At 35.1% G+C, this 72,089-nt stretch overlaps 4 protein-coding genes, 1 non-coding gene and 1 pseudogene across 5 annotated transcripts; 4 read left to right on the top strand and 2 right to left on the bottom strand.

The window, feature by feature from the left end:
• Positions 1 to 1,928: 1,928 nt before the first annotated feature.
• LOC133876808 (nudix hydrolase 25) lies at positions 1,929 to 5,937 on the top strand. Its single transcript, XM_062315056.1, has 6 exons — positions 1,929 to 2,176; positions 2,745 to 2,795; positions 3,296 to 3,388; positions 3,941 to 4,035; positions 5,452 to 5,563; positions 5,660 to 5,937. Exons 1-6 carry the CDS (start codon positions 2,111 to 2,113, stop codon positions 5,762 to 5,764), a joined length of 522 nt encoding a protein of 173 aa, XP_062171040.1. The 5' UTR covers positions 1,929 to 2,110; the 3' UTR covers positions 5,765 to 5,937.
• Positions 5,938 to 18,800: 12,863 nt separating this feature from the next.
• LOC133852912 (uncharacterized) lies at positions 18,801 to 20,047 on the top strand. The gene is made up of 3 exons (XM_062289565.1): positions 18,801 to 19,091; positions 19,206 to 19,912; positions 20,020 to 20,047. Exons 1-3 carry the CDS (start codon positions 18,801 to 18,803, stop codon positions 20,045 to 20,047), a joined length of 1,026 nt encoding a protein of 341 aa, XP_062145549.1.
• Positions 20,048 to 27,945: 7,898 nt separating this feature from the next.
• LOC133858681 (probable sulfate transporter 3.3) lies at positions 27,946 to 40,125 on the bottom strand. Its single transcript, XM_062294154.1, has 13 exons — positions 39,585 to 40,125; positions 39,455 to 39,503; positions 39,119 to 39,326; positions 38,819 to 38,990; positions 38,452 to 38,517; positions 37,536 to 37,649; positions 36,225 to 36,341; positions 35,895 to 36,021; positions 29,728 to 30,014; positions 28,747 to 28,937; positions 28,518 to 28,603; positions 28,357 to 28,433; positions 27,946 to 28,249 (listed from the first exon to the last, which is right to left on the bottom strand). Exons 1-13 carry the CDS (start codon positions 39,879 to 39,881, stop codon positions 28,079 to 28,081), a joined length of 1,962 nt encoding a protein of 653 aa, XP_062150138.1. The 5' UTR covers positions 39,882 to 40,125; the 3' UTR covers positions 27,946 to 28,078.
• Positions 31,517 to 31,577, top strand: LOC133859005 (small nucleolar RNA Z247; annotated as a pseudogene).
• Positions 40,126 to 47,646: 7,521 nt separating the features above from the next.
• Positions 47,647 to 47,728, bottom strand: TRNAS-AGA (transfer RNA serine (anticodon AGA)). Its single transcript has one exon. It is a non-coding gene; the product is annotated as a tRNA-Ser (tRNA).
• Positions 47,729 to 52,083: 4,355 nt separating this feature from the next.
• LOC133858682 (10 kDa chaperonin) lies at positions 52,084 to 52,995 on the top strand. The gene is made up of 3 exons (XM_062294155.1): positions 52,084 to 52,406; positions 52,498 to 52,637; positions 52,796 to 52,995. The coding sequence occupies exons 1-3, from the start codon at positions 52,302 to 52,304 to the stop codon at positions 52,842 to 52,844; spliced, it is 294 nt and encodes a 97-aa protein (XP_062150139.1). The 5' UTR covers positions 52,084 to 52,301; the 3' UTR covers positions 52,845 to 52,995.
• Positions 52,996 to 72,089: the final 19,094 nt, after the last annotated feature.

The raw sequence follows: 72,089 nt of genomic DNA on the forward strand, positions 1-72,089 counted from the left end.
ATAAGATTATTTATGATAAGATATGATAATTATAGATCATATTTATCCCGAGTATCAAATGATAATACTTAGATCATATAATATAACTATATATATAAGCATTATCATATTAATTTAAATACACATGACCATATGATTATTAGATTATATAATAAAGATACATTGTGCCATATGACCTAAGATTTAATAGCATATAAATTATTGGACTTTATGATTTAATAGCATATGGATTGTTAGATCATATTACACATTTGACATGATTAGATCATACTTAGTCAATAGTCATAAAAAATAAGTGTTGTTAACTTGTTGATATGAATCATATGATTATTACATAATTTATATTATATAATGGAGATACAATGTGCCATATCAATATATCACCTAACTTATAAGATTTAGTATCATATAAATTGTTATATAACTTGTATCATATGCTGATTTAACTACCATTAGATACTTAATGGTTAGATCATTTAAAATATGACCATATATTATATAGATACTTATAGATATAATTATATGTTGTATACCAATCAATTATTATTACTTAATAATAATAATTAATATTCAATATATACATATACTGATATATTATATAAAATCACAATTATTGTTAAATTGTTACTTAATAATTAGGGAAAATTGCACCGTTAGTCTCTGTGGTATGCCATAATTATTTTTCACTCCCTATGGTTTAAAAAGTTCATGAGAAATCCCTGTGGTATCCAATAATTACGTTTTACTCCCTGGGTCGATTTTCCGTTCACAATTTTGACGGAATCTGTTAGCCCTACACGTCAGCGACACGTGTCAATCTTAATAAAAAAAAATAAAAATTTATTAAAAAATAAATAAAAATACTTATTTTTTTAAAAAAATTAAAATTCAAAAAAAAAAAAAAAAACAAAAAAGGGAAAGGGGTGGCCAGGCCACCCCCTCTCCCATTTTTGTTATTTCTTTTTTTTTTTTTGTTTTTTTTAATTTTAATTTTTTTTTAAAAATAAGTATTTTTATTTATTTTTTAATAAATTTTTATTTATTTATTAAGATTAGACATGTCAGCGCCACGTGTCACCAATAAGATGACGACACGTGGCGCTGACGTGGCATTTGACAAAATCTGTTAAAAATTTTAACAGAATTTGACGACAGGGATCGATTTGTAATTATTGCATACTATAGGGATCTCTCATGAACTTTTTAAACCATAGGGAGTGAAAAATAATTATGACATACCACAGGGACCAACGGCGCAATTTTTCCTAATAATTAATATATATACGTATATTTATTAATTAATATGTATACATATAAACATATACGAGCAGCGCTAATAAGCGAGCCGAGTTTTATATGGGTATGTATCGTTTAATAATCGAGTATAGTTTCGTGTCCACGAATGATTTTAATAACCGAGTCAAACTTTATCGAGCCACGCCCCATCGAGCTTACGGATAGCTTTATTTGTTTACACTCCTAACTGTATTCTCATTTCCCCTCTCCCTATTTCTTCCTATCCCATTTATAGTGGGAAAGATCCCCCATTCTCTTTCTTAGTTGACTATTGTACTATATAAAAAAAAAAAAAAAAAAAAAAAAAGAAGTCTCTAGTTATTGTTTCTTGTTTATGTTAATAGGTTTGGGAATACAACAAAATAAGGGCAATAAGTTTCAAATACTTTATACATTTTGGCTTCCTCCTTTACTTTTGCTAGTAGTGCAGAAAATTTCAGATACATATATATATTGCGAAAACATAAGAAACTCCAAAACCAACCAATGGAGAGCTCATGATAAGAATGTGAGGACACTCTGACCCTATTATTCCCCACCTATAAAATATTATTTGATACGTACTAGATAAACCAGGCTCTGGGTGGATGGGTGCGCAGGATAAGAGTTGCGAAATACTCAACCCCACCAAGCCCTCTGAGTCAGCCTTTTTGTCATAATCGGAGTCAGCTTCTCTATTCCCCACAGAACACAAACCCCCTTTTTCCTTGTTGAATTTCTTGCGGTCATCCCATTAAGCCATTAACTCTCTCTCTCTCTCTCTCTCTCTGTGTGTGTGTGTGTGTGTGGAAGCTCCAAAGCAGAAGCAAAAACAATGGAGGGTCTCCCTCCTGGTTACCGTCCCAACGTTGGCATTTGCCTCATCAACTCTGATAGTCAAGTAACTCCTGCTCTTTTTTCTTTTTCTTTTTCTAGATTTTTGCTACGGTTTTTGATTATCAACTATTTTTCTATTGGGATGAATTGTTATAGATCAATGGTGGATTTGCATGTTGAAAACTAGAAAACTGAGCGTTGTATATCTGTTTACGAGGTTATAGAATTTTCTGGTGTTGGCTTTTGTCTTTGTTGGACATACTATTAAGAAAATATTTTTTTCTTTGTTGGTTTCCTTGAAATTAGGATCAAATCAAGTTAAGTTATTTTCTGAGGATTCTGCATATATTTATTTAATTATGTAATTAGTGTTTGTTGCTGTTGACTGAAAATTCTAGAGTCTGGACCTATCTATAATTAGAAAAATCAAATTCTGGCTGGAAATTAATAAATGTATCGTTGATTTTTTATTTTTTTTTGGTTGAATTAAACACAACGAATTAAAAGGGTATTTACTTGATTTTATTACATGTTTGAGTGGAAGCAAAAATGTTGCCAAACGCTCCGCACTTAAAACTGCAGTAGAAAATTCAAGATCCACATTAATGGTAACTTTTGAGATTTTCTTGCAGATTTTCGTGGCTTCAAGATTGAATGTTCCGGGAGCATGGCAGATGCCTCAGGTGATACTGCAAAGATGCTCTGTTTGCTTTCAAAATACCATTTCTTAACATGCTTTTAGGGGGGAAAAGGGAGCAATTAAATGCACATCCCTGATTTGTCTTTGGGTATTTCATCCTAGGAGACATTTCCCACGTGGTAAAACATCCATTACTAGTAGTATGAATTCATGTAAGTAGAAACTCATTCCCCATGGTGTACCAAGTATTTGCCTAAACTTCCTCAAGGCTACATCTAATATGGAGCCCAAAGGTGCAAGAGATGATCCATTACTAGTAGTACGAGCCTTGGTTTGCTTGGAGTCAACAAAACCCTTCCTCAAGGCTACTCAAATATAGTATGGATCCATTAGAAGTGTTTTGTTCTCAGCCACCATGGAATTTGAACTTTCTTTTACAGCGTGTTTCATTGTTCTGTAGATTCTCAAATTTTACCCAACATTTGCCTGTAATGTGAACATATTGCAGCTGACTTTAATTGGCTATGGGATCTTCAATCTCAGGGGGGTATTGAAGATGGTGAAGATCCCAAATCTGCAGCCATTAGAGAACTGCGAGAAGAAACTGGAATTGTGTCTGCTGAAATTCTTGCCGAGGTTTGTGGGGGAAGAAGTGCTTCTTATGCTTCATTTTGCTGCTCATTTAGTTCAATACCAGTATAGCACTTGCATTCTTCCAATGTTTTCTTGTGTTTTTATGCTCTGATGATTCTCTTTCTTTCATTCTTTGTATCTCTAACTCTATAAATAAGCATAGAGATCTTAAAACTTTATGAATTATTGATTATGATGTCTGTGAATTCCACCAAGATGTAAAAAACTTTGTATTCCTCGTTTTTCAAAAGATAAGACTAAGGACTAAGAATAAAGAAGATAGAATATTCCAAGATCTATTTGATAGAAACAGCTATGTACCTCTATGGAATTGTGGTGCGTTCTTTGAGAAATTCTTTGACCATTTTTGTGAAATCATTGTGATGGAAATGCTAGAGCTTTATAATTTCACTGCAGGATAAAGCAGTCTCTAGGATCTTAATGGATATAAGATGTGGTTTATCTAAATATGTTGCCACTCAATTTATTTTGTTGGGTGGAGTGAAGAAAGGATAGCTTTTTTCTTACTTATGATTCAGGTTTCATTACTAACAGGTTCCGAATTGGTTGACTTATGACTTCCCTCCTGCTGTGAAGACCAAAGTCAACCGTCTCTGGGGAGGGGAATGGCATGGGCAGGCACAAAAGTGGTGCGTCTTCTTTTTTCACTTAGTCAAACACATCATGAAAGAAAAAAAAACGTCTGTTTCTTTAACTAGTGATGACATGCACCTTGCACCTGATGAATTTCAAGGCCTGGTTCTTTGACATTCTTCTCATTCTTATTTTCCCAATTATTTTCCATTCTACTTCAATTTTATTAGAATGTCCTTTTTCTCTTTTTGGCCTTTGGTTGGATCTCAGAATCAACCAAGGGGAAGGAAAATTGTCAAATTGCTTGAAGGATTAGTTTCATTTCTTAAGCATTTAAGCAACTCTCTTCCCCTCAGTCTTTCTCAGATGTAAATGTAGGGTATGTTTTTCGTAGATATATTAGTTGTGGTTGTTACATATGTGAGAATTGACCTATATGCATTTCTTGTTTGATGGATTGCATGTTTGAAAATCCAGTTATAGGAAGTGTTTATTTATTGTTCTTAATCTTTAAAATTTATGATTGGAAAACAATGCTCATGCCTGCCATAAACTCCTGATGAAATGAGAAACTTCATGCTCTGATAATCAGGATTTAGTTTTATTAGATTTTATTGGCCATACGATTGTTTAAATTGATCTCAGATGTGCACAACTTTAAATATAAATTATTAAGGTATCCAGTTCAAATAGAATGCAAGCGGTGAAGTTAAATAATGGAAAATCCATTGTATATAGGATGTGAGTACATGATAATATACACAAAAAAAAAAAAAAAAAAAAAAGGTTCATGGAACTAGGTTCTCTACGATGTGATCCAACTGGGTTACTGACCAGAGAGGAAGTCCTGGGTCATTCCAATTTTGTATTTGCACACCTGTTTGGACGGATCTGCTGGCTAAGTCAATGTGTGTTAAATGCTTTTGACTCTTCTGGAATTAGTTATCAAAGTTCCCTAAGTTTAAGTTGCTGGTAGTAGAGATACAGGCTCTCATCTAGACTTAGTTTATTTGTGTTAGATGCTTTAATAGATGGAAAGAAGTTTTAACTTGTTTGCCAAAAGCTACCTTTCCTAAGGCTGTTTGATTAGTTAACTAACTAAGATTTTCTCAAGGTTTCCTTCTAGGTTATGTTTGCATGTTCAGCAAATTAAGTGACATATTGCCTACAGTTGCCATGAATGTAATATTCTTTTGGTATGAGGGGCACAACTCCAAAGAATTAAGCTTTTAGTGAACTTCAGAGACATGCAATACTTTTGTTTGGTTCCAAATCCAATGAATAGATTTCGGTTTGTCTAGCCTAGTCTTCAGTTTTCAGAAACTTATTTTTATGTAATTTTCAGGCAATCAGAATGCAGTTCATTTCCTTTTCTTGTGTAATTGTATAACTGTACTATCTGCCAATTTGGTTTATGAAGTATTTTACCCAAGACTTTGTGCTGCCTAACGATGAACTTGGACACTTGACAGGTTCCTTATGAGATTAACAAAAGATGAGAGTGAGATCAACCTAGCCACTGGCGAAGCAGAACCAGAATTTGCTGAGTGGAAATGGGCAAGCCCAGAAGATGTTATTGAGCAGGTGTGTATTACAGATTCTGCTTTCTTTGAAATAATCAACCTTGATATGATATTTTTTTGAAGGACTTGGTAACATATGGGATACAACTATTTGCAGGCGGTGGACTATAAAAGGCCAACGTACGAGGAAGTTATGAGAACCTTCAAGCCTTACTTCAATGGAAATGCAATCTCCACAAAATGTAAATCGTCTAAATGGTGAAAATGCTGTGGGTTTGGACCTTGTGTGAGTTCTGTTCTTCTGTAGTTGTGTCCATGATTTACTAAATTGCCCAAAAAATTTGAAATTAGTAGAGGTTTGCTCTTTGTATATGGAAATGAAATGAAATGGTTGCTTTGTTGTAATAATAAAATCTGTCCAAATTTTTAATTTTATTATTATTATTATTCAGTGGGTTTTGGTTAGAAGGACGCTTCGAGATATGTTTATAAAAGAAAGTGGGAGGATTGATTTGCTGTTTTGGACAAATGTGCATCAATTTCGCGAGTCCTTTTCTGACTTTGGACATTTCCTCAAAATTCAAGCTTATGTTGACATATTACCTTCTCGCCATGCGGTGAAGTGGGTCCACATGATGACTCCAATGTCAAAGCTTTGGAGACGGGCTTCCACGAGACTTTTCATGTAATGATTTGAGAATCCAATGTGAAGTTTGAAGATGCGCTTCAACCACACTTATCATTGATTGAGAATCCAATGTTAATAAAATATTGTTTTCTCTCTTACTCTCTTTTTTTTTTTTTTGTCAAAACATAAGCATTAATAAACAACTCATTAAAACACAAAATATATATATATATATATATATATATTTTTCACTAATATGTTATATCAAAACACTTTTTAAACCAAAAAAACAAAAAATATTTTCCAAAAGTTATATGAAATCTTTAATTCGGTAAAATACCTTCCTTTATAAGATCAAAAGATGGACTATTTTTTTTTTTTTTTTTTTAGAAATGCTATAAGTCCTAGTGTTCTTCTGGGGTCCTTTTATGCTGATATGACACCTTATTTTCTTTTTCTTTTTTTTTTCTTTTTATAAAAATAAGAGAGAAATCAAACTATAGTTTTTTTATTATTAAAAACAAGGTGCCTGTCAGCATAGGACCTCAGAAAGACACTAGAAAAAGCTTTAGCATTTCTCTTTTCTTTTCTTTTTTAGCATCAGCACTTACATTGGGCTAGCCAAAATAGCCAAAAGGTTATTTTGGCTAGCCTTGTAGAAAAAAAAAATACCAAACAAATCTCTCCATTTGGCTAGTTACTTTGGTTAAATATTTGATCAATAATGCATAAGTTAAATGGACAGAAATTTCCTACAAACATGTCTAATAGGTTGCAAGTGTCCTTTACCATGTGTGTCTCACGTGATTTTAATTAATTTAACGCTTCAAACCTCTGTTAACTCTCCCTAAATCTAACACACGTCAGTCTCATTCTCTGACGTCAAACCAATGTCTCTAACCCAGTCTTCATCTCTCAAAGACTCAAACCTGCATGGGAGTCCAAGAGTCGATAGGGACAAACTACAAGTTTAGGTTCGATTCTCACTGTTTTGTATATTCGACACATATTTCACATAGGTTCCGGTTTTTGTGTTTTAGCATACTAAAAAACTATTACCTTGTTTATTTCTCTCAAATTTCTTCTTGTCTTGTAGATAATTTGGACAATATGACCTTTTGCAAGACTTGTTCTTATCTAAGTATACAAAAAAAAAAAAAAAAAAAAAAAAAAAAAAAAAAAAAAAAAAAAAAAAAATCGTTAAGAAAAATAAAATTTAGTGCCTTATTACCCCAGCATAGAATTCCACATTTCCAAAATTTGTAGCTCCTAAAGTCCAAATAGACATATACTGCTGGAAGCTCGATTACATCGTTGGGCTCCAAAACATATCCCTATTTCACGAGGTAAACACCCAATCTTGGGCTTAACTTATTGGCTTAAACTTACATCATTAGACTCCACTAAAATTTAATTTACTAACTTAAACTTACATCACTAGACTCTAACTCGAATTGCCTAGACTCTCGATAGAATTGCAAGAGTAATCTTGTTGTCACCTTCTTGCATTAATAAAACAATGATAAAGGTGAGAGAGAGCAAATTAATACTATTGACATAACAAACTATTTTTTTTAAAAAAAATAATAATTATAATAATATTCTTCTCACACAAACTGTATTTAGAAAAAAATTGTTAATTGTGATCTCTCTTAAAAATTAAAAATATTTTAAGCTTTTTGAAACATAACTTGTCAGGAAAAACACGATAATTGATCGGGCAACTGACCGAGCACTTCCATGTTATATAACAATCCATTTAATCTAATATTGTAAAATTTTGAATTACACTCAGTTTATTATAATTTGTGATTCAAGATGCTTACCCAAAATCAAAGTGCACTTTAAAAAGATTTTTGTATTTAATTATAGCTGAATTGAAAATGTATCTATATATATGTGTTTGCAGATATGCTTATGAAAGTAAATATCATGTCAATGACAAGTGATAGCATATCTTTGAGTTGTTACATTAACACATTCCCCCTCCGTACTTCTATGAAAAAGTATTTTAGTTGCTTGTCATGTATCTGCTTTGTCATAACTAAATGGAAAACCAAAATAAAAGAAGAATTATTAGTATAAATACAAACCTCGTGAAAATCCTATTTATGGAATTCTTACTTAATAAAAAGCATACTTTCCATCTGTTCTAATATTGTGTCCACATTTTTTCTGTCTACAACTTGATTTGAGATTCCACTCGCTTGATTTAAGATTTTGCTTACTGTTGTTGTCACCACTTCAACGTCAATAATTGATTTTAATCTATGTGCATTGGTTGTATATTAGTAAATTCTAGCTTCATATGAAAGAATCTTTCATAACTAGGATCGGATATAATTTTCAAAATATATTCTTGTAGAATTGAATTTTTTAACTATATTCGAACCACTTCGATTTATATATTTCTCTTTCATCTCTTCGGGCCAACTATGTTCTTTTAGAGTTCTTGCATACCTCGCCATAAAGTCTGTGGGAATGTTTTTGTGGCGATGAATGAAAGATGAATGCCAATTGGTATTTATTAGCAACTTCTTAGACTTGGGTATTACACATATTACATGCACTTCTAATTCCAGATCTTCTCCTCATGTTAGCAAATCTTGACTATTTCCTGAGTCTGTTTGCATGACAACATGACTATATCCCTTTAATTGAGTAGGTGTTGCCATCACCACGAATGGCTCGTAGAAGCCTTTAGAAAGTTTTATAGAAGTATGAGTACTTGTTCGGGATAACAATGGTATGCTTGTTTCGTGCGAATTAAGCTAAGATTCTCACAAAGACGTTGTAATGACGGAGGCCCTGGAAGTTCTAAACAGACTCCGCATCACTCATGTTATGCACAGTCAGATGACAAGTTAGCATCTTGGATATCAAACTATTTGAAGTAAATTATATTGAAATAAGTGTAATCTAATAAATCAAATTTTGACATTATTAAATTAAATGAACTGTAATATAATTTGGAAGTGCTCAGTCAAGTAGTCGAATGATTATCGATTTTACCCAAACATGTATGTTTCAAGAAACTTAAATATTTTAGAGAGACAATAATATCTTGTTTTTGAAAAAAAATACAATATGTGTCTTAAGATTAATTCTAAAAAAAAAAAAAAAATATTCAGTCAATAGTATTAGTGTGCTTTCTCACAGTTTTCATTGTATTATTCTTATCAGGAGTTAACAATAAGAGTAGTCCAGTAATTCTATGACTCTTGAAATATAAGTTTAACCTAAGTTAAAATTTCAATTTAACTAATGATTGAGTGTTTACCCGAATGAAACATAGAGTTTTTCAACTCAAGAATATAATTGAGCTTTCAGCATGCTATATGAACTTTAGTAGCTATAAATTTGATTTTGTCGGACTCAATCCTAGGGTAATGGGGCACTGAGCCAAACAAAACCATTGAGAACATCCATGTAACAATTGACATGTTGAGATCTCGATTTTGTGAGCTTTTGTTGAGATCTCGATTTTGATATATTGATAATTAATAGAAGTAAATAGTGGACTTTTCATTGAATGTATTGACAATAATTTTTAATGCTTGTACTTTTTTTTTTGGTAAAGTCTACATACCCTCCTCAAATTACCACCCAATTGACAATGTCTCATCCAAACTACCAAAAATTGTTAAAGTTCTCCCAATGACGAAAATACACTTAATAAAAATAAAATAAATAATAATAATAATTCAACTTCCACGCACTTGCCGAGGTCCATATCATCAACATTCTTTAGAGCTAAAAAGAGATTTGTTTTTATAAAGTAAGTTGATGAATTTTTTATGACAAACTCTTTTTCAAACTAACAACTATTACCTTGTTTATATTCCTCAAATTTCTTCTTGCCTTCTAGATAATTTGGACGAATATGACATTTTGTAAGGCTTTTTCTTATCTAAGTATAACCAAAAAAAAAAAAAAACGTTAGCCTTAGTATAAACCAAACTTATATCCTTGCTAAGAAAAATAAAATTCAGTGACTTATTACCCCAGTATAGAGTTCCACATTTGCGAATTCATGGCTTCCCAAGTCAAAATAGACATAGACTGCTGGAACATTGATTCCATCCTTGGCTCCAAAAGCATATCCCTGTTTCACCAGGGTAAACACCTAATCATGGGCTTAATTAAAAAATTTAACTTATTAGCTTAAACTTACATCATTAGACTCCACTAAAATTTAACTTATTACCTTAAACTTATCTCACTAGACTCCCAGACGAATTGCCAAGACTCTCGCTAGAATTGCAAGAGTAATCTTGTTGTTACCTTCTCACATTAATAAAACAATGATAAAAGTGACAAAGAGCAGATTAATACTATTGACATAACAAACTATTTTTTTTAAAAAATAATAATAATAATAATATTTTTCTCACACAAATTGTATTTAGAAAAAAATGTTAATTGTGATCTCTCTTAAAAATTTAAAAATATTTTAAGTTTTTCGAAACTTACATTGTTAGGAAAACTCAAAAATTGATTGGGCTACTGACGGAGCACTTCCATATTATATAACAATCCATTCAATCTAATAATGTAAAATTTTAAATTAAACCCACTTCATTATAATTTGTGATTCACTATGATTAAGATTCAAGATGCTTACATGAAAGTAGAGTGCACTTTAAAAAGATTTTTGTATTTAACTATAACTGAAGTGAAAAATGAATATATGTCGTTAGCAGATATGTTTATGAAAGTAAATATCATGTCAATGTTAGCATACCTTTGAGTTATTCTACCAACACATTCCCCTCCGTACTTCTATGAAAAACCTTTTAGTTGCTTGTCATGTATGTGCTTTGTCAGAACTTAATGGAAAGCCAAAACAAAAGAAGAATTATCAATGGAAATATAAACATTGTGAGAAACCTATTTATGAAATTTTTAACTAATAAAGAGCATACTTGATTTAAGATTTTTCTCACTGTTGTTGTCACGTCAACAATTGATTTTAATCCATGTGCCTTGGTTGTATAGTAGTGAATTCTAGCTTCATATAAAATAATCTCTCTTAACTGGGATGTGATACAATTTTTAAAATATATTATGGTAGAACTGATCTTCTTAACTAAATTCAAACAACTTCAATTTATGTATCTCTCTTTCATCTCTTCAGGCCAACTATGTTCTTTTAGAGTCCTTGCATACCTCACAAAAAAGTCTGTGAGAATGTTTTTGTGGCGATAAATGGAAGATGAACCCGAATTGATATTTCTTAGCTACTTCTTAGACTTGCATAGTTCATATTACACGTATTACATGCACTTCTAATTCCGGATATTCTCCTCATGTTAGCAAATATTGACTATTTCCCGAGTCTGTTTGCACGACAACATGACTATATCCCTTTATATGCGTGGGTGTTGCCATCACCACAGATGGCTCGCAGAAGCCTTCAAGAATTTTGTTCTAAACAAACTCCTCATTACTCATGTTATGCACAGTCAGATGACCAGTTAGCATCTTGGGTATCAAACTATTTAAAGTAAATTATATTGAACTGAGTGTAATCTAATAAATCAAATTTTGACATTATTAAATTAAATGAACTGTAGTATAATTTGCAAGTGCTCAGTCAAGTAGTCAAATGGTTACCAATTTTGCCCAAAAATGTATGTTTCAAGAAACTTAAATATTTTAGAGAGGCAATAACATTTTGTTTGTGAAACAAACATAGTATCTGTCCTAAGATTAATTCTAAAAAAAATAAAAAATAAAAAAAAATTATTGTGTCAATAGTATTGATGTGCTTTTTCACAGTTTTCAATATTTTATTCTTATAAGGAGGTAACAATAAGAGTAGTCCAGTAATTCTACGACTCTTGAAATGTAAGTTTAACCTAAGTTAAAATTCAGTTTAGCTAACGACTGGGTGTTTACCCGAATAAAACATAAAGTTCTTCAACCTAATGATATAATTGAGCTTTCATCATGCTATATAAACTTTAGTAGCTATAAATTTAAAATGCCGGACTCTATCCTAGGGTGATGGGGCACTGAGGCAAACAAAACCATTGAGAATTACTTTGTGTCGTCCATGTAACAATTGACATGTTGTTGAGATCTTGATTTTGTGAGCTTTTGCTGAGATTTAGATTTTGATATATTAATAATTACAATAGAAGTAAATAGTGGACTTTTCATGGAATGTATTGACAATAATTTTTAATGTTTGTTTTTTTTTTTTTTTTAGTAAAGTCTACATACCTTATTTAAACTACTACCCAATTGACAATGTCTCCTCCAAACTATCAAAAATTGTCAATGTTCCCCCAATGACGAAAATACAGTCAATAAAATAAAATAAAAATAATAATTATACTTCCAGGAACTTGACCATGTCCATATCGTCAACATTCTTTAGGGCTGAAAGTAGATTTGATTTTATAAAATAAGTTGAAGAATTTTTTTTCGACCAACTCTTTTTCAAACTAACCATTACTTTGTTTATATTCCTCAAATTTCTTCCTGCCTTCTAGCTAATTTGGACGAATATGACCTTTTGTAAGACTTGTTCTTATTATAACAAAAAATAAAATAAAAATCGTTAATCTTAATATAAACCAAACTTATATCCTTGCTAAGAAAAATAAAATTTAGTGTCTTATTAGCTCAGCATAGAGTTCCACATTTGCAAATTTATAACTTCCCAAGTCCAATTAGACATAGACCGTTGGAAGCTCGATTCCATCATTAGACTCCAAAACATATCCTTGTTTCACTAGAGTAAACACTCAATCATGGGCTTAACTAAAATTTTAACTTATTAGATTAAAGTTACATCATTAGACTCCACTAAAAAAAATTAACTTATTACTTTAAACTTACCTTACTAGACTCCGAGTCGAATTGCCTAGACTCTTGGTAGAATTGCAAGAGTAATTTAGCAATCACCTTCTCATATTAATAAAACAATGATAAAGGTGAGAGAGAGCAAATTAATACTATTGGCAAAACAAATTATTTTTTTTAAAATAATAATAATAATATTCTTATAACACAACTTGTATTTAGAAAAAAATGTTAATTGTGATCTCTCTTAAAAATTTAAAAATATTTTAAGTTTTTTGAAACATACATTGTCAGGAAAACTCGATAATTGATTGGGTAGCTAACCGAGTATTTCCATGTTATATAACAATTCATTCAATCTAATAATGTAAAATTTTGAATTACACTTAGTTCATTATAATTTGTGATTCAAGATGCTTAAGATTCAAGATGCTCACTCGAAATCAGAGTGTGCTTTACAAAAGATTTTTTTATTTAACTATAGCTAAATTGAAATATATATATATATATATATATATATATATATATATATATATATATATATATATATATATATATATATATATATATATATATATATATATATATATGTTAGTAGATATGTTTATGAAAGTAAATATCATGTCAATGTCAAGTGATTGGATACCTTTGAGTTGTTCCACTAACACATTCCCCTTCCGTACTTCTATGAAAAAGCATTTTAGTTAGTGTAAATATAAACCTTGTGAAAAGCCTATTTATGAAATTCTTAACTAATAAAGAGCATACCTTCTGTCCATTCTAATATTGTGTTTACATTTTTTCTGTCCACAACTTAATTTGAGATTCCGCTCACTTGATTTAAGATTTTGCTCACTGTTGTTGTCACCACTTCAACGTCAACAATTGAGTTTAATCTATGTGTCTTAGTTGTATAGTAGTGAATTCTAGCTTCATATAAAAGATTCTCTCTTAACTGGGATGGGATACAATTTTCAAAATATATTATGGTAGAACTGATCTTCTTAACTACATTCAAACAAATTCGATTTATGTATCTCTCTTTTATCTCTTCATGCCAGTCATGTTCTTTTAGAATCTTGTCATACCCCACTAGAAAGTTTGTGAAAATGTTTTTGTGGCGATGAATGAAAGATGAACGCCAATTGGTATTTCTTAGCTACTTCTTAGACTTGCGTATTACACATATTACATGCACTTCTAGTTCCTAATCTTCTCCTCATTTTAGCAAATCTTGACTGTTTCCCGAATTTGTTTGCACGACAACATGACTATATCCAGTCATCACCATGGATGGCTCTCAGAAGCCTTTAGGAAATTTTATAGGAGTAGGAGTACTTGTTCGGGATAACAATGGTATGCCCATTCCGTGCGAATTAAGCATGGATTCTCACAAAGGCGTTGTAATGACGAAGGCCCTAGGAGTTCTAAACGGACTCCTCATCACTCATGTTATGCACAGTCAGATGACAAGTTAGCATCTTAGATTTCAAACTTTTTAAAATAAATTATATTGAAATGAGTGTAATCTAATAAATCAAATATTGACATTATTAAATTAAATGAATTGTAGTATAATTTGGAAGTGCTCAGTCAAGTAGTTGAATGATTACTGATTTTGCCCAAAAATGTATGTTTTAAGAAACTTAAATATTTTAGCGAGACAATAACATTTTCTTTTTTTAAAAAAAATACAATATGATTAATTCTTAAAAAAAAAAATATTGTTTCAATAGTATTGATGTGCTTTCTCACAGTTTTCATTATTTTATTCTTACCAAGAGGTGACAATAAGAGTAATCTAGTAATTCTATGACTCTTAAAATGTAAGTTTAACCTAAATTAAAATTTCAGTTTAGCTAATGATTGAGTGTTTAGGCGAATGAAATATAATTGAGTTTTCAGCATACTATATGAACTTTAGTAGCTAGATATTTGATTATGTCAGACTCCATCCTAGGATAATGGGCATCGAAGCAAACAAAACCATTGAGAACTACTTTGTGTCATCCATGTAAGAATTGACATGTTGTTGAGATCTCGATGCTTTTGTTGAGATCTCGATTTTAATATATTAATAATTACAATAGAAGTAAATAGTGGACTTTTCATGAAATGTATTGACAATAATTTTTAATGCTTGCATTTTTTTTTTTTTTTGGGTAAAGTCTACACACCCCTCTCAAACTACCACACAATTGACAACGTCTCCTCCAAAGTATCAAAAATTGTCAATGTTCCCCCAATGATGAAAATACACTTCATAAAATAAAATAAAATAAAAATAATAATTCCCCTTCCAGGCAATTGCCTAGGTACATATCATCAACATTCTTTTGAGCTGAAAGTAGAATTGATTTTATAAAATAAGTTGATGATTTTTTTATGACAAACTCTTTTTCAAACTAACAACTATTACCTTGTTTATATTCTTTGAATTTATTTCTGTCTTCAAGATAATTTAGACGAATATGACTTTTTGCAAGACTTGTTCTTATCTAAGTAACAAAAAAATAAAAAAAAATCGTTACCAAACTTATATCTTTGCTAAGAAAAAAAAAATTCAGTGCCTTATTACCCCAGCATAGAGTTCCCCATTGGCAAATCCGTAGCTTCCCAAGTCCAAATAGACATAGACTGCTGGAAGCTTGATTCCATTATTGGGCTCCAAAACATATCCCTGTTTCACCAGGGTAAACACCCAACCATGGGCTTAACTAAAATTTTAACTTATTAGTTTAAACTTACCTCACTAGACCCCCAGTTGAATTGCCTAGACTCTCAGTAGAATTGCAAGAGTAATCTTGTTGTCGCCTTCTCGCATTAATAAAACAATGATAAAGGTGAGAGAGAGAGAGAGAGAGAGAGAGAGAGCAAATTAATACTATTGACATAACATAATTTTTTTTAAAAAAAAATAAAAAATAAAAAATAATAATATTCTTCTCACACAAATTGTATTTAGAAAAAAAAAAATGTTAATTGTGATATCTCTTAAAAATTTAAAAATATTTTAATTTTTTTGAAACATACAGTGTTAGGAAAACTCGATAATTGATTGGGCAGCTGACCGAGCACTTCCATGTTATATAACAATCTGTTCAATCTAATAATGTAAAATTTTGAATTACACTCAGTTCTTTATAATTTGTGATTCAAGCTGCTTACCCGAAATCAAAGTGCACTTTAAAAAGATTTTTGTATTTAACTATAGGTAAATTGAAAATGTATATATGTTAGCAGATATGTTTATGAAAGTAAATATCATATCAATGTCAAGTGATAGCATACCTTTGAGTTGTTCTACTAACACATTCCTCTTTTGTACTTCTATGAAAAAGCATTTTAGTTGCTTGTCATGTATGTGCTTCGTCAGAACTAAATGGAAAACTGAAGCAAAAGAAGAATTATCAGTGTAAATATAAACCTTGTGAAAAGCCTATTTATGGAATAGGCTTTTTACAAGGTTTATATTTACACTGATAATTCTTCTTTTGTTTCGGACTCGAAGAATATAGCATATATGTGCTCCCGAAAACATGAAAATACTTAACTATAGGCTTCTTTCCTCTCCATAATTCATATGGAGTCTTGTCAGTCTCATACCTCAATTAGACTCGATTGATGATGTGGCAAGTAGTGTTGACAACTTCTCTCCAAAAGTGTTGAGCTAAGTCCTTCGCATGGATCATGACTCGAGCCATCTCCTGAATCACCCTATTTTTTCATTCCACTACACCATTCTGTTGTGAGTGATAGGAGAAGAAAATTCCTATTGAATACCATGTTGATTACAAAATTCCTCAAAGCTGGAATTCTCAAATTTTCTCCCATGATCACTGCAAATTCTCATGATAGAACAATTTTACTCAATTTGGATTTTCTTGAACAGTTTTTGATAGGGATGTAAATAAACCAGTTCGTTCGACAGCCCGCTCGATACCCGCTCGGTTTAGCCCGATCCGAACTCGAGCTCGATACTGTAGAAATTCGATCGTTACTGTAGAAACTCGCTCGATTAGTAAGTGATACATACCCAACTCGCTCGACAAAACTCGATAGGGGCTCGTGAGCTCAGCTTGTTTAAAGCTCGATCGGATCGCTCGCCCGGCTCATTAGTTCGACTCGTTAGCTCGTTCATATCTTACATATATATTAGTAAATAGTAAATATAGTATAATATATATAGTATTACATATTAAGTTATTAATAGTTAACATATAACAATTTAACAATATTAAATAGTTAGCATATATATAAATAAACACATATATCACATCACACATGGTTAACAATAGTTATATATTATACTTATATTATAGTTACTTAGTTATATAGAATATATTAGACTTACTATTTGTTCACATTATACATATACCATAGTTTTCTCTAGTTATATATAATAATATATTGTTAATTTGTTACTTATAAACTATAGTTACGTACTATATTTTATAATATGCCTTATATAGTTACATATTATATATTTATGTTATTAATAAATGCATAGAGGTTGTTCATAAACTTGGGCTTGAATTCTGCTTTAATCACTCATTGAAAAATTTAATAATCTACATCGAGCTCTAGTTAAGCCGAGCTTGTCCAGTAACTCGGCTCAGCTCGAATGTCATTTTCAACTAAACTCAAGCTTGAGCTCGAGCTCGCCCGAGTTTTAAACGAGCCGAGCTTGAACATGCAATTTATAGCTCGGCTCGAATTCGAGCTCGACTCATAAACGAGACAGTCTTGAAATCTTCAAACTCGACTCGGCTCGGCTCGATTACATCCCTAGTTTTTGAGCTTGATCAAATGCATCTGATTTTTCACAAAGAAGAAGAACCCAAGTATAACGGGAATAGTCATCCACAATAACTAAAACATATTTCCTTCCACTTAAACTAATTGTTCTTGTAGGACCTATGAGATCCATGTGAAGAAGTTCTAGATTTATGGAATTGAGAATACCTAAAGTCTTCTTGTGTGATGCCAGAGTTTGCTTCCCCAATTGACATGGTCCACAAATTCCCTTCTCAATTCTGTCTATTTTGGGTTAATCCTTGACAACTTGTTTGTTGGCAATCTTGGTCAGATCATTGTGTTAAAGATGATGCTCCTGCCATGTCACTAGTTGATGCTCCTACCAAGTCAGCAGCATCTATTGAACCCCAACCAGCTGCCAACTATGCAGCTGCTGCCAACAATGCAATTGACAATGTTGTATTGCTCGTGGAAGATCATCTAGCCGCATATATCAATCCCATAAATATGGCAGCCTCCACTTATGGAAATATTACAACCATGCGACTAGGAGATACTGCAGCCACTGATTCTGCTGCAATATCTCTTCCCACATGTCATTCGAGTACAAGTAACTCCAAAGGCAAGCATCCCGAGTATCCTGGACATAATCAACCAGCTATGGCAATCCCCAACAATGCATCATCAATCTCCTATATTCATGCAATCGACACAACCCAATTTGGACACAATCGGGACAAAACAGGAAACAGCAGGAATGTGACATTCAAGGCAAATCCACAGCACTTATATGGAAAATAATCACTCAATGGAAGTCTACCTTGCACAACAAGCACAAGGAGATACGGCAGCATGAATGGAAACATACCAAGAAGGAAGGAATGGCTAGAAGAGCCAATTTCTCTATTATGTAATACATGACTGATTGATAATTTGAATTATTCTCTCCTTATATAGGCGCATGTAAACCAATATATATCGTAGACAATTTTTGAATAAAAGTTAAGCAATATTTACCACACTTTCTCTCTTCTTTTATGGTATCAGAGCACTACTAGGCCAACGCCCGAAATCAACTTTTCTCTCCTTTCTCTCTGCAATGGCTTCCTCATCCTCAAACACTCTCCCTACTGCTATGACCAACACATCTCCTCCAAATCTCACCTTTCATGAAAAACTGGAAGGACCCAACTATCTGAGTTGGACCACCCAATTCCTACCTATTTTGCGCAGCCAAGAAGCTATGGGCATAGTTGATGGAATCGAACCTTGCCCTCCCAAATTTTTGACTGATGAAAGCAACAAGGAAACTCCTAATCCTGCATTTGCTACCTGGCAAAAGAAAGACCAAAACGTTCTCAACTGGATCAACATAACTTTGTCAAAGAAGGTCCTCTCTACTATCTTTGGGCTGGAAACCTCACAACAAGTGTGGACAGCCCTGGCAAACCAGTTTGCCAACCAGTCCAAGTCCATAATTGACAATCTCAAGAAATAGTTGCAGGGTTTTCAACAAGGCTCTAAAAGCTGTTTAGACTACATCCAAGCTACCAAAGAATGTGCTGGCCAACTGGCTGCAGTCGGCAAGCCTCTCCCAGATGAGGATCTAATCACATATCTCACAAATGGACTGAATCCCACCTTCAACAGCTTCATCACTACCATCTCCATTCTGACCCGTGACAAGCAATTCAGCTTTGAAGACTTCCAAGATGAGCTCTTAAACCATGAGATGCTACTTAAGCATCAACAAGTCCAAACTGTGGACACTTCCACCTTTGCACTGTTCAATCAGAAGCCAACCGACCGATCCTTTGCTCCAAGACCCCGTGGGGGCTCATTCTCAAGATTCTCTCCCCCAAAGTACTCTCCAAGAAACTTTGTCCCGAGGTCAGATGCAACAGCTCCTACCACTCGGTACAATGCAGTTCCTCCTCCTGCAAGATATTCTAGCCAACCCAAATATTCGGCCCCTCAATCAACAAATGATTCCAGACCTATCTTCTCCAATGCCCCCAAGATACCTTGTCAAATCTGTGGTAAGCTTAATCACCTTGCTCTTGATTGCTTCCACAGGATGGATTATGCATTTCAAGGCAGACGACCACCTACTCAATTGCATGCTATGGTGTCTTATACCAACTGTGCCTATGAAGACCAAGCAATGCAGTTCCTCCTCCTGCAAGATATTCTGGCCAACCCAGATATTCGGTCCCTCGATCAACAAATGATTCCAGACCTATCTTCTCCAATGCCCCCAAGATACCTTGTCAAATCTGTGGTAAGCTTAATCACCTTGCTCTTGATTGCTTCCACAGGATGGATTATGCATTTCAAGGCAGATGACCACCTACTCAATTGCATGCTATGGTGTCTCATACCAACTCTGCCTATGAAGACCAAGAATGGTATGCAGCCAGTGTTGCCAATGCCCATATCACCCATGATTTGGAGAATCTTCAAATCCAACAGCCATTTCAGAATAAAGAAGCTATTGCCGTAGGAAATGGAATTGCTTTGGCTATAGCAAATACTGGTTCAACAACTCTTCACTCCTCTCAATCTCCCTTTCATCTTTATAATATTCTTCATTGTCCTAATGCTGCAGCTAACCTTGTATCTATCCAAAGATTCTGCCTAGATAATGACTGCTATTTCATCCAAACCTCTACTCATTATTATATTATTGATTTGCAGACACAAACCCTCCTACTGGAAGGGAAGAGTGAAAACGGCATCTACCCCCTTCGGCTTGGCAAGAAGTCTCATCAAGGCAACAAGGCTTTCACAGCTGTTCTAGGAATAAAGACATCTCCACTAGTTTGGCATTATAGATTAGGGCACCCCTCATCTGATATTGTAACTAGAGTTGTTAAAGACAATAAGTTGCCTTTGTGTTCTTTGAATAAAACTGATTTGAATAAAACCATTTGTACTTCTTGTCAGCTTGGTAAAGGAAAGAAACACCCTTTCTCTGCATCCACTCGTGTCTCTACTTCCCCTCTCCAACTCATTCATACTGATCTTTGGACATCCCCAGTCCTATCCATCACTGGATTTAAATATTATGTGGCATTCATTGATGACTTCTCCCGATTCACCTGGATTTACCCTCTCCATCATAAATCTGAGACATTTACCACATTTGTGAAGTTTAAGACTCTTGTGGAAAACCAATTCTCCACTCATATCAAACAATTGCAATCTGATGGAGGGGGTGAATATACCTCTCTCCAATTTCAGTCGTTCTTATCCCAGCATGGTATAGTTTTCAGAAAAACATGTCCCTATACTTCCCCTCAAAATGGGGTTACTGAAAGAAAGTTAAGACATATTCTAGAAACCGGCCTCACTCTCTTAGCTCATGCACATCTTTCCAATAGGTATTGGGTTGATTCCTTCATCACTGCCGTTTACACCATCAATAGACTTCCCACTGCCAAACTTAATTACCTCTCTCCCTATGAAAAGTTGTATAACATTTCTCCCAACTATCAAAAGCTTAAGGTTTTTGGGTGTCTATGCTTTACCTTACTATGTCCATATGGCCTCCATAAGCTAGACTTTCGGTCCAAGCCATGTATCTTCCTAGGCTACTAGTATGCTGGCTACAAGTGCCTTGATCCAGTGACTAACAAAGCCTACTTGTCTCGCCATGTTGTGTTTGATGAGAACTCATTCCCAGCCAAGGACCATGCAGTTACACTCCTGCCTTCACAGCTAACCTCCACAGGTGACAGTGCTCTCTCTTCTCTTCTCTCTTTACCATATATGTCTTCTCTTACTGCTAACACCCTTCCTGCTGCAGAAACCTCATCTCCACCTCCTACAACTCTCTCTCAGTCCCTTACTTTACCTCACACTGATTGCTCACCCACCCTACCTACTGACCCTATACCATCACCCATCCTAGATGCTGCCTCCCCTACAGTGACTCATCCAGAACTCTCTACTGCCTCTGAAGCTTCAGTCTCTCCCCCACCTTCTACCACTCCTGCTGTATCCCCGGCAGTAATCTCTCCACCATCCTTGCCTCTGTTGGTCTCTCAGCCTGCACCTGCCCCTCCTTAACCTTCTCACTCTATGACTACCCATTCCCATACAGGCTCTCTTAAACCTACACAATTTCTCGGCTTCAAACTCTACCACACCAAATATCCCTTTCTCAATTACATTACTATTTTTCCAGAGTTTGAAACTTCTTGTTATAGCAAATCAGCTTCTGACCCTCGGTGGAGAGCTGCTATGTCTGCTGAATTTGAAGCTCTCATTTCCAATGGCACTTGGACACTCTGTCCACATCCCACCAATCAACATGTGATTCATAATAAATGGGTTTATAAAATTAAAAGGAGAGCAGATGGTTTTGTCGAAAGGTTCAAGGCTCAGCTTGTGGCCAAGGGATTTGAGCAGCAGGCCGGCATTAACTACACATAGACATTTAGTCCTGTTATCAAGCCTGCAACAATTCGGCTACTCCTAGCTTTGGCAGTGTCCTTTGACTGGTCTATTCGGCAGCTAGACATCTCTAATGCCTTTCTCCATGGCTCATTGACATATGACGTTTTTATGGAGCAGCCTCTGGGCTTTGTTGATCCCTCTAATCCAGCTGCTGTGTGTAAACTTCGCAAGTCCTTATATGGCCTCAAGCAGGCACCACGGGCCTGGTACACAACACTGTCCAATTTTCTCCTTGATCTTGGCTTCTCGACATCTCTTGTTGACACCTCCCTATTTATTCACACCTCTGGCACTGTTAAAATCTTTCTTCTCATATATGTGGATGACATCATTGTTACAGGTACACATGCTCACCTTATCAGTACCCTCATCACTCGCATGCAGAAAGAGTTCCTTGTGAAGGATTTGGGACCATTGAGTTACTTTCTTGGCATTCAAGCCACTCGCACCTCCGAGGGCCTTCATCTTTGCCAAGCTAAGTATGTGGTTGACCTCTTATCTAGAACCCACATGGCAGATGCCAAGCTTGCCAAGTCCCCTTGTGCTTCCGGCTCCAAGCTATCCAGTTTTGATGGTGAGGCTTTAATTGATGTTTCAGAATATCGTAGTGTTGTTAGGGCTTTTCAGTACTGCACCCTCACCCGTCTTGATATTGCCTACTCTGTCAATCAACTTTGTCAACACTTGCATCATCCCACAACTGCTCACTGGACTGCTGCCAAGCGGGTTCTGAGATTCCTCAAAAGCACAAGTGACCATGGTCTTCTGTTTTCTAGAACTAATCTGCAGCTCAATGCCTTCTATGATTCGGATTGGGCTGGGAGCCCGGATGAACGGCGTTCCACTTCTGGCTTTGTTGTGTTCCTTGGCGATAGTCTCATCTCTTGGAGTGCCAAGAAGCAGCCTGTGGTTTCCCGTTCTAGCACAGAAGTTGAATACCGCTCCCTTCCTATTGCCACAGCAGAACTGTTATGGCTTCGGATGTTGTTCTATGAACTATGTATTCCTCTTCGGATTGCTCCTATCCTCTGGTGTGACAATGTCAGTGCCCTTGCACTTGCCTCCAACCCCGTGTACCATGCTCGCACGAAACACATTGAAGTGGACTACCACTTTGTGCGTGAGAAAGTCCTTAACAAGGATATCTCCATTGCTTTTATTTCCACCGCTGACCAGGTTGCGGATGTCTTCACCAAGGGCTTGTCTACTGCTCGCTTTCATTTTCTCAAATCCAAGCTGAAGGTGATTTCATCCCCTGTCAGCTTGCGGGGGGATGTTAAAGATGATGCCCATGCCATGTCACCAGTTGATGCTCCTACCAAGTCAGCAGCATCTATTGAACCCCAACCAGCTGCCAACTATGCAGCTGCTGCCAACAATGCAGTTGACAATGTTGTATTGCTCGTGGAAGATCAACCAGCTGCAGATATCAATCCCATAAATATGGCAGCCTCCACTTATGGAAATATTACAACCATGCGACTAGGAGATACTGCAGCCACTGATTCTGCTGCAATATCTCTTCCCACATGTCATTCGAGTACAAGTAACTCCAAAGGCAAGCATCCCGAGTATCCTGGACATAATCAACCAGCTATGGCAATCCCCAACAATGCATCATCAATCTCCTATATTCATGCAATCGACACAACCCAATTTGGACACAATCGGGACAAAACAGGACATTCAAGGCAAATCCACAACACTTATATGGAAAACAATCACTCAATGGAAGTTTACCTTGCACAACAAGCACAAGGAGATACGGCAGCATGAATGGAAACATACCAAGAAGGAAGGAATGGCTGGAAGAGCCAATTTCTCTATTATGTAATATATGACTGATTGATCATTTGAATTATTCTCTCCTTATATAGGCGCATGTAAACCAATATATATCGTAGACAATTTTTGAATAAAAGTTAAGCAATATTTGCCACACTTTCTCTCTTCTTTTACATTGTAGTTCAAGTGTCCCAACCGCCGATGCCAGAGCTCACCATTATCAATTGTTGCCTTGTTGCAAGTGATTTGAGGATCTAAAGTGATGCCAGACAGACCACAACAGTTATCCATTGTTCTTTCTCCTTCCATCAGCCACTTACTGTTACAATAAAAAAATATTACATTCTTTCTTCGAGAATTGCACCACAAAATCATTGTCACATAATTGACTGATGCTGAGTAAATTTGCTTTGAGCCCTTCCACATACAGTGCTTCTTGAGAAACAGAAAATCCAGGGATTTCAATGATGCATTTCCCGATGACCTTGGATTGACTGTCATCTCCATTGGTGATCTTTTCACCTTTGCCTTCTTTAAGCTCCTTAAAGAGAGTCTTATCACCTATCATATGTTTAAAGCATCCACTATCCAAATACCATAAACAAGTATTAAGCACATTTAATGCAGTATGAACAACTAGGCAAATGTGATCTTCCTTTTTAACCCATACTTCTTTATATTTAGAATTTCTCTTATCAACATTATTAGTTAACATGACAAAAAATTTTTTCCATCAGTAGATTTAGAAAGAGCAACTAATTTTTCACTTATGATATGAACTTGTTCACTTAATGCTCTTAATTGTTTCTCAATCACAGGTTCATCTTTCCTAGGAACATGTTGTTTAGCCCAAGGTTTTTGGGAACGGATTTGAAAACAATAAGGTCAAGTATGACCAATGATACCACACTGATAACATGTAGGAATGAATCTAGAATTAGATTGTTTTTTTACTGGTATTTTAGATTCAACCTTTACATGATCATGCAAACTGACATTTTTTCCTTTATCCACACAATCAACATGAGACTGATTATCAGATATTCTAAGCTTAACAAACATGGTTCTAGAAGTAGAAGTAACATATGAAGAAGAAGTAGCAAACTTATCAAAACCCACTCCAGTTTTGTCAAATAAACATTTTTTATCACTTAGCATTTGAACAAGTTTATCATTAGAGAATTTTTTTTTTCAAATGACTCTTTGAGTTTATTCAATTCATCTTCCAGAGACTTAACCTTTTCAATAAATTTGCTTCTTTCAATTTCAAATTCTTTAAGCCTTTTCACAGGTTTCTTTAGATCTCTTAATTCAGAATATTTCACAAACAATTTATTGTTGGTACTTTGGAGTTCATCTCTTTCTTCTGATTCACTATTTTCAGAATAATAGTAATTAGACATATTAAAGAGGAGTCCAGGATCATACTTAGGAAATTAATCAAAACAGAGTGAACCTAGTTACGATACCAATTAAAAATAATTATAAACCACAACCAAACAGATAACCAAATATGTAAAGCAGTAAAACAGTTAACAAAGATATTTGGTTACGAAGTGGAAATTCTTTGAACCCAAAGAGAAAAACTACTATGGGGTAGTCAAACCCAAGAAATCAACTATAATGAATAAATAGTGAATTATAAGAAGTCCATACTCACAACCCTTTAAAATAGTCACTCTCTTGAATTATAACAAGTGACCCACTTGTCTGCTTCTCTCCCAGACCCTTCTGGAGAGTTCTTCTCCTTGATATTCCTTAATTGGAACCCTAGTTAGCTTCAATGGTTGATGGTTGAACAAACAAACATAAATACTCTAAGAGAGATACATAATTCTGTTTAAGTCTAAAAACCTTCTCTTAGCACAATGAATTCTATATTGGAATTCTTAAACAAAGACTACCTAGAAGCTCCTTTAAATAGGCTTTAGAAATCCTAAAACAAGTCAGGAATGGATTTCTTGATGGCGGTGTCCGGACAGGCTAACGCATGTCCAGACACTAATCAGAAAACAACTTTCTGTGAAGCGTGTCCGAACAGGTAGCCCTAGTGTCCGATCACTTGCATGAAAAATACTTCTCTGAAAGTTGTGTCTGCTAGGGTGTCCAGACATCTTAGAGAACAGGCACTCTCGAGAAGTCGCGTCCGCTGACCTGTACGAACACTATGCAGAACAGGAGGCTCTCTGGAAGTTACGTCTGCTGGCTATCCGGACATCTTGAAAAACAAGAGCTCTTTGTAGATTGTGTCCGGACACTGATTTTGGCTGTCTGGACACTAAAGAAAGAACTAAGAACACGAGGTCTCTGTGGTTGTGTTCGGACATTGATTCTGGCTGTTTGGACACTAAAGAAAGAACTTGAATTTTGAATGCTTTGAATGCCACTTTCTTCAACAAATAACTAATCTTTTGTCACATGAATATAGCCAATATAAAAAACTAACAATTATATATTTTGTATCTCTTTTACTGATCTTAACAAAATCTTACAACTATACAACAAAGCTAAAAAAGAAAATTGGAATCCAAAATCTTGAGGCATGGTTGGTGAGATGAACAACATGCTTAAGATACTTTCCTACTCAGAAAAAGGAGATCTATCTATCTAAACATGTTATCCTCTTATATATCTTGCCTCGGCTAACCTATAAAGCCACTTTAGAATGCATTTGTTGAAAATAATATATTGATTGCAACACAAAAAATGTTATCTACTCATGATAAGCTTATACTTTGTATTACCACCAAAATCTATCTTTGATATGTAATGTTTTTATGAATCTAGGGTTTTGGTTCTTGAACTTTTACCAAAAAAAAAAAAGCGACGTGCATCTTCCTACTTATTATTAGTTTAGTTGGTGACATATATGTTTGTTTTTTTTTTATCCCTAATTGATAAAGGGTAAAGGCTACAAGGGAGGGCTTTTTGACATATATGTATTCATAAAAGGAATGTACAAAAAAGGGATTGAACATTTGTTAGCATGCACATTAGAATTGAACATTTTTCAAGTAAAATTTAGGAAAAAGTTCAAATACTTCTCTCAAACTAACACTTTTTTGTCAATGTCCTCCCAAAGTATTTTCAATTTCGTCAATATCCCCAAACTATCAAAAATGAAAATATCTCCCCAATGAAAAAAAAATACCCTTAATCAAAATAAAAGAATTCTAAGAAAAAAAAAAAAAAAAAAAAAAAAAAAAAAAAAAAAGGAGGAGGAGGCTTCAACAGGAGGTGGCTGGCCAAATGGGAAGGGTTTGTTGAGCTGAGATTGAAGGTAAGGTTTTCAGTTTCCAGCTCCCAGGCGGCAAGCGTAACTATCTTCAATAACAACGTTGGTGTCCCTAACTAGTCCTTTCATTGATCATTGGAGCACTCGAATAGAATAATAGCCAAGGATGGCTTGAGCAATCCTCACTTAACTGGCCAAGAACACAACAGCAAATATTGAACAAAGAACAACCTGCTCTTGGACTGAGAAAAGTTAGCCGGAACTAGAAACCTTACCTTCAATCTTAGCTCAACAATCTTAGAAAAAAATTATGGTAATTATTTTTTTTTTGCTTGACTTTGGGAGACATTGACAATTTCTAGTAGTTTGGAGAAGACATTGACGTAGTGACAGTTTTTTTTTTGGGGCGGGAGGGAGGTGGAGACATTGACAATAAAGTAGTAGCTAGTTTGAGGGGAGCACCTGTACTTTTCTCGAAAATTTATAATTAATTTTCAGTACTGGAAAGTGCATAATATAAGATCTATAAATATGTATGTAGAAAGCTTTGGTACGATGTAGAAAGCTATGGTGGGAAGAGGATAATAAAGAGCGAAGAGAGAGAAAGAACAGAAGCGGAGAGAGATGTATATATGTGCTACATCTTGTATATTGAAGTTATATATGAATTGTATTACATAACTCTCTATTTATAGAGAGAGAAAGAGTAGTAAGCAAGAAACCTTATACCAAACAAGGTAGGAAATAAATCCTACAAAGGAAAGAAAATAAACCTAGGGAATAATATAAAATATTCTTAACAATGTAGAAATTAGAATGCTTGATATGTATCCAATATTATTCATTTTATTCTTGACTATTGATCAAACAAGTAATTTACAGTAAGCAAAACTTGTCTATGTCCCTTCATGATATGTGGTTGACGACTGACCCTTCGTTCTTATTGAAAGTGAAGCTACAGCTTCTCCAACCGTCATGAAAAGGTTGTCGGGTTTCATGAAATCACGAGCTTCATCTGCCTTTAGAAGTTTCTCCATAACCTCACTCAGAGGATTCACCAATACCAGCTGTATGTTATGCCAAATTAGTGTGTATATATATATAGATCATCATGAGCAACAATAAGTATACAGAAAAATTATATTTTAGAGATTTTATTTCCTTAATTAATTACCTCAACACCTTTCTTTTCCATTGCTTTCCTCAAAACCTTGAAGAGAGATATTCCGCTTGTGTCTACGGCGCTCACAGCTGAAAATATAAAGATTACATGCATGCATGTGTTATATAGTATATATGTTGCTTTGTTTAATTCATGCTGAAATATGAATTTACCTGACATTTCCAAAATAAAAAATCGAAAGCTTGATTGTTTTTTCATATCTTCTTCGGCTTCATATTCTTCTATCCATCTCAAAATCCTCCATAATTAACATCCAGAAGCCATTTATTTAATTAGAGAGAAACAAGAAAGGCAAAAATTAAGGATAAAATAAAACTACTGCATATAAACTGACATATATCATTGTCAAGAGGGTTATAATTAAATTAATTAAAAACCAACCTTTCATTCAGATACGTGATGTTAGCAAAGTTTATGGGAGATTCAATGCTTAGAATGAGGAAACCAGGGACTCTTGAAGCTTCCTCATAATGGTGAAGATTTCGGTATATATCTGTCCCAGGTATTTTCCCCAGCATCACTGTTTTTGGCCTTGTAATTTGCAGAAGGATCTTGAAAATGGATAATCCAACCTAATCAGAAATTAATAATCATCATCATTTCACATATATAAGAAAAATTTCAACTCCATAATTTTTAGTCTCTTTAGCTAAAGAGAAATGCTTTAGTAGACTTTTATACGACATTCATACAATTAGGATAACGTGACAGTAAAAATTAACTTCTTTTTTTTTGGACAACTTTACTTGTCACCCATCATCTTTCATCACTTTTGCAATCATACCCTTAAACTTTTAAAAGTGTCAATTTAGGTTATCTATCTTTCATTTTTTTTTTATTTTTTTTTTTCAATTTCACCCATCCTTTATGATTTTCCGTTAAATCCTGTCAAAATTTCCAAAATACTCATTTTTTTTAAAAAAAAAAAAATTAAAGATTCAGGCATGAGTATTTTTGCAAATTCCGTTAAATCGAGCCAACAAATAAATCCTTACAATTTTTTTCCTAAAAAATTAGGGATATTTTAGGAATTTTGACACCCATCCATTAGGATTTAACGGAAAATTATAACAGAACAGGGAAATTGAAAAAAAAAATGAAAAATTGATACACTAAATTGACATTTTTAAAAGCTTATGGTTATGATTGTAAAAGTGATGAAAGATCAGAGGTGGTAAATGAAGTTTTTTGTTTTTTTATTTTATTTTTAACAAGCTCTTGTTAATCCAAAGACTGATTTTCGCTGTCAAGTCATCTCAATTGTTTATATGACAATATATTAAATAGCATTATGCTTAGCTAAAATGCTTTGATCTAATTTAATAGTAGGTAAATAAAGAAATTAACTAAATATATGCTTACTGCAATGGCAAGGCCTTCTTGGACAGAGATGAAAATAACACCGAAGAAGGCACATAAGGTGACGACAAAGTCGAACTTGTCAACCTTCCAAATGTGATATGCAGAAGGGATATCGATGAGGCCAACAACAGCGGTGACAATGATTGCACCCAGAACAACATTTGGTGTATATTGGAAGAGAGGCATAAGGAACAGGAGCGTCACCATCACCGTCACTGACATTACTATGTTTGATGCTGCTGTTTTTACTCCTGCATTGTGATTCACAGCTGACCGAGAGAAAGCACCTGAAAATTCACTTCCATAAGAAATAAACAAAGAAAATAAGAAAACTACTTATTTTTATGTTATACATTCTATGTTAATTAATATCAACTTTTCCTGAGCTTGCTAAACCAAACTATCAACTGAACTGCAAAGAAATGAGCTTTTGCTATTAAGTGGGTCTCAATCCTCCCCCTCCATGTGAATAGGGGTGATTCGCGTATTGAGTTCAGGTTGTATCGAGACTTGAATATAAGATTATATAAGTTAACTCTAATCCGATCTTTTTAATTAAACAGATCAAATCTGGCCCTCAACCCTAAACTTATATTTTTTTTATTGGGTTTGTGTCAGATTCACAGGCATGTAAAAAATTGCCTGCCATTATGTCGCATGTCGGATTCAAGTTGTCGAAGCATGGATATTGTTAGACCATACTCCATCAATCTCTCCAGACAAAATCCCATCAATCACTCAAGGAGACACACTGCCACAATATCAGGAACCAAGATAGGAAAGTCTCAGCAATCGTATACCATGCACTCTACAAGGAAACTATCAACCAGAATCAAAGCCACCGCAAGTCATGCAAACCAGGATGGCAACGCATCCCATACAAGTGTTAGACCATATTCCATCAATCTCTCCAGACAAAATCCCACCAATCACTCAAGGAGACACTGCCACAATATCAGGAACCAAGATAGGAAAGTCTCAGCAATCGTATACCATGCACTCTACAAGGAAACTATCAACCAGAATCAAAGCCACCGCAAGTCATGTAGACCAGGATGGCAACGCATCCCATACAAGGCAACCCCCCAACGTTCACCTCCTGCAATGGACAGATTCCTTACAAGCACACACCCAACGTTCACTTTCTGTAAATGGACAGCACATTGAGTGCTCGCTCCTATCACCTCTATTGTGTATAAATATTGTAAAGCTATTACTGTGAATAAAATCAAGCACTTCCGCATTACACTTCAACATCTTACATGGTATTAGAGCATCCCTAAAAGCTCACGCTATTTTCAATCCTATGGCCTCCTCTTCATCCACAGTTACCACTTATATTTTTCCTAACCTCACTCCTTTGGTTTCCCTCAAGCTTGAGGGTCCCAACTACATCACATGGTCTTTTACAATAATTCCAATATTGAAAAGCCATGAATTAATGGGTATCGTTGATGGATCCGAACCGTGCCCTTCCCAATTTCTTCCTCCTACTCTTGACAAGGAAGGAGCTTTGAATCCTGCTTATTCCCTTTGGGTTAAGAAGGATCAATTTGTTCTTAGTTGGCTAAACATTACTCTTTCTGAGAATGTTTTATCCACCATTTATGGTCTACAGACCTCTCATCAAGCCTGGAAGTTTCTGGCCACCAAGTTTGCATCTCCGTCTCGCACCAGAATTGCACAACTTCGTCGCCAATTTCAAACTCTCCAACAAGGCTCCAAATCATGTGCTGAATATGTGAACTTTGCCAAACTCTTGGCACACCAACTTTCTATGGTTGGCAAAGCTATTGATGATGACGAATTGATCACCTACATCCTTGGTGGTCTGAATCTGTCCTTCAATCCTTTTGTGGTCTCCCTCTCACTTGCTACCAAAGACTCCTCCCTCACAGTTGAAGATTTCAACACTGAACTCCAATCCATTGAGCAACTCATTGAGAATCAACACCAATCTATTGGTACAGATACATCAGTTGCACTGCTTTCCCACAAGCCTTCCTCTCATTCATTTCCAAGGAAGCCTCGCCCTCCTCCACGCACCAATACTGCCCGTCGCTTCCATGCATCAGCCTAGACTCCTCCACAGGCCCCTGCACCACGGCAATTCTCCCCCATAAATTCCACCAATCAACAATCCTCTTCCCCTCTCCGGTATTCTCCCTGCCAAATATGTGGTAAGACGAGTCACCATGCACTAGATTGTTTTCACTGAATGGATTACGCCTTCCAAGGACGCCACCCTCCTGCTCAACTTGCTGCCATGGTTGCTTAAAATTCAATGCAACCCGAGGACTCCACCTGGTATGCAGACAGCGGTGCTAACCATCACCTGACCCCTGCACTCCATCTCCATGAACCTTACACCAGTTCTGACACCATTGCGGTTGGCAATGGCTCAGGTTTGTAAATCACGAACACTGGTTCCTTAACCTTAACTACTGCTAATGCCAAATTACATATGTCTCGTGTTTTTCATTGTCCTCAAGCTCTAGCAAATCTCTTATCTATTAATCAATTCTGTAAAGAGAATCAATGTTTTTTATTCTAACTGACACTCACTACTTTATTAAGGACAAGCTGACGGGCCTAACCCTCCTGGAGGGAAAGAGTGAAGGAGGACTATACCCGATCAACGCATCCAAGGTGGCTCTTCCCAAGACCCGGCTGCTCAGTGCCTTGCTTGGTGTCAAGACCTCTGTCGATGTGTGGCATTCTCGCTTTGGCCACCCCTCCTCCTCCATCGTTCGTGATCTTTTGAATAAACACCACTTACCCTTCACTAGGTCTCTATCCAATAAAGAAGTGTGTGAACCTTGTCAATTAGCTAAAAGTAAACAACTCCCCTTCCCCCCTTCCACTTGTGTATCCACTGCCCCCTTGCAATTAATTCACACTGATGTATGGTGTTCTCCAATTGTCTCTTTGAGTGGTTTTCGCTACTACGTTTTATTTATTGATGATTTTTCTAGATACTCTTGGTTATATCCTCTGTCTCTCAAATCCGATGTTTATAATGCTTTCCAGAAATTTAAGTCTTTAGTTGAAAATCAATTTTCTACTCGCATTAAACAATTGTAGTCCGACGGTGGTGGTGAGTTCCTGTCTAAGCAATTCACTTCCTTTTTAGAAACTCATGGTATTTTTTATCGCATTAGCTGCCCCTACACAGCTCAACAAAACGGTCTAGCCGAACGAAAGCATCGTCATGTTGAAGAAATGGGGTTATCCTTGATAGCCCAATCTGGCCTTCCTCAAACATATTGGGTAGAATCTTTTCTTACTGCTATTTTTTTGATAAATAGGCTGCCTACCTCTTTGCTGCAGCATTGCTCTCCTTACTTTATGTTATTTCAACAAACTCTTGATTATTCATTACTTAGGTCTTTTGGTTGCTTATGTTTTCCTCTTTTACGTCCTTATGCTTCTCACACGTTAATGTTTCGCAGCAAAAGGTGTATCTTCTTGGGCTACGGCATGCACTACAAGGGCTATCGGTGTTTAGACCTTCTCTCCAACAAGGTATTCATCACTCGACATGTTGTCTTTGATGAATCCACCTTCCCTGCCAAGCTCACCAATTCCACCATCCCTGCTGCCCCCTCCCCTGCACCCGACCCTCTCCTCATTCCCACAGCAGCTATCCCGCCTATTCTTCAAGCCAGCCTCCCTTCCTCAACTCTCACTCCCGATTCCTCCTCCCCAATGGACCTTCCTATTTCCCCTTCCACCCCAGCCAACCTTTCCACTTCCCCTGTTTCCCCTGTCTCTCTCCCATCCCCGGCTGTCCCTGACTCCCCTTCCCCCACCTTCTCAGCTGCCCCTCTAGACCTTTTACCACCTACCTTATCCTCTCCTTCCCCTCCCCCTGCTACTCATGCTATGGTCACCCGTTCCCGTACTGGTTCTTCACGACCCAAGGATTTCTCGGACTACCAATTATTTTACTCCACTCGCCATCCACTTAGAGCTCTCTCCATTATGGTCACCCTCCTTGAGCCCACCTGCTACACCCAAGCTGCCACATCCCCTGAATGGAGAGTTGCTATGGGCCTTGAGTTTGATGCACTCCTTGCCAACGGTACCTAGACTCTTTGCCCGCGCCCTCGGCATCAATGCATTGTTTGCAACAAATGGGTCTACAAGGTTAAACGCAAGCAAGATGGCACTGTCGAGCGGTTCAAAGCCCGCCTAGTTGCCAAGGGCTTCGATAAACGCAGTGGTATCGACTTTACCGAAACCTTCAGCCCCATCATCAAGTCCACTACAATCCGTGTGGTACTTGCCCTTGCAGTTCACTTCAACTGGTGCATTCGTCAACTGGATGTCTCGAACGCCTTTCTCCACGGCCACTTAATCGAAGACGTGTTCATGGAGCAGCCCCGCGGCTTTGTTGATCCTACTCACCCTCATCATGTTTGCAGATTGCACAAGGCCATCTACGGCCTCAAACAGGCCCTAAGGGCCTGGTTCACCCGCTTCTCTCAAGCTTTCTTTGAGCTTGGTTTTTACTCTGTTGTTGACACCTCTCTCTTTATTTATTATCATTCTAATGTCACTCATTATCTTTTGGTGTATGTAGATGATATCTTAATCACAGGGACTGACCCCATTGCATTGCACTCCATCATCGCTCAACTCCAATCAGTTTTTGCTATGAAAGATCTTGGCGACCTTGGTTTCTTCCTCGACATGCAAGCGCATCGCGATTCCCATGGCCTTCACCTTCGGTAATCCAAGTACATCATTGATCTCCTCCATAAATCTTCAATGGCTGGTGCTAAACCCTATGCTGCTCCAACTGTCTCAGGCTCCAAACTCTCGGCTGCTGCAGGTGACCCCCTATCCGATTCATATGCTGCCACCTACCGCCAGGTTGTGGGCGCCCTGCAATACAGCACTATCACAAGGCTGGACATCGCCTACTCCATCAATCAATTATGCCAGTTCATGCATTCTCCCACCTCATCCCATTGGATTGCTGCCAAACGAGTGCTACACTACCTCAAGGGCAGTGTTGATCATGGTCTACTCTTCAGCAAAGGTTCCCTTACCCTTGAAGCATATTGCGACTCCGATTGGGGCGGCGATCCTGACGATCGCCGCTCTACCACTGGCTTCGGTGTCTTCCTCAGACCCTGTCTTGTTTCTTGGTGCGCCAAGAAACAACCCGTCGTCGCTCGCTCCAGCACAGAGGCCGAGTATCTCGCCCTCGCCACTGTCACCACTGAAATTTACTGGCTCTGCATGCTCCCCAAGGACCTCCGCCTCTCTCTTCCTGTCCCACCATCCATCTGGTGTGACAACATTGGCGCTCTAGCTCTCGCCTCCAACCCCGTCTATCATGCCCGTACCAAGCACATCGAAGTCGACTACCACTTTGTCCGGGAAAAAGTCGTCAACAAGGATGTTCTTGTCAAGTTTGTTTCTACTCACGATCAGCTCGTCGATGTCTTCACCAAAGGCTTGACCTACGCCCGCTTTGACTTCCTCCGATCCAAGCTCAAGGTTGTCTCCGTACCCCCTTCAGCTTGCGAGGGGCTGTTAGACCATACTCCATCAATCTCTCCAGACAAAATCCCACCAATCACTCAAGGAGAAACACTGCCACAATATCAGGAACCAAGATAGGAAAGTCTCAGCAATCGTATACCATGCACTCTACAAGGAAACTATCAACCAGAATCAAAGCCACCACAAGTCATGCAGACCAGGATGGCAACGCATCCCATACAAGGCAACCCCCCAACGTTCACCTCCTGCAATGGACAGATTCCTTACAAGCATACACCCAACGATCACTTTCTGTAAATGGACAACACATTGAGTGCTCGCTCCTACCTCTATTGTGTATAAATATTGTAAAGCTATTACTGTGAATAATATCAAGCACTTCCGCATTACACTTCAACATCTTACAGATATAAGACTAGTATATATAGATCAACTCTAATTCGACTCATTTAATTAATTGGGTCAAATTTCTAAACCATAACCCTTTAAAAAAAAAACTATAGCACATATGTTGTAGTTTTTTTTCGCCACTTAATTGGGCATAAGGATTAAACGTGTAATTCCGCAAAAGTATTTTTTTTAAGCCAAATCCATATAAATATCATGATTTCGTCCCTGATTCAAACGGGTAATTAATTGGGCACCGGTACCTGTTGTAACGTAGCAAGAAGTGGAGGAGCCAATCATATTCATTAACCCAATTGCTATCATCTCCTTGTTTCCATCCACTTGGTAGTCCTTTAGAGCAGCAAAAGTTCTTCCAACTGCGATGCCTTCCTGTTTTGAAACAAAATTATTACAATTAATTAAGCAGCCGTTTTTGTGCTTAACACATAGAGTTTGTAATTTACTAAGAATTTAATTAGTTATTTGCAATATCTCATTCCATAAATAAATGAATAAATTCATGAATTTTACGTGGTTCTGTGATATTTCTGATCATTAATTGTGGGTTTAAAAATAAAGAAAAGTAAACTTACAGTGAGGGATAAGATGCCAGTAACAATGCCAGTTTTGATTACCAGGCCCAGGTGGGAGCCATGAAAGTGCAACATGTTCCATGAAGGTGGGTTCAATCCTTGTTGCAATTTTCCGATCTACTCAACATGCATGAGACCAAGTTAATTAAAATTAGTAATGAGGATGAGAGATTTAAATGGAAGTAATGCTATTTATTAGACTGTTATATATACGACTAATTTGATGACGTGACAGTGAAAACTAGCCATTAAATCAGTACTTAATAAAAATTTAAAAAAAAACTTCATTTAACCTCCTTGAACTTGCATCGCATTTGCAATTTCGTGTATCCATCTTTAATTTTTTTTTTTTTAATTTCACTCATTCGTTAAGATTTTCCATTAAATTCTAACGGAGGGGCGTCAAAATTCTCAAAATACGTACTCATCTTCTTTATTTTAGGAAAGAGAAGAAAAAATTGCAAGGATTCAAGCGTTCGTAAGGATTTAACGGAATTTTCAAAAATACCCACGTACGCCTGAATTTTTTATTTTTTATTTTTAAAAGCATGGGTATTTTGAAAATTTTGATATGATTTAACGGAAAATCTTAATGGAAGTGTGAAATTGAAAAATTAAAAAAAAAAAAAAAAAAAAAAAAAAAAAAAAATGAAAGGTGGTTAAACTAAATTGAGATGTTTTAAAGTTGGAATTTGATTCATACACAACACCACCACAACAAGTGCACAACACCCCCTCACATGGGGGTGGGCCCCACACACTGGACTCCACTCCCATATGAGAGGGTGTTGTGCATTTGTTGTGGTGTTGTTGTAAATCTATCATTTTCCTTTAAAGTTTAGGCAAAAGCAGCGACATTTCATGGAGATTAAGTTAAGTTTTCTAATAAAATAAATAAATAAATACCTAATTTTCACTGCAACTAAGGACAGAGCCAAAAGATATTATGGGCTGGGGTGGAGGTAGCAAAGGGCTTGGGTGGCCAGGTTTTTCCAAAAAATAATAATAAAAAAAAAAATTAAAATTTTGCCCCTAATTTTTTTATTTTTAGTTTTGTCCTTTCAATTTTTTTTTTCAATTCCCCCCGCCCCCCCCCCCCCCCCCCCAAAAAAAAAAAAATTGTTATGCTGGCTTCGCCCTGATTATATATGGGTAGGGTTGGGAGCAAAAAAAATTTGTTACTAAGGGCCAGTATACTAATTTTTTTTTTTACCTTAAGCCCCCAAATCTGTCACCGACTATAATATTTTAATTATATAACAATTTAATAAATAACAATATTAATCGTAAGCAGTGCCGGGTGGAACTTACGACGCTGATGCCATGGTGATTAGCCTTGGATGCGAAGACGAGGAGGGTTGAGAGGATAACGGATGCAAGAGGGGCTCCAGCTGACACCCAGAACAGCTTTGGTTTTCTCATGCTCTGCATGCCACGCATCTCAATATTTGATTATCCAAGAATATTAGACGATCAAGTTAAAATGCTTTGAAAAGAATGATCCAATACGAAAATAAAGCAACAAGAATTAATGTAGGTCGAATATTTCAAGATTTTGAAAAGCCATAGATTTACGCTTAGTTCTTCTTTAATTTGAGTTTTTTTCTCTTTTTCTATTAAGTAAATTAATGTTTAAATTCAAGAAAATTAGTTAGAGAGATCTTTGGAAGAGACCCTTTTTACGTTTGATTAATTTGAGTCTTTTTTTTTTTTTTTTCTCTCTCTCTTTTTTCATGAATAAAATGCATCCTTATTAAAAAAAAAAATTGACCGATCGACTACTTCAATCATGGAGACGGCTGACACGTGCTCTGCATGCAGAACCGTCAACTCCAATACAGTCTTTGAAGTCAATATAAGGAACCAAGCATACCTTTTCCAGTGTTCCAAAAACCAAAAAACAAAAGAAAAGAAAAACCCTTTTCCAGTGTTGCCTATAATTTATCATCGCCAATCAGCACCACAACTACTTTTTTTTTTTTTTCTTTTTTTGACCCCACGTGTGTGTGTTTCTATCGAACGGTTGTGATCCATGCAACTGTTGGGACAGGTGTATGAAGAGTTGGTTGATATAGACAATCATAACCGTCCATATATAATCAATAGAATTGAGTCATTGAAGTTGTCCTCTATATATAGCTGTTTCTAAGGCAGGTTGGGTCATGAGTGCAGAGAAAGCAGGGTGGTAACTTGCAAACAAAGAAATATAGTGGAGGGAATAACGTACAACATGTCTTGCCAGTAAGAGAAAGACAAGGAAGCAAAAACCCATCAGTATGGTTTGCCATGACCACTGCACAAAAACGGTGAAGATAATGTTAGAACAGAATAAATGCTAAGCACTGAGTAAAAAAAAAAAAAGAGAGTAATTACTCATTAATTCATATATATATTTATTAGGATAATTGGTGGCACTCCTCCCACTGTAGGCTAGCTTTTATTGTGTTTTCTAGAAGAACTTTATGATGACAACGTCAAAGCTGAGGGGCTGAGCTCATTGACCACAGAATAGCAGTAATTACAACACATTTTATTAGTTAACATGTATTTTCTATTTAGCAGTTTCCTCTAATATGAGAGAACAGATCGAGTACCTCTTTTGTGTTGTGGAAAACAGAGCTTAAAACAGGAACAACGCCCATTTGTTTAGTGAAATGAGTGATTCCGAGGAGGCCTTTAAGCTGTTGAAGGGAGACTATGATTGCCGCCCCAGCCATGAATCCAATAAGAGTAGCTTTTGAAAGAAAGTCAATTATGAAACCAAGCCTGCGCATGTCATCCAAAAGACAATAATATCCAAAGTATGAAATTATTAATTCTAGAACATATATATCAAATGGGTTTTTAGAGTATAATATTGCGGATTAAGAAAAGGAAAGAAAGAAAGAAATGACCTTAGGAAGCCTAAAGAAGCTTGGAAGAGACCAGCGAAGAAGGTTGAAGTAAAGGCTAGTTGAAGAAACAGGAGGGGGTCCTTATTGGGAGATACTTCTTGCATAAGCATGGATCCCAGTACAAGAGAAGCAATAGAAACTGGTCCTACTGCTAGGTCCCTAGAACTTCCCAGAACAGCATACACAATTGGAGGAACAAAGCTGGAATCTGTATTAATATGTATAAAACCAACCCAAAAAACAGAAAAAGGAAAGTTGTAAATAGTAAAGCAGCATATATATATATATATATACAAGTTCTAAAGATACAAAGAAGTTGAAAAACAATATACTCACAGAGGCCCACAATAGGAGGCAGGTTAGCAAGCTTAGCATAACTGATTCCCTGAAGGAAAAGAAATTAAGGTTCAGTTATGAAACATAAAAAGAATGAAATGATGTGAAGAGAAAAAGAATATATAGTAACCTGGGGAATGGCTAAACTAGCAATGGTGAGACCAGAAACGATGTCGGACTTGAAGAGTTTGATGCTGTAATTAGGACCCCATTGAAGAATAGGAAAGACATACTGAGCTGCAAGTATTAATTTCTTCTTCATTGGCTGTCCTTTGAATTGGCGCAAAGGATCATCGGGGAAGAAGGTTTCCTTGAGCCTGGTCTTGAGCTTCTCTACGGTGCTCTTAGTGGGTGGTGGGACAACCTTGTGTGCTTCCATGGCTATTTCCAAGCAGTGGGAGTGCATGCTTTCAGCATTGGCCTCCATTGGAAAGAAATTGAAGCAATCCTAGCTCTGTAGGCTGTAGCTGTGTCTTTTATATGAGTCTCCACTCCGGCCTCGTCAATTAATTACCTCTCCCCGAGACCATAAAATACGTAGTACTTGGCTATTGGCGAAATAAATAAATAAATAATAGCTGAGAGTGAGAGCGAGTGAGAGTTTATGTTGAGCCTTATCAAAATAGCATTATGGTAGTTGAGCCCACTCACTTTTTCCCCACGTCCAAAAGAGCCTTATTTACCCATCTGTGATGATTTTGCCGCTAGTCAATTTTTCAAAAATCATTAAGAAATTAAACGGCCAATACCTTCACAACATCTATATATATATATATGCACACAAGAGAAAATGGAGATGTATATCTTCAACGTTTGGCCCTTAGTCAGGGCACGCCACGAGCGAAAACTTGAACTTTATCCAACCGTGTGAAGAAAGCGCTTTAATCATTACCTCCGAAATTTAGTTGGGACAAAACCCAAATACCCCGATTATTAAAAAAAAAGAAAAAGAAAATGGAGACGTGGAACATTGGAGGGACAGAGACGAGTCTGCCATGAAACAGAGACGGAATATTCCTCTCTTATTCGGTTCTCTCTTTTTCAGGGAACTCCTCCAAGCTATTTATGAATTTAATGATCGAGGATGGTTTGCAGGTGTCAAATACGGGGGCAGAGATGAAAAACAGAGTGATATGAGAGAATATAGAGTGGGTAATGTGGGCTGATATGTCGAGCGTAGAATATAGTTTTAAGGCTAATGCGACAAAGCATATAATATATAATACATGCATGAGCATTGATCACCCACCCTCACAAGTGCTAGCTCTTTCTGGCCATGATTTTTAGATAATGATTTGATTCGACATTCAGAAGATAAGAATTTGCTTGTTCGATGTGGTGGTGCCGTGGTTACTGCTATTGCCGGAACAGCATATGGCTGTAACCATTTAATATTGCAGAGAGGTTGAAAGCAAGTGTCGAAGATTCTGTCACCAATGACTATACATGCCCAATTTGCCATCACCTTTCTTTCTTTTCTTTTTTTTTTTCTTTTTTTTTTTCTGGCTACAAACAACTTCAAATATAAAACACTAACAAAAAAAATTAAAAATATTTTTACATTTATGTACGTAACGTGAAGACACTATTTAATTAAAGAAAAAAAAAACCCTTTTAAAAATATTTTCAAATGAGTAAAGAATTTTTGTTTTTATCATCCGATTGGAGATAGTCATACCACTTTTAGAACCGACTTTAAAAGACGTTAATTACACTAATACCTTATGTATTATTATTCACTATATAAGTCATTGACCTGTGTTTGTATCTTTTCCTCCTATGAAACGTGTTGTTTTCTAGTTTACTACTTTTAGATGTTGGATTTGTGTTAAACCTCAAGTCTGATGCAGCGGTTTGGCATAATGATATCGATCAGTTTAATGATTAACGATTAATTGCAGGATTTTGAAAGTTGCTCATGGTAATTAGTACTTTTAAGTGATGTTATAGGCTTAGCATTTGTGGCTTGATTGTATATTAAGATTTAGTTTTGATCTTTTATATCAATGATTTGTTTAATATGATTTCAATTAATATAACGATTCTTAGTAGATGCTCTGGTCGTAATTATTAATGTTGATAGAAATATCCTATGTTTATGTTGCGTAGTATTCTATTTTTTAGGAGTATAGATCCCTAAGTCTTATTTCTTATGGAATGGGACTGGGAGGCAAACTGTGAAGTTAATTACCAGTTAATTAATTTCACGGGTCGTTACAGGTCAAGCCCTTAAGGGGATAATAATTAGCTTGAGAAGAGACTTAAAAGGAAAAACTAGCTCCAATAGGCCTATGATGTTTGTCATGTCATGACTTGTTCTAAGTTATTATTATTACAATTGTTTTCATTAAAATTTTAATTGCACTCTAGTATTTATTTTGACTAATTGAAAATTCTTTGATATCTTATAATTACATTTGACCCCCCATAAAATATCATAGTAGAATTAAGGCCGTGAATAAAATTGTCACTTTAATTCACTATTTCTTAATCCTTGAGTTCCCGATTCTTTCTCTTGATTATTCATGTACTCTTGAAATCTTATTCCATTTAATTTTAGTAACTCCTTACTGAAATATTCCTGTCAGGGATTTAGTAAGGAGTCTAGTAGTTTGCTCATTCAAATAGACAAATTTTTTGAACATTATTCATTCTCGTTCAAACAAAAAGTACTTTCATTTGAACGAAGTTCTGTTAGGGAATTAAATGCACATCGCTTCTGCGTTGCATCTCATCTAACCCGCACACTGCTTAACCCGTGGAGATGTCATTTTCGTTCGAACAATATATTATTGCCTCCTTCGAATGAGATCATTGTTAATTGATCTTGGTTGTTCGTTTTCCTACATGCATTTCCTCATTGTTCATTGATCTTGGTTGTTCATTTTCCTGCACATATTTCCAACTGACCCATGAAATATGTTGAATTCTTTCGAACCAGACTTATTCTCATTCGAAAAAAAATCCTTCTTGCTACGAAATTTTCTAAGTTTTAAATTAACTTAGATTCTATCCTTATTCAATTCAATGCCTAATTGGGGTAATATTGTGCATATGATAGTAAATCAGATGTAAATTTTGCTATGAGTATAAAAATTGTGCATATGACTCGAATCTAGAAAATGGTTTCTGGTGCACAGGTCATGGACACCTAGATATAATCAATGAGAGTCGTTTTTGGGTCCAAAATCCATTGTTTTCTCCTCCGAATCACTATTTTAAGTTATTTCTTGCAATTTTTTAGGAAATATTTGTTTTCTTTAGGGCGGCTAGAGTTTTGTTTTCCCTATTCATGATTGCCTTTCTCTTGAATTTCCTTTCACCTTTAATCTTAAGTTCCTACTTACAATAATGCGCTTGTCAAAACATCTCTACTTCTGCGCAATGTCAAATATATACTACATCAGTGTTAACCTTCATCGGGTATGCAAGCCTTCTTTAGTGACAAACACTTTTATTCATTAAGTCGAGGATTTGTCATACCAAGGTCACACTCACTACATCAGAGAAGAGGATAAGCTCCCAATAATAAAAAAAACTTATGCCTAAATGCCTAGTAGCTCCATGTTGAGCCAATGGAAAGCATCAAAAATAGAAGCCACATGGGTATCTTACCATCTGCATGTCCAAAAGATATATAGATATACTTGCAATTGTGCCGAAAGCAGCTCCAGCACCTTTGCTCCAAACAACCGAGATGACAGCATAAAGGGCAACCCTATCACACTAGACGAGTCAACAATCAATCCACTGTATGGCTTTGAAGAATGCATGAGTTTCCGAGTGACCTCTTCAGCAACTCATTTCCGAGATGGTAGAGGTGAACTTCCGAGCAGGGGCCTTCATCTCTAAAGCTGAAGCAGGTTGTCAGGAGAGCCAAATGAAGCTACGAGGAGATTACGAAAAAATGAACCACTTCAATGTCACAGAGTTTATTACTCCACGGGCCAGACATAGACAGGGAGAAAACCCTAAGGCAAATCCAGGGAGAAAACTCTGAGGAAAAACAAGATAGGAAGAAAACTCCAAGGCAAATCTAGGGAGAAAAACCCTAAGAAAAAATTAGGAAGGGAGGAAACCCCGAGGAAAGACAAAAAGGCATGGGGGGTCGAATTTAACCCTCGATTTTCAGGTTTTAGGTTTGCAAGTAGCCCATCGTCGGTCAAGCCGTACCAAAAAATGCTCTAACATTTTTTGTGTCATGCCACTTGCTAGGCACCCTAACAGCTGCTCCCGTGAAGAATCGCTTGGTGCTAAAGCTAAGTGTTGCAAAGGGGATTGATTACCTACCGGGACTGAATGCTCCTAAGAAGAATCACTTAGCACTAGAGCTAAGTGTTGAAGAGGAGATAAATTGCTCCCTGAGACTGAGAGCTCCTGAGAAGATTCACTAGGCGTTGAAACTAAGTTCGAGACTGATAGCTCCCGCAAAGATTCACTTGGCGCTGAAGCTAAGTATTGTAGAGGGGACGGATCACTCCCCGTGACATAATGCTTTGTTGGTGATTCACTTAGCGCCAAAGTTAAGTGTGGCAGAGAGGACTAATTGCTCTTTGGGACAAAAATGCTCCCGCGAAGAATTATTTAGTGTTGAAACTAAGTAATATATGGAAAAAGGATCCCTTGGATATAGCCAAGACTAAACCAAGCTTTAGCCTCGGTTACGGGGGGCATACACACCACATCAAAGATAAAGTCCCGAGCCAAGAATTTCATTGACTAAGTTTTTTAATTTACATGGAATTCAAAAAGTTACATAGAATTCAAAAATTTTACATCAATGAGCCCATCACTCTTAGCAGCTCTACAATCATCAATGGTCTCGGAATCAAAAGACACGACAAGATAAGCCATGTGAATATGACACATGGCTCGAAAAGATGAGGTGAAATCTCAAGGGGATCGCAAAAGGCAAAAATAACGACAACGATGAAAACTGTTCCCGAGGAAAGAAACCCAAACAACTAAATTTTCATAACTAAGAAATATTTCAACTAAGAGAATTGGGGGGTAACTATCGAGAAATAATTCCACCAAGACCGGCCCATTTCAAAGTTATGGGTCGGCTAGGTCTGCACAGGCCCATGAAGACTTGATGATTACCTAAAGCTCTAGAAGACCCAGTTATCTAAAGACATCTTTGGCTAGATACACATCAGCCTCAGATAAAGGCCATCTCGAGAATTTCCTAAGGAATACTTATACCGGGTCACCCGAGAGGTAGACATGCCCCAATAGAGGCGTCCCTGGACAAAGCAAAGAACTTGTTTAGTCCAGCCCGGTTCGGATTGGTCCGAGGACAGATGCCTCCCGGGTGAAAAATTGAAAATTGACTTCTAATATAAAGCAAGTGTGTGTGTGCACAATGTGTTAACAAAATAATGCAAAAATTAAATAACACAAGATTTTTGTTAACGAAGTGGAAACTCAAGATGAGAAAAACCACTTAGGGGCAACCAAACCCAGGATATCCATTATTCAGAAAACAAGACTAGATACAAAGTAGTAACACTCACATACCCCTGATGCAGTGGTCGTACCTTACTCTCTAACGTGTAACTCAACACGAACGCCTTCCAACCAAGTCTCCTAACTGAAGGGGTCTTCAATGGAATCATTTACCTTAGAGCCAACCCCTAAGATAGACTTCAGTTTAAGCGCAGCAACAGCACACATAGCAACGGCTTCAGAGAGATCAACTCAACTCAACTCAACTCAATGGACTCACAATATAGCTCTCTAAGCACTAGTGGAATTCAATACTGAATTATTGCAATTCTCAAGCCTAGGGGCCTCTATTTAGAGGCTAACAATTCAAATGAGCGTCTGGCTTGTCAGAGAGATCAACTCAACTCAACTCAATGGACTCACAATATAGCTCTCTAAGCACTAGTGGAATTCAATACTAAATTCTTGCAGTTCTCAAGCCTAGGGGCCTCTATTTAGAGGCTAACAATTCAAATGAGCGTCGGGCATGATAAAACTAGGCGTCGTCCAGACGGTGGTCATAGGCCTTCCGGACGGACAACTGTGCGACCGAAATTTCAAAAATTTCACTGAAAATCTTTCCTGTTTGAGAGCCGCGTTCGGACGGTGTTGCCCTATCGTCCGAACGATCGCACGTTTGCTGCAAGTAATTTTCATATAGAGGCTTTGCGCGTCAAGACCAGGAGGATGGTCGTCCGGAAGGCTGATCTGATGCACGCAATTTCCATATCTGATGCTCGCGCGTCCAGACCATGCTAACTGGCGTCCGGACATCTGGATTTGAATTGCGATACTTGCCTTATGGATGAGAGCGTCCGAACGGGATTCCACGTCGTCCGGACGATTGCAGCAATCTTTCCATATCTGTGTTTTGAAAAGAAATCCCGAAGCTTGATCGAACACTGAGAGTCGTCCGGACGGGATGCTGAATCATTCGAACGGATGCAAGCTGGAGCAATTCAAATCCTCTCGACACACAGGAAGGTCCGGAAGGAAATCCAAGTCGTCCGGAAGGTTTGACACGTAGACCGGATGGCTGATGCTTGATTTTCCGGACCATGAAGACTGACGTCCGGACGGTTGAACTTCATATGCACAACTTGCCTTATGGAGGACATCGTCTAGACGGTTTCAGCCATCTTCCCATAACTGTGTCTTGAGGCAGAAACTCTAATGCTTGTCAAACACTGAATGGCGTCCGGACGGTATACCCACGTCGTCCGGATGGATTCACTGGAACACTGGGATCTTCTCGAACTCTGAAGAGCGTCCAGATGGATGCAATCTTGAACTGTTCGAAACTTCTAAACACTGATGGGCGTTCGGACGAATGCAAGGGAACTGAACTGACTGATTTGAATTCTTCACACAGTCTTCTTGAAGTTCATAACTGAAGTTTAGACTCCGAATAAAACAGGATCCCTGTGAAAGCAGCAACATTACATATAAGTGATTTTGTCCAACAGAATGCAGCCAACACAAACACTAACACTGGGACTACCAAGACACCGAGGTTGAGCAGATTCCCAGGTTGAGCAGGACTCCCAAGTTGAGCAAACTCCCAAGTTGAGCAGAATCCCTGGTTGAGCAGACTCATGGGTTGAGCAGACCCTCAGGTTGAGCAGGACTCCCAAGTTGAGTAAGACTTTCGGGTTGAACATGACTCATTGCCTATAAATAGGCCCATATCTCAGGTATTAAAACACTCAGCTCTTTGTGCTTTTCGGCTCCATACGAATTGCTCTCAAATAAATTGATTTAAGCATCGGAGTGAGATTCCGTCGACAACCGCGACAAGCTCTTTTGCTTACTTTTACTGTTTTGCAGCAATTAGAGAAAGCACTAATAAAGACGATTATCACCGTACTAAAAACTGTCTTAACACCTATACTTGAGAATCTGATTGTACCTACACGACTTCAATAAACAAAGAGAAATTTGAATAAAGAAAAAAGGGTTCACATGACACGCAGAATACTTCTCCTGCAAGATAAGTGGGTCTTTTCAGTTGTCGAAGGTTTAAAGGTATATCATCATGTAATTCTCCCGCAAGAATTTCATGAAGATTCCATCCAGCATCCCGCATTACAAGATATGGGGGCCTTTCAATTGTCGAAGCTTTATAGGTAAAACTGAAACATATACTTCTCCCGCAAGAATTTCACGAAGATTCCATCACAGGGTAAAGCTTTTTGTTTTCTTTTTTCTTCCTTTATATATATATAGAACTTAAGAAATTAAGATGAGACAGGACATGAGCAGAAATTGGGCAGAAAATACATCATTAATTTGTTTTTAAGAATAGAACGTCAATTTATGTGATTCTAAAATGGGCCACTGACCGTAGTGGTTGAGTACCAATCGCAGAATTAGATCGTGGTGTACGTGGCTGCAGTACTTCCCGTGCTTGCGTGTTACTGTAGCATGCATGATGATTATGCGTTTCGTCAAATGTCAAAAGCAAATCCAAGTGAAAAAGGCAGCATCGTTGGTTTGGTTTTAGTCTGTCCGTGATATGTGGAACAGAAGATTAATTCTTTAATAATTCATAAATCAATTATGGAGAATAAGAACCGAGTTTAATATAAGACAAAAATGTCCCCTTTTTGAAGAACTCATAATCATTTATTTATTTATTATATTTCATTTTATGCTATGTATTGATAGGCTTGAATTGTCCTTTTTCAAAGAGGAAAAAAAAGAACCGTGGGCGGCAGGATTCGAACCTGCGCGGGCAAAGCCCACATGATTTCTAGTCATGCCCGATAACCACTCCGGCACGCCCACCTTGTTGGAATGTTTTGGCTAATTGTTATTTAGAATGCTATAATTGTTAAAGCTTCCATTATATCCAGACTAGAAATAAAGTTAAAGAGATACTGGAATTTCCAAAAGGACTCATCCGGTATATATCTGTCAAAATAATAAAGTTCCTCCTCATGAATACAATGATGGTGAACCTACGTACGATTGGACCATAGTTAAAGAGATACTGGAATTTCCCAAAGGACCCATCTGGTATATAACTTTAAAAAAGCTGAAAGAAAAAAAGAAGAAACTTTCCAAAAGGTGGAAGCTATAACAAGATTAATAAATCCAATAAGTCATTAACAGTCAAGCAAAAATTATATAAAATAACAAAGAAAAAGCCCATTTAAGGAAAATGATGTCATCGTACATGCATGCATGTAATAACGGAGGCTAGCTGATCGATAAAGTTAAAGGATAAGATTTGGATCTCTAAAACATTCGTATGAATTGGGGTGGAAAATTGCACGCAGTTTAATTTGAAAGTAGAAAGGGGTCGTTGCATCTTAGTCTTTGATCTATATATTAAAGAATTCATCAAAAAAAGAATCATCAAGAGTGGAAAAATGGTGAAATACAAAGATAAAGGGACCAACATTATAAGAAAAGTTGCAGACTAGAAGGGTTTTTCTTCTACGTATATATTTATATTAATCGGCACTTTTTGACTGTAAAAAGGAAATGAATATGTTAATTATTTGTATAAAATCAGATATGATACACGTATATTTTTTGTATGTCTCTATGTTAAATTGACGATTCGATATGTAGATCTTATAGATTTAATGGTTAATTAAAAAAAAAAAAATAGATGTCCATAAAATATATGAGTCATTTTTATTTGTATAAAGGTTGGTATTTATTATTATTATTATTATTATTTGCTTTTGCTTTTGCTTTTGTGATATATCTATTTATTTATTGTGAAATTTGTTGAAGTATAAAGGCTAAAACAGTTGCATGCTATGGGAATATATATAGCAATTAGTTGACTTTACACAAATGCGTTCGAGGATCATCCCTCTAAATTTACTCTAACGACGCTTTCATCATCAAGTACATAAAGACAGTGTCATATCAGTATTTTGGACTCACTTCTGCTCTATTGCAAAGTACTATTAATAAGCAACCAATTAACTAAAGCAAAAGAGGATCATAATTAAACTTGTGACTATATATGTGTAATTGCGAGGATCAAAATGAATTCCATAATGGAGTGGTTAATTGTCAAATCATTAGCCGGCCATGTCTCTCTTGTAATGATGGTTTTTTTTCAAAAAAAAAAAAAAAAAAATTGCTATAGCTGCTTATTATCTTCTGGATTCTTTTTGAAGTGATCATAGAGAGATCGAGAATCTGCATGAAAAGTAATTAACGCCGCATAATGGGCAAAAAAAAAAGGGTGGTGTCTTTAGTTACAAAAAGATAACACGCCACTGTCCAACATTCTTTCAGCAAGAATACGATGGTCCAAAAGCAAACACACATGTTTCCTTTATTATGGAAAACTTTAGAACCACAAAGAAAATATGCTATTGGGATGCAAAGTGATCGATGAATGGGCATGAGAAAAGATGTCAACCATATTTCAAAAGTTAGATCGATGATGAATATATATATATATATATATATATATATATGTTCATACATCCTTTTTCTTGTGAAAAATCAACGAACAATAATGGGTGGATCAGATAACGTCGAACATTTGATGCACGTCTTTCTTGAGCTCCAACTAGTTGGTGCCATGAAGTGTGGTCTCATCTATATTTTGCTTTACAATCTAAAAGATCACCAACCATGATACTTTTGATCGATCAAACATCCTTTTTCTTGTGTAAAATCAACAATGGGTGGATCAGATAACGTCGAACATTTGATACACGTCTTTCTTGAGCTCCAACCAGTTGGTGCCATGAAGTGTGGTCTCATTTATATTTTGCTTTACAACCTAAAAGACCAACCATGATACGTTTGATCTAGTTTGGGTGCTTTAGGCGGCTGTTCATATATATATATATATATATATATATATATATATATATATATATATATATATATATATATATATATATATATCATGGTTTTCACAAGATATGTTAATAGAGAGGCCGTGATCGACGCAATAGCTAGCTAGTGAGAAAAGGGTATTTAATTTTGAGTATACTCGTATATACGAGCAGAGAAAGATTGAGTATCGTATTGAAAAAATGTTACACGTGTGAGTTGTTAATATAGTATATAGTTAAACGTACCAAAACTTATATGATTAAACTTTTGAGTTGAATCGTGTCACAATATGTTATATCGTAATTTCATTTAGATGACTTTCCAAAGTGTCCATCACTCTAACTAGTGGTATCAGAGTCCAGGGCTATATACACAGACACGAGCGAGTTAACAATTTGAGCCAAACGATTTGAGTTGAACTTAAACAAGTCGAGCTCATGATTTTTATCCCAATTAAGCCGAGTTTATATGAGTATGTCTCATTTAATATACGAGCAAATTATTGTGTTCATGAATGACTCAATTATTTTTTGAATTGAAACCAAATCGAGCTTACACAAATCAAGTCGAGCCAAATTCACGAGCAACTGGGCTCATCTAAGACCTCCAATCAGAACCAAACACGTGGTATAGTATATGATAAAAGTTCTTTTCACAGTCGAAGTGTGGACAACATGCATACATGGAGGTAGATCTCTTTTGTTGGAGTAGGGATAAATGTACGGATAAAGCCTGGCCACATAACTTACCTATATAGCTTTCCATTCGAGAGGGACTCATGCTTTACTAATAGATAATAACCATTATTATTTTATCTCACTTCTTTTTAATTTCCTCGTCTTTTCTTTCGATTACTTATATAATCTTCTGCTGTATTAGTCTTTCACAGGTGCAATTATCTCACTTTCTTTTTCTTTTCTTTTTCAATTAATTAGTTTATCTAAAACTCACAGTATTTTTTTATTTTTATTTTTTTTGTAAGCACTATCAATTTTAGTTAAAAATCAATTAAAAAATTCTCTTGTTTCATTGAAAATTATAGATAAAATATATTTATATTTGCTATAATTTTATCCGAGGAAATTTATATTAAAATGCAAATAAATCTTTTAGAATTGATTATTTCAAATCTTTTAGAATTGACTAATTTAAAATATCTGAAAAAAGTCTTCCTTTTTTATTTTTTTAATTTAAGGTTTAAATGCCTTATAACTTATAAGTCCTTAAGTTTTAACAACTTTATTTTTTCCCACCTAAGGTTCATTTTGTATCAATTTATTTTTTAATAAAACCACGTAACAAGTCACCACACAACAATCCGGGGCGGTAGCACTACAAGTCTGCAACTATCCCAGTTGGTGAGAGTTCTAGGCTTGACTCTGTTTTTTTAACAAACCCTAGCCCAAAAAGGATTGTCCATTCAACAACGTACACCACTTGGACAGCAACCAAAAAGTGCCCCAACAATGTTAGAAAACAAATGAAGATGCTACGTACCATGGTTCTTTAATTTTCTAGAAAACAACAGTTGGTGCTAGCATTATGTTGGTACGAAGAGTTAGAAGAGAGCCTATTAGAGCGAGGTTTTTGGGTCTTAAAAGTTAAATTTTAAAGAATTTGGTCTTCTAAATCCTCTTTTGAAGATGCTCTAACACTAACAGTCTAACTCCCTAAATAATATGCAATGAAAAAAAAAAAAAAAAATCAAGACACAGATTTACATGGTTCGACAATGTGCCTACGTCCATAGGAGTGTACGTAGTTATATTCAATAATGATTTAGGATTACAGCATAACATATTTATAACGAAACCCTACAGAACGGACAGATGAAAAACCCCAAAATACCATGTACGAGTATACTGTTACTCTTATATTACTCTTTTATGCCCAATAGAATATGAGCAACTTGTTCTAAAAAAAAAAAAAAAAAAAAAATCAAAACTCGTTGGATCTTTACGACACTGGTTAGACGAATTTGGGTACAATATTTGCTAGCAAAGCCGAAATCTGCTACATTATTCTGAAAGAAATATTTCATTTTCAGCTTTAAAGACAAATACATGCATATTCTCTTTCGTCTTTTTTTTCATTTTTTTTTTTTTTTTTTTTTTGGGCTCAGCTACGGTCCATAATCAAACTCCGAAGCGGCATTGATTGCGGCCCAGCAGTTACGAAGGCCCATTAGAAAGAGTTGTAAATTTAGAAACAAACCAACCCTATTCAATGGGCCTTCTTTACTCACGTTTGAAGCCCATGAGTACCGGCCCAAACCCATCTATTGCTAAGGAACGAATATACCCCCTCATAAACCCTAAAACCCTAAAGTTATTTTCCAAAAAAAAAAAATTGAAAAAACCCTAGAACCTAGAAGGCTAGAAGCCTCCACTGCCGTCTGGAACTCCCATCCCCCTTGACAGTTGACACCATCTTTTAAAGCCCATCCAACCTCTATCCGCCTCCATTTCCAGAGCTAGGAAGAAAGATAAATTAAAAGTACCTTAAGAAACCCTAGACCTTGAGTCTCTGCCACAGCACATAGATGGCAAAGCGTCTAATTCCAAGCCTCAACCGTGTCCTGGTCGAGAAAATCCTCCCGCCCACCAAAACCACCGCCGGTATTCTTCTCCCAGAGAAAGCCTCCAAGGTAATTTCCATCTATTACACAATGTATGAACCTTTGTGTGTTTCTCTTTTTGGTGGATCTGTGGGTTCTGATTGGTCCGATTGGTGTGTAGTTGAACTCGGGGAAAGTGGTTGCTGTGGGACCGGGAGCACGGGATAGAGCCGGGAATTTGATACCCGTGTCTGTGAAGGAGGGTGAGACTGTTCTTTTGCCTGAGTTTGGGGGCACCCAAGTCAAGCTTGGTGACAAAGAGTATGTTCTTCTATATACCGTGCCTCTGTATTTTGCTCTCTTTTTGTTAAGTCTGTCTGTCCGTTTGTTGTTTTCTATGTTTATCTACTTATCCGAGGTTTCCTTTTTTTGTTGTTTCTCTTTCTTCGGGGGGTTTTTGGCATGCGGGTTTTGTGCAGGTTCCATTTGTTCAGGGATGAGGATATCTTGGGCACTCTTCATGACTGATTGATTTTTGGCATGCAATGGAGTTTTGCCTGGTAGGAGTTTGCTTTTCTTGGATGTAACTGATGAATGATAACTGATCAGTGATGGATTTATCTCATTGATGTTAGTTTGATTTGGGATATGATAATGGAAACATTTTTCTTTGTCTCCATTTTATTTGTTTGGTTTTGTCATTTGCATTAAGCAAGAGATTTACATATGTTCCAATTTTAGAGTAATAGGATCCTGAGACAGCATGAGAAATAAGGAAACTTTTCTTTTTGATTGAAACAGAACAAGACAGGAATTAAGAAAACAAGAAATCTTACACATGAAATTGATGATGCAACTATCTTGCCTATGAGTTTGATATGGAAATGCTTTTCTTTTTAAGTAAAAAAGTAAAGAAAGTAATTAGAGAAGGTGAACCTTAAGATTACAAAACATTAGCTTTACTCATGAAGCTCCCATAATATAGGATCCATATAATTCAGCTATATTAGGATGGGGATTTGGATCCAAACCTTATTAGATTGGTTCTTTCTTTTTTGTTTATTTTGGGTACCTTATATGAATACTTGCAGAGGACATGATGAGACAACTGAAAAGAGAAATTAGATTGCGGTGGTGTGAGTTAGTATCACATATGCATTGTTACTTTGATTAATTAAAATCCCACATCCAGAATGACCGCGAGAGGAAGTTGGCGGAGCTTATGTTCTTATTTTTTAATATTTTGTATGCTTGGACAGCTGCATTTTTAGCTCTCTTTGTTCTCGGCTTTAATGATTTAGATTTTCTTTTCCTAGTCAAGTGTTTTTCTTGTATATTTTTGTATGCCCGGCCTTTTGCTTTTTTCAATTATTTATAGAAGTAACAGAAAAACTTCACTTAACCTTCTAAACTTCCATCACATTTGTAATTACCTCTCTGAACTTAAAAAACTTTCAATTTAATGTATCTATCTTTCAATTGTTTTTTAATTTCATCATTCTGTTAGGATTTTTCGTTAAATTCTAACAGAAGGGTGTCAAAATTTTCAAAATACCTCTTTTTTTATTTTTTTTTAGGAAAAAAATTGTTAGATAGTCAAGATATAACAGAATTCGCACAAATATTCACGTCTGAATTTTTAAAATATTTTTATATTTATTTTAAAAAATAATTTTTTTTATGAATTTTAACTAGATGTAACGAAAAATCCTAACGGAAGTTAAAATTGAAAAAATAAATAAAAATAAAAGATGGATATATTAAGAATTTTTTAAAGCAAATGTAAAAGCGGTGATAATTCAAGAGGGGTTTTTCTTTCTTTTTAAAAGTTCCAAGTATATTCAAGTTTATGAATGTTAAGAAATATTGTGAAAGCTGATAAGCAAGGCATAGTTGTATTATATCATTCTATGATGGTTTAGGAGGTTGATTTCGAGTTTAGAGCTTGTTGTTAGCCTTAAACGGTTACTTTGGTTTGAATTCTCTGCCCCGAATCTGATTGCTTATGCAAGTGATGGAATGCAATTGGAAACCAATCGATTCTTTAAAATGTACTTATTCAGTTGCGATTTGAATAGAATTTTAAAGCGTGAAAATCCCTAAAATCAAATTTAAAAAGATTTAAAGCGCAATCAATGTGAACTCTCATATTCTTCAAAATCTTTCAACTTTCAAATGGGCCTCAAATTGTTCTTTTTCTTTTTTTCTTTTTTTTTTTTTTAAAAAAAAAAAGTTTATTTATTTATTTTTTAATAAATTTATATTTTTTTTTATTAAGATGAACATGTGTCGTCATCTTATTAGCGACGCGTGGCGTTGGCGTGGCATTTGACGGAATCTGTTAAAAATTTTAACGGAATTTAACGTCAGGGATCGATTTGTAATTATTGTTAACTACAAGGACCTCTCATGAACTTTTTAAACCATAAGGAGTGAAAAATAATTATAGCATACCACAGGAACCAATGGTGCAATTATTCTTATCATTTATCCCTTAGAAACTCTTGGTAGGGCTTGTAATTTTTTATATGATTCTTAAACTTGACACGAACTCAATATAAAATTTAGTTTGGTAAGATTGAGGGGTTTTATCCGTTTAATTAATTGGGTTATGTTAGGATTAACTTTTAAATTTTAATATTCATATAAAGACATGATTTGAATTTGACATGCGACATTTAGGGTTGATAATTTTTTACACATTTTGCGAATACGATATAAATTCAACACGAAATTAGCGTGTTAAAATTGAAGAGGTTGATCTGTTTAATTAAATTTATCGAATTATAGTTAACCTATATAGTCAAATATTTATGTCTCGACACAAACACGAATCGTCACTTTTAACTCTCGGATCTATATCTGCAACATACCTTGAAGGCTTGATCAAAAGGATTTCAAGTACTATAGTCTCCAAGGCGATTTCTGCACAATATTGACTTCTACACGACCTAGATTACAGGGCATATGATTTTTAGACTGCCTAAATTCTAATAATCCATGTACCATACCCATCTTTTGGTTTTATTTATGCCCGTCTTTTTGGTATTAATTTGCACTGCGGATTGGACATTCTGTCACCTGATTGGCAAAAATATTAGCCAACTTGCTAATATTTAATGGAAAGTGGACCCAACCGAGCCCAATAGGTGCACCCCATTAGATGAGAGAGAGTTGTGCGTGAAATATGTACATTACATTAGAGCTGAGGTGGCATACACATGATACGGGATGTGTTATTTCTATTAGCAATGTTTTTTTTACAATTCTTGTATAATTTTTACATAACTCTAACAACTTTTTTTTAAGATTAACCATTAAATATTTAAGGCTCACATGTAAGAAAAAAAAATAATAAATAAATAAATAAAATAGTTAGAGTTGTGCAAAAGTTGTGTAAAAAACATTACTCTATTTCTACATCACTTTAGTTTACATCAAGTCTACACTAAGATACATTGAGTGTGAAACTCATGCATGTGAGATTCACATATATGGGACTTATATGCATGGGTCTTACACTCTGTGTCTTGATGTAGAGTTGATGTACACTAATGTGATGTAAGAAAATCATTACCCCACACAACATAGAGCGTAAAGCTGGGAATTCTCCCTCTCTATTTCTCTCTTTACTTTGAGGAATGATATTCGTACACATATTACGCATCTCATTTATAAATCTACCATTAAATTTATGAAATTCACGTTGGGTTTCATAAATTTAATGGTAAATTTAAAACTTGATTATATAGAGATGTATAAAAAATGACTTCGTGAGTGTTGGAGATATGGGGAGCATGTATGGAGATCTTTTTAGGACGTGAAACGTACGGCCGCCTAAGATCGTGTTATTTCCCCTCAAATATGACAGATAAATTCATTTAAGTTTCACAAATAAACTCTCTTAACGGTGTTTAACAAGATTCTTTCCCTTCCACCCTAGCCAATCCTCCTCCAAAAGAATAAATAAATAAATAAGAAAAAAAAATGCCTTTGTAATTTCAAGTGTGCTTTTGTACTCTAATTGAATTATTAATATTTAATTAGGGTTTAGTCGATAAATCTATTTAAGTGTGCTTTTTGTTCTCTAACAAAGGCAGATAGATTTTGATGAATAAACACGTACATGTTGTTTTGAAGTGAAACTCCTCTCTTTTGATGGTTGGACTTCACCACACTCCATTATTAGCCCCATATATAGCTGTCCTTCAATTCAACTTGAAATTTTATAGCGATCAGACTCCACAAACTAAGGTTAGGGTTGTGAGACTCAACTCTCAAAGCCATTCTCTTCCTTCAATTTTATCGTCCTTCCTGCATCAAATATAGGCAGACAAAATGTATATAAAATTGTCTATAGCATATTTCAAATACCTATTGGCGGCTGAGTAATTTTACAAGTCCTTTTTGTGTTCCTTCAATAATGAGGTAGCTTTTAAAATTACAATTCGATCAAAATTCAATACTGATCAATCACAAATTTAATAATAATTTTAAAAGTCATATCATTATTGCCTCTGTATCTAAGCTTGAAATGCATGGTTTTCCTTCTCTTTGGATTGACATTAAAAGGATTGTTGCCCATCTCACTTGTAGATTGCCTGACCATTGATGGTTGAAGAGATTACTGGACAAAAAGTCATTTTCAACCAGCAATCTTTTTCCTTGGCTTTAGGGGACCAGCTATATTTATTGATACATTTACCCATACATATTTTGTTGTCAATTCAAATGGGTCATTTTCGAGAAACAAATTGTTCTTTCTTGCCAACGGTGTTTGATGAAGTGGTGGGTCTTTGTCACTCAGATGATGATGGGGACATTTTCGAACTCTCATGAGAGCTCTATTAGCATGCTAAGAACTAAGATGGAACGTCGTCGTTTAGAATTCATTCTAGAGCTGGCTGCCTAGTAGACCATCTTGGAAGTTGAAACTAGGGATGTAATCGAACCGAGCTGAGTCGAGTTTAAAGATTTCAAGACTGACTCGTTTATGAGTCGAGCTCGAATTCGAGCCGAGCTATAAATTGCATGTTCAAGCTCGGCTCGTTTAAAACTCGGGCGAGTTCGAGCTCAAACTCGAGTTCGTTGAAAATGGCATTCGAGTTACTCGACAAACTCGGCTCAACTAAAGTTCGAGGTAGACTATTAAATTTTTCAATGAGTGATCAAAGCAGAATTCAAGCTCAAGTTTATGAACAACCTCTATGCATTTATTAATAACATAAATATATAATATGTAACTATATAAAACATATTATAAAATACAGTACATAACTATAGTTTATAAGTAATAAATTAATAATATGTTATTATATATAACTAGATAGTATAAACTATGGTATATGTATAATGTGAACAAATAGTAAGTCTAATATATTTTATATAACTAAGTAACTATAATATAAATATAATATATAACTATTGTTAATCATGTGTAATGTGATATATGTATTTATATATATATATATATATGCTAACTATTTAATATTGTTATATTGTTATATACTAACTATTAATAACTTAATATGTTAATTTAACATACTAAATATTGCTATCAAAGGATTATAATTAATATGTAATACTATATATGCTATACTGTATTTACTATTTACTAATATATATATAAGATATGAACGAACTAACGAGTCGGACTAACGAACCGGTCGAGCTTTAAATGAGCTGAGCTCGCGAGCCCCTATCGAGTTTTGTCGAGCGAGTCGAGTGTATCACTTACTAATCGAGCGAGTTTCTACAGTATCGAGTTCGAGTTCGGATCGGGCTAAACCAAGTGAGTTGTCGAACGGACTGGTTTATTTACATCCCTAGTTGGAACCGTGATTGCTCAACGTGAGTTGATTATCGCTGCGTTCAGAAACTCCAGCTTGGTTGGACCCAACTTAAAGTTTTAAGAAGCTTTTGAGTGCCTAAAATTATAAAATAATGAGTACCTTGAAAAGAGGCCAAATTCAAAATATTATCACCAACTTGTTTACATTTTATATTACATTAATTATTTTTTTAAAAAAAAAAATTAAAAAAAAAACTTACTACAAAATAAAACTTTTTTACTTTTGCATACATCAATCACTTCTTACTACTGCTTAAAAAAATAATTTACTTCAATAATCTGTACCAAACACACTCTTAGGTCCATTGCCAAAGAGTATATGGGGGGGAGTGATTGACGTTTTACTCGTGCTATTTAAGATCGGTGCAAACGCTATTCAAGAACCGTGATAATTAAGGTTAGATGGGAGGCCTTTTATATTTGTCTTGATAAAAAGTCATTAGACAGGCAAATCGATATATACTCTTCAACTGTGGTGAAATTATGCCATTCTGCATGTAAGTTGCATTATTAATGTATATGCTTCAAAGTATCTTTCAATTTTGTATGCGTAATTGTAACCTAATTTGTGGTACCGTCTATATATATAGATTAATGAACAAAGAGAGACTAAAGGCAAAAACAAACCATATATTGAAGACACTTGAACTTGAGAGTGTCTTGGAATCGAGATGACATAGAAGGAATAACAATCAACACTCATGAAGGCTTGTATGAAAAAATTTCTTCCTAAGAATGTGATTATGACACGAACTTGTCGTTGATATGTAATGTGATCTTATACGTTGATTACATAACTTTGTTTGTGATTATAATATAATTGTTAGATTGTACAGGTACTATTCATTTCATGGTTATAATTTAAAATTTGTGCATCTAACGATGTATATGAAGTTAATATTAACAAGTTTTTTTAAAAATTAAATAATATTAAATTATGTATATCATTAAATGAAAAAACTTTAAATCATAATCATAAAATAAATATTTTCTATTTAATTTGAATTAAAGAATATCCTATTCCAATATTTATCCGGATTTGCCAATAATTTTAAGGGGCACAAATCACGATGTCCAAATTGGTTTGAAATCACATCCCAAGAAAAACATTTTCCTCGGAATTGGCTAGACATTATATTCCCACTCACGAAGGATCCGGCTTGCATGCTGTACTGGAATTAACCGGACATCTGGTGTTAAAACTTTCAACGGTCAGGATTTAACTTTATACAAACGACGTCGTTGCAGGCATGACGCGTAGGAATGTAAAAAAAAAAAAAAAAAAAAAAAAATCAAAAGCAGGACAAAGTCGACGTTTCAGATAAAGGCTAGCTGTTGGTGGTGGTCATTGAAGCACTAGCTGGTGGCGGTAGTGCTTGGCTTCACTAATCCAGAGACTAGTTTACGGCCGGAAGTGTCTGCCACAATGTCAATGTCAATGTCAACAAACAAATCTTTGTAAATTTCAATGGGGATGAATGCCTCACTCAGCCATCAAGCGATAAAAGCATTATTGTTGCTTGCAGTAATTAATGGCATGCATCTTAAGTGCCTGTTAAATCATAGAAAACAACCAATGAGAGTGATGAACATGCAACCCAGAACAAGAAGGATCAAACTCTGTCCTACTTCACCTAAACATCCTAAAAATACTTTACTGGTTAATCACATAAAAAGAAAATTCCATTTGAGTTGCATTTCGGTGTATAAGAGCACTAACAGCATATTCTCAACCATTTTTTTTTATTTTTTAATTTAGGGTAAATTTAGAGAATTAAACTACACATTTTTTTTTTCCCTTCCCTATATAAATACATCCTTCCAGGAACGGAGCCAAAAATTATTATTTTGGGAGGGGCAAAAAAAAAACTTTGCTGCTAAAGGTTAGTAGGCTAAAAAAGAAAAGAAAAACTTAGAAATTGGGGGGCACCATTGTTCTAATGTAGCCGGTCTTCCTTTAATCCAACAAAAATTTTATGCAGTTGCAAAGTAGTTTACTACAAGTAATACTAGTCTTTGTAGCCAAGTGACCTCTTGGCTTGTATAAAGTGGGGTCCGGCTTCAACCTTTCGAAGGGATAATTGAAAAGGATAAAAAAAAAAAAAAAAAAAAAAAAAAAAAAAAAAAAAAAAAAAAAGGTTTACTTAATTATGCTCATGCCACCATTGAAATCCATTGGTATCTAAGCCATTTGGGCCCCTACAGGAAGATAGTAGAAAGAAATCTGTAGGCCTATTTTACACTTTAGTTAGGGAACCCTGTAAGAAATTACATAAATGTCCCTTATGTCATATTTAATTTGATGTAACGGTTACGGCTTTTAATTACTGTAACGGTAATTATAATAAATGTATTCAATATGATTTAAACAGTTTTTATATTCCACATTATGGTTCATGATAATAACGGTTTTATTTATTTATTTATGTTTATGATTTAATTCCTTGATGGGAGGAATAAAATCAGCTAACCATTAAAGATGAGGGTCCCTGGCCTACCTATATAAAGAGCCCTATGTATCCATCTATTGGCACCGGTAGGCATAGGTCAGAAGATCTTCAGTCTAAAATTTTCTTTTTGCAGAATTTATGTTTATCGCTAAAGCTTCTTCAAATGTTTGAGCAAAAATGGCTAGAGGTATTTATATTTAATTCCGCTGCTTATTTTATTGAATTAGCATTTTATTTACTATAATAAGGCTAACATGTGGTATCAGAGCCTACCTCTATGCCAATTTGCTCAGCATTAAGTTATTTTTATTGAATTTCGTTCGGGTCAAATCCAATAGATGATATGGGAATAATGTTTGCTTAGATTTATGTTCCGTTCATGTATTGTTTTTAGCATCTATGCCTTGATGATTTATAATAATTGTAAATCATAAGATTTTGAATCTGTAAGTGCTTTGTGAGTAAAACATTTTTTTAGCACTGTTTTGGCAAAACAAAGATTAAAAAAAAAAAAAAAAAACTAATTGCTTCGAGTGCTTTGTACTCTCGAAACTTGCAAAACTTCAATATTTTAGCACTTACAAAACATGAAATAAGCTGCCATGAAAGTGAAACCCACCATAGCACCACCAGCCGTTGCTCCAAACATTCAGCACTGGCTATGACGAGAAAAGTGCCGCATAAGGTTGAGCGGCAGCCCACTAGTCTCATGAAACCACCTTGAAACCCAATGGGTGGTGTTTGGAGATGGTTCTAGGTGGATGGCCGACTGGCCATTGGTCATTCGACGGCAACAGTGTTTCAAGGCGGCCCAAGAACCTCACCGTAAAGCCCCATAAGCTGAGCTGCATGGGATAAGGGCCGCATAAGGCTGTGCGAGGTAGGGGTATGAGGGTGGCGGCTACAGAGCTTCAGGTATTCCAGGTCAAAGGTTGTGTTTTCGGGTCAAGGGGATAAATTTTCGGGTTAGGGTTAATATGGGTTTCGGGTATGGGTTTTTAACAACAAGCCCGATCCAGTTTATAAAAAAAAAAAAAAAAGAACCTGGATCATCAAGTGGGCTGACCCAGAATTCCAACCCATTTTTAGCCACCCATCCCGAATTAAAAAGATTTAAGTTATTGTGGGGTTTAGATCTTGGGCTCTCTAAAGGTTTTAAGACTACTAAAACCATTGGGTCATAAGTTTTATTATATCTTTATATTGCAATTTTATTTGTCTTATAATTTTTTCATTATTCAATATTAAAATTATTGTTTCTTTAATACTTGAACTTATGGATATATTCAACTGTTTAATTTATATTGTTTAAATATAAAATTGCTTGATGCCTAGACCCAAGAATAATTAGCAATACCATACATGCTGGTGTGTTTACAGTAATATCCAAGAATGCAATGTCTAGAAAAGTTCTGGCTAAGGAAAGTCTTGGGATTTAAGTGTGTCCGTTGTGACCCCCCTCACTTTCCTGGGAACTCACCTGGTTGCACATTGGAAAATGCTGTTTACCCCATTTAGGTATTGGTTTGTTATATTCTTGGGGCCATTTGTGGGTATCTATAAAGTTGATTAGATGTTAATGAAGTCGCAATTATTATGATAATTTTGGGAGAGCCAAAGCATTCCAATTTTTGAATAATAATTGCATCAAGATTACACACACGTAATTATCATAATAATTTTGGGAGAGCCACAGCATCCCATTTTTATTGAAAATTACATCAGGATTACACGTATGAACATCGTAAAGAATTTTATTAGATGTTCATGAATTGCAGTGTAATTATTATAATTTTGGGAGAGCCATAGCATCCTAATTTTATAATAATTACATAAAGTTCGTACACAATTGAACTTCATATAGAAAAATTAACATCATATTGTAATTAATTCATAAATTTAATTGCTTATCCCCACAGGGACGTTTTTATTTTTATGACTTAATTAGAATAAGATAACAAATTTAGCATTAAAAGTAAAGTTTCTCTTAGGCCCACAGGTACGGAGAATTTTATTTATTAATGTTTAAATTTATTAGTCTTATTAATAAAGGGTAAATTTCATGCGTGATGCAACCTTTGCCCACAGGTAGGTTGAAATTTACTATTTACTATTAAATTAGCATTGGCTAATTTAAAATAAAGTTACTTCATAGCATTAAAGTATTCATTTGTTTATTTTTTGGTTCTTGCAGTTATTCCTATCACTCTACTTTTAGTAGTTGTATGTTCCAATACTTTATGCTAATAATTTTTCTGACTGGAAAAATGTTTTTATAGTCTCAAAAGTGTTTCTAATCCCATTATGGGAATGAAGGATATGATAGGTTAGCTTAATTCCCTAAAGATTGAGATTTTTTAAGTCATTCTTGGTATATTTCATTTTGAATTTTTTCTTCTGATTATTTTATCTTGTAGCACACATAAAGATCATTGGTTAATTAAAGGAACTTCTAACCATGTGTGTTCAAGAAGATGAGAGAATCCATAAAGTCTTCACATGATTACTCATGTTAAAGAAAATACCAATAAAGGCAATTATGTCCAACATTTAAAGCATGAGAATAAGGTGCCAATAAAGTATTTTGGTAATCAAGGTACTTATTTCTCTTGCAATAAAGAAAACATAAGGGCATATAAAGAAAAATTGCATGAAGTAAGAGAAATGACTTGAAATTAATAAAATCTCATTTATATAGTGTATAGTGAATCTCCTTTATTGACTCCTTTAAATATGTTATGGATTGATTCTGGTTAACAATCCATGTTGTCAACACAATGCAAAATTTTCTTAAAATAAATAACACGTGTTTACAATTGAAGGTTATTGGGATTTATAGATTAATTTTAAAAATTCAGTTATTTTTACCTCAATAATGTTTTAAATATTCCAAATTTTTCAAGAAAAATTTAATTTATATTTTAGTTTGTTAAATAAAATTTCAATTTTTTAACTTGAAATTTTTATTTAGGGTGGAATATTAATTGATGGTTTATTAAAATTTATCTGTATCCCAAGTTTGAAGCAAATTTATTGTTTATCTTTGCATAAAGATGTTGACGTATAGTGGAGTATTATGAATGAAAAATGCTTTTATCATGGCATTGGAGATTGAAATATATCTCCATAAAGAAAATAAAAGTCGATAAATAATAATTTATTGATTTTGGTACTTGTGTGGACTGCATAAGGGAAAGTATATCAACAAGACCACTAAAGATGCCAAAGAGAGCATTTTGAAATTCTTGAGATAATGTACATTAATAGGTGTTGACCTTTTCATACTCATTGTCTAAATGGTCAGAGATATTTTTATCTCATTTAGTGATGGTCATATAAGGTTTATGTATCTCTATCTTCTAAAAATAATAAGGCTAAGGTATTGAATGCTTTCAATACCTATAAGGTAGAAGAAGAGAAACAACATGAAGATCATAAGATCTAAAATATAGGCAAAAGAGTATTATGGTAGGTACACACAAAAGGGGAATTGATTAGTAATACTAATCTTCTATTACCCTTATCGAGTAAAGTCTTAAAGACCGTTGTGTATATATTAAATAGGATTCCATCTAAGATTGTCTTAAAGACACCTTTTAAAGTATGAAATAGATGGAAGACTAGTTTAAATTATTTACACATATGGGGTTGCCTTGCTAAAGAGGGGATTTATAATCCTCGTCTAAGGAAATTAGATTCAAGGACAACCAACGAATCTTTTATAGACTATCTAGTAAACTTTAAGGGGTTTTAATGTTTTATTATCATTCATATAATCATAAAGTTGTTGATTGTAAAATTTCTAGAGGATGTTGAACCTAGTGGGAGTGTTTATCCTCAAAGATTTTACTTAGAAGAAATACAAGAGTTGACTAAGGCTCCTTCATATGAAGGATTTTTGATTGTACTTATGGAAAATCAAATTGATTACCTTGAACTACAATCAGTTTTGGAATTGTCAACTCATGAAGAATAGGTTCAGTTTGAATCTACTTAAACTTTGCAAAATGCAGAGGAAGTAGAATTGAGAAAAACTTATAGAATAAAGAGATCAACAATCTCTAGTGATTATGTTGTGTACCTCATGAGTCTGATTTTGAAGTCAGACCTAAAGATGATCCAAAATTGCTTTCACAAGCCATGACTGGAGATAATTCCACATTGTGATACAGTAGCTCATTTTGATCTAGAGCTACATCAAATGGATGTGAAAACAACTTTCCTGAATGAGGATCTTAAAGATGAGGTTTACATGGCACAATCTAAAGGTTTTATAAATAACAGTCAGAATGCTTGCAAATTAAGCAATTCTATTTATAGGCTGTGACAGATCTCTCATTGGTGATATACTTTTTATAAGGTTATTGCTTCATTGTTTATTGAAAACCTTATTAATTAGTATATACACCTTATGGTCAGTGGGAGTACAGTAATCTTTCTAGTCCTATATGTAGATATTATTTTGCAAATAGTGATTTAAGTTTGCTACATGAAGTTTCTTTCTCAAAGCTTTGAAATGAAGGATTTGGGTGAAACTTCTTATGTCTTTGACATAGAAATTCACAAGAGACATAAAGCACATTGACATTGTCTCGGAAGGCCTACATTGAATAAGTTTTGAGAAGATTTAGAATGAAGGATTTGTACCTTCAGTAGCAGCTAAGAGGGATAAATTTAATACATATTAAATGTCCCAAAATGTATTGGAACAAAGGGTAGATGAAAGGTCTTTTGTAAGTATCTGCATTATGCAACCTAATGTAAGCATAGACTTGCACTAGACTTAACTATTTGACTGACAATAAGATTACTGGGTCAATAAAGTACTGCAAATAAAGTCTTGCGGTGTACGCAAGGAACCAATAAGTACAGCTTAACCTAAAAGATACACTTTCCATTTGGAGGTGGTTGGTTATTTATATTTTGAATTTTATTGATTGTGTAGATAGTAGAAAGTCTACTTTATGGTATATATTTTCTTATTGAGAGATATATCCTAAAGATGCAGAAAACAAGCTATAATTGCTACGTCTACCAAGAAAGTTAAAATTCTTACATGCTATGAATTTGGTACATAGGCATGATAGATGAGACATTTTGTTGAAAGTCTCAATATTGTCGATTTATAGTTAGACCATAAAGATATTATGCGGTACTATAGTTTTCTTTTATAAGAATAAAGAGTAGAAGCATAAGTAAATCGACATCAAGTATCTCAGTACGAGAGATAACATTAAGAGACATAAAGGGTCTATTGAGCATATAAGTGATGAATTAATGATTGCGGATCCCATGACTAAAAGTTTACCGGTAAAGAAAGTATAAAGTCATGCGGAATATATGAAATTCATTAATTCATTTTTTTGCTTAGTTTCTCTCTATTTGGTCTATAGACATCAAGTTATTGTTAATAAATTTTTGTGCACATTTGTTATATTATCCATGGGGATAAAATTAAAGTTGGACCCGAATAACTTATAAGAAGTTCATTCATAAAGTATGATTGCCCATATAGTGCTCATTTAGGGAATATTTTATATGTAATACATGGAAGGGACAACTTATTATATAAAGTTTTACCGCCATGATTCATGTGTAGTATTCCTTATGTGAGTGGGAGGATTTCATGAATTGTTGGAATAAATAAAGTAATTGTCATATTGAAGAACCGAACATCGTAAGGAATTATACGTATCATAAGGGCCAAGTGGGAGAATGTAAGAAATTACATAAATGTCCCTTATGTCATATTTAATTTGATGTAACGGTTACGGCTTTTAATTACTGTAACGGTAATTATAATAAATGTATTCAATATGATTTAAACAGTTTTTATATTCCACATTATGGTTCATGATAATAACGGTTTTATTTATTTATTTATGTTTATGATTTAATTCCTTGATGGGAGGAATAAAATCAGCTAACCATTAAAGATGAGGGTCCCTGGCCTACCTATATAAAGAGCCCTATGTATCCATCTATTGGCACCGGTAGGCATAGGTCAGAAGATCTTCAGTCTAAAATTTTCTTTTTGCAGAATTTATGTTTATCGCTAAAGCTTCTTCAAATGTTTGAGCAAAAATGGCTAAAGGTATTTATATTTAATTCCGCTGCTTATTTTATTGAATTAGCATTTTATTTACTATAATAAGGCTAACACAACATTCAACCAGCATCATAGCCTTGCTCATGGGCTACGTTAAAGACTCAAAAGAAGAAGTTCTTCGCTGAAGCGTCGTTTTGAGCACCTAAAATTAGCAAACCTTATTAGACTGTTTAATGGGAAAATAAAATAAAACGGAGAAAAAAGAAAAGAAAAGAGAGGCTATGGAGAAGAAGTACCGGGATAAAGTGCGAAATTTGAAGCTGCTTCTAATAGTTGAGTGGGATCGTCCAACAAGAACTCTTGCGCCATAGCTGCTTTTTCAAAATATCACTGTAATTTAAAAGAGATGGGGTCATGTCCCCCCCCCCCTCTGCCCCTACACGCCACAATGGATTTCATTAATCTTTTCTTGTATCATTAAAATATTATTTTTAATTTTCTCTTTTATTTTTTTATTCATTTCTTTTATTCTCTCTTGTGACTCCTCTCTACGCCACTCATTCTCTTCCGCTACTCCTCTAGACTAATCAAAGACATTCCACCCACAAGGCTCTTCGTCCACCCTGTTTTGCTCTTCACCGGCTTTGATAGCCCCAGCTTGTATACCCAAACTTTCCTTGCCACTATCAGTGTCTTGGCCGCCATTGCTCTTTCTCTTGTTCTTGGTCTCAAGGTAATAATTTATTCTTCTTTAACTTCTTTTCAATTCTGGGTTTTGTTTTTTTTCTTGGAACTCGAATCTCTTAAAAATTTATGCTTTTTTTTTTACGCTATCACCTCAAAAGGACTAGTCAATTTAAATCTTTTTCTAAAATCACTTATGAAGTTCAGTTTCACCTAATAACTAGGCAATGTGAAACTTAGCACTCATTTATCTCTTATAAATCGCTCACTCTATATGGGCTACTCATCTTCTCAATATGGGACCGAGGTGTTACAAATTCCCCCTCTTAAAATCCTGACGTCCTCGTCAGGGCCACGTCATGCAGCGCTCCAGTACTACATGATTTGGCATTACTAGGTGGCTCTGATATCATTTGTAACGATTCAAGAAAAAGCGTTAGTCACATCTGCACTATCACCCAAAAGGACTAGTCAATTTGGAGCTTTCCTATAATCCATTATAAAGCTCAGTTTTAATTAGTAACTAGGCAATGCGGGACTTAGCACTCATCTATCTCTTTATAAACCACCCACTCTATATCGGTTACTCATCTTTCTAACATGGACGGGGTGTTACACTAGACTTCTACAGCAACTCTACCTACGCGAGGATAACAATTCCTCTTATTTGCTGATAAGCTAACTAATAAAATAATAACCACTTAACTCCTCCGGCTAATGAGATGCTACTAGTGCTCTAAATTAGAGAATCTTAGGAAAGAAATAAAAGAAAACAGAAGCCGGATCAGCTTCGGTGGTACTGTAAAAACTGAAGCAAGAAAAAATAGACAGAGCCTCTGCTTCTTATCCTTTTCAATATGTCAGGCCGTCAGGGTGCGTGGCAAGCTAGCCTGTGCCATTACATATGGACCAGTTCATGGATAGCCAGCGATTCTTCTTTTACCGCTACTTTTTTGAGTGCATTTGAGGTTGGTATAAGACAATAAAACAAAATAGTAAAGGTAATTTGTACTCTTAAGTAAAAGCAAAGAGGAGGACCAGCCATCTTTTATTTATCTTTTTTCCCACAATGGCAGTTGTGGAAAGGTGAAATTGGCTGATATATAGATTGATAGTTATGGAAAAAGTAGGTAGTTAGAAGTTGAGAAATGGTTCTCTGTTCGCACACTATAAAAACAGGGGGGAACAGAGAATTCTCTAACTCTCTTATGGTGGGTTATTCCTTTGTTGACATCAAAGTTTTACGCACCCCTACTCTTACAAATCTTACTTATATTAGAACGAATTCGCGCTAGACATTAATACTTCAAAGAAAAAGAAATTTTATTGCAAACCTACTAAGAACAAACGTACTCTGCATGTTGAAGCCAAGCACCAGCAGCAGCAGCTAGCCTCTACATGAAACCTCGACGACTTCCAGCCCGATCACTAGATTTTGTTAGCTCGCCAGAAAAACAACTGGGTGATATGGGGTGGTTGTAATTTTGTAAACTGAACATGGCTTTGTTTTACAAATTTCTTCAAGTCCGCTAGCTTTTCAGGTAATCTCTGTAAATCAATGGGGCTCTAATGCTCTATGAGTACACTATACTTCTGATTTTTCGAAAACAAACGCCGTTTGTTTTCCCCGCCCGTTAATGTACCACGGCATTGTTTGTTCAAAATTAAATCCTAACCGTTGAAATATTCAACGGCAGATGTTCGGCTAATTTACTACAAGCCGGATCCAATCAGGCCGGAATGCACGGCTGCTGGAGCCTGGAGGAGATAGTCAACGCATGTGCGTTACCAAATACCATTATACCAACACAAGACAGACACGCCACTCCATCCTCTGCCAGTAGGGCACGTGCCCCCCTTCATCCCTATCTTGCCCTGCCATTTGCAATACGAGAAAATTAAAAGAAAATTAAAAAACGATTCGTATCAGCCATAGAGATTGGTATTTTGCACAATATTTAAATTGGATGTAAATTATTCCTGTATTTAATAATTGAGAAAAATTATATTTAGTTCCTAATTTTTTTTTTATTTGAATTTAATTTTTAAATTTTTCAATTTCAATATTAAGGTCCTTAAATTTTATTTAAGGTTTAAATAAGTTTTTCGGTCATTTTATTGTTAAAGTTAACGATTTACCATATATTATATGTGTCTCATTTGATACGTCAGCGTCTATATCAACATTTAAAATCAACATCACATCATCAAATGCCGAATCATCATAAAAAAAAACAAAAACAAACCCAACTCAAAATGACAAAAACCTTTTTCTTCGTCGTCCGAAGGATCATCACGGGTGCATCGTCATCCCATTTTCAATGAAAGATAGGCACCGATTTCGTTTTTTTGCAACATGAACAGTCTAGGTAAAACAACGTCATAATGAGTTTCTATACTATAACATAACCAAAACAAAAAACATGTCGTCAGCGCACAAATTCAAATGGGTCTCCGTAAAGTACATCAAGTCTATCATTTGAAAAAAAAAAAAAAAAAAAATCATAAAACATACAAATGAAGAACAACAACTTAACCAAAAAATTTACAAATCGATCTGAAACGGATTCAGATCTCGCATACACATATACATAAATATATATATTGATGCTCACATGGTTATGACACAAGAATGCACCCATGATGAATCTAATGCTACAAAGTCAGAAGATTAGAATGATGAAGAAAATGATTTGTATTTCTTTAAATTGAGTATTTTGTATTTTTGTTTTGTTTTTATAGATGACTAGGCACTTGAAGATGTGGCATTAACATTGGATTTTGACACAGATGCTGGGATGTCAAATGAAACACACATGACAGATAATAAACCGTTAATTTTGACGGTAAAATAACATAGGGAACTATTTAAAATTTGGACAAAACTTAAGAATTTTATTCTTGAAATTAAAAACCCAAGAACTAAATTAAATATAAAAATTTAAGGGCTAAATATGATTTTTCCCTTAATCATATAAGAAACTAATCAAGCATTAATTTTTAGAAAAATGGCTCGTTCGACAATATTGCATTTCAAGAAAGCTTTTTACTTTCTTTTTTTTTTTTAAAAAAAAAAAAAACAAATAAAACAAAACTATTAACAAATTTTTCAACAGCCAAGACTATAGCACATATTATGTAGTTTATGTTTGTTTTATTATCTTATCTTTCTATTTTGAAAATTAATTATTAAATTTGTAAGAGAATTCAGGAATTCATTTCTCTTTATTTTAAAACACCAATCCTGACCCAATTTTAAATAATGACCTCAATCACTATTTTAACCAATTTTTAAATAATTTATTTAGTTATACCCTTTAAATTTCTCTCTCTCCTCCATTATTATCTGCTGTTTGTCATCTCTCCTCTTTGAACTTACCAGCTTTCAATCTCATGGCTATAGTCTATAGAGTTTGAGCCATGACAACGGACATTGGAACTCCATGGCTATGGCTCAATCGAGAGAGAAGAGAGAAATTTGAAGATATAATTGAAAATAAGCCAAACACATGCATGTACGCTTGTTGATGTGTTCTAAAGGGTGTTTTGATTTATTTGTTAATATGTTTATTTTAAAAATAAAAAATAAAAGTAAAAAGAATAAACCTTTAACAAACAAAGTTTAGTTTTATAGTCGGTATAAAAATAGGACGGAGTTTTCTTCAAAGTTAGGTCAGAGGAACTTCCTTCAATCTATTTTATTAAAAAAACTATGTGTCCCTTTATAGATGAGAAATGCGTGTTTTTTTTTTTTTAATTGAAAAGGCAAAGTTGGAAGAGGAAATGCATTTTTAATAAAATTTCTCTCAAAATTGTCTTTGCAATTAAAAAATAATGTATTTCTTACATGTAAAGGGACACATAACGTACATTTTTATATACAGAGTTGAAAGAACTTTCTTAAACTCAATTTGAAGAAAATCTTTATCTATAAAAGTATGCATGACACTCTTCTATTGATTCTAGGCGAAGATTTTTAAAAAACGAAAAAACGAAAAAAAAAAAAAAAAAAAAAAAAAAAAAAAAAAAAAAAAAAAAAAAAAAAACCATTCTTAGACTTTTTTTTTTTTAATTTTTTTTTATTTTATTTTCCCCAAGGAATATCTAGTCCCAATTGTATTTGACCACAGTTATCAATTTGTATTACCATAGAGCAATAAATCATACTAGTGTTTTCAGATTGAACAAATATGAAATCTTTAAAAGACTAAGGCCTCGTTTGGTTTGCGGAATGTCTATTCCATTAGGAAAAGGAATAACTATTCATGGGAATAGATGAAGGTGGAATGGAATAACTATTCCTATTCTTTTGTTTGGTTGTAACGGTGGAATAGAACATTGCATATGTATTCTTTTGTTTGGTACAGTGCAATACATTGGTGAATGGAATCATATTATAATCAAATTTCCTAAAACGCCCTTATAATACAAACATAATTTATATTCTTAAGGACATTTTTTTTTCTTTATTTAAGAAACATAAACAATCATACTAAGACCTTTTTTTGTTTTTGTTTTTTTTTTTAATTTCATAGAGTTCATGGCTTTTTCTTTTTTTTTTTTCATATACAATTACACTACAAAATGATTTATAAGGGAAAAAAAAAAAAAAAAACACACACACACACACACACACAGACATAATCATCATATCACCATCATAAAAACAAATAAATAAATAAAATAGATCATCTGCAAAGCCTTTTTATTTTATTCTTTTTTATTTGTTTTCCAGCAAC

This window comes from Alnus glutinosa, chromosome 1, assembly GCF_958979055.1.
Source record: "Alnus glutinosa chromosome 1, dhAlnGlut1.1, whole genome shotgun sequence".
Lineage (NCBI taxonomy): Eukaryota > Viridiplantae > Streptophyta > Magnoliopsida > Fagales > Betulaceae > Alnus > Alnus glutinosa.

Coding starts and splice junctions, on each gene's coding strand:
- LOC133852912 (XM_062289565.1), top strand. CDS start 18,801: ATGGCTTCCTCATCCTCAAACACTCTCCCTACTGCTATGACCAACACA. Junction 19,092..19,205: donor ACATAACTTTGTCAAAGAAG/GTCCTCTCTACT, acceptor AAATAGTTGCAG/GGTTTTCAACAAGGCTCTAA. Junction 19,913..20,019: donor CTGGCCAACCCAGATATTCG/GTCCCTCGATCA, acceptor TTGCTTCCACAG/GATGGATTATGCATTTCAAG.
- LOC133876808 (XM_062315056.1), top strand. CDS start 2,111: ATGGAGGGTCTCCCTCCTGGTTACCGTCCCAACGTTGGCATTTGCCTC. Junction 2,177..2,744: donor TCATCAACTCTGATAGTCAA/GTAACTCCTGCT, acceptor ATTTTCTTGCAG/ATTTTCGTGGCTTCAAGATT. Junction 3,389..3,940: donor CTGCTGAAATTCTTGCCGAG/GTTTGTGGGGGA, acceptor CATTACTAACAG/GTTCCGAATTGGTTGACTTA.
- LOC133858682 (XM_062294155.1), top strand. CDS start 52,302: ATGGCAAAGCGTCTAATTCCAAGCCTCAACCGTGTCCTGGTCGAGAAA. Junction 52,407..52,497: donor TCCCAGAGAAAGCCTCCAAG/GTAATTTCCATC, acceptor ATTGGTGTGTAG/TTGAACTCGGGGAAAGTGGT. Junction 52,638..52,795: donor GTCAAGCTTGGTGACAAAGA/GTATGTTCTTCT, acceptor GGTTTTGTGCAG/GTTCCATTTGTTCAGGGATG.
- LOC133858681 (XM_062294154.1), bottom strand. CDS start 39,881: ATGGAGGCCAATGCTGAAAGCATGCACTCCCACTGCTTGGAAATAGCC. Junction 36,342..37,535: donor ATCACCATGGCATCAGCGTC/GTAAGTTCCACC, acceptor CATGTTGAGTAG/ATCGGAAAATTGCAACAAGG. Junction 28,434..28,517: donor TTTTATTTTGGAAATGTCAG/GTAAATTCATAT, acceptor TTATATTTTCAG/CTGTGAGCGCCGTAGACACA.